The sequence below is a fragment of the Miniopterus natalensis genome, chromosome 4 (genome assembly GCF_054644295.1).
Source record: "Miniopterus natalensis isolate mMinNat1 chromosome 4, mMinNat1.hap1, whole genome shotgun sequence".
Classification (NCBI taxonomy): domain Eukaryota; kingdom Metazoa; phylum Chordata; class Mammalia; order Chiroptera; family Miniopteridae; genus Miniopterus; species Miniopterus natalensis.
Genome location: NC_142084.1, coordinates 23150619 through 23213241, shown reverse-complemented (window position 1 = coordinate 23213241; position 62623 = coordinate 23150619). Strand labels below are relative to the sequence as shown.

At 48.6% G+C, this 62623-nt stretch overlaps 1 protein-coding gene across 7 annotated transcripts; it reads right to left on the bottom strand.

Moving 5' to 3' along the window:
• Window positions 1-2627: 2627 nt before the first annotated feature.
• ACSL6 (acyl-CoA synthetase long chain family member 6) lies at window positions 2628-60625 on the bottom strand. 7 transcript variants are annotated; one of them, XM_016197102.2, is made up of 22 exons: window positions 60526-60625; window positions 42027-42247; window positions 38951-39065; window positions 38192-38256; window positions 37837-37938; window positions 37239-37338; window positions 36522-36700; window positions 35483-35515; window positions 34089-34140; window positions 30549-30622; window positions 28823-28900; window positions 28688-28765; window positions 27204-27338; window positions 26708-26842; window positions 25294-25389; window positions 24201-24273; window positions 22099-22187; window positions 21247-21363; window positions 18055-18198; window positions 16423-16524; window positions 15378-15449; window positions 2628-6287 (listed from the first exon to the last, which is right to left on the bottom strand). In XM_016197102.2, the coding sequence occupies exons 1-22, from the start codon at window positions 60572-60574 to the stop codon at window positions 6150-6152; spliced, it is 2247 nt and encodes a 748-aa protein (XP_016052588.2). In that variant the 5' UTR covers window positions 60575-60625; the 3' UTR covers window positions 2628-6149. The 7 variants fall into 7 exon arrangements, with proteins under 7 accessions (XP_016052588.2, XP_087672528.1, XP_087672529.1 ...); XM_087816402.1 differs by lacking the exon at window positions 28688-28765 and adding an exon at window positions 60023-60177 and having other exon boundaries at window positions 60526-60593; XM_087816403.1 differs by lacking the exon at window positions 28688-28765 and adding an exon at window positions 60093-60177 and having other exon boundaries at window positions 60526-60593.
• Between the last annotated feature and the right edge of the window lie 1998 nt (window positions 60626-62623).

Below are 62623 nucleotides of genomic sequence, written 5' to 3'. Positions count from 1 at the left end.
GCAGTATAAATCAATGATCATATTTCAATATCCTTTCTTTACTCATAACCATAATATGCTGACAGCCAGCCTCTAGTTATAAGCCACGTCTCCAGGCTCCCCTCTCTCCCTTTCTTAAATAACCTTTGGAGAGTCAGGGTCCTGGGATGCCCTAGGCCTAGAAATGCCAGAAACACTGAGAGAGGAAAACACCTTAAAGCAAAGGTTGACCCACCCTTTGGTGGCTCTATTCCCTTAGAACTCTGTCTTACATTTCTAGAACTTTGAAATACATTTACTGAAGTGCCATCAAGTAAAGATTTAAGGGAGTTAATGGGTTTCGAAACTGGAAATAACCTTTAGTATGATTTCTTGAGCCAAAAGCATCCTTAGAGATGGCCCAGTTGCCCCTCATTATGCAGCTGAAGAAACTACAGCCTAGGGAGGCTCATTATGACAGATGGTTGGCATAGATGGCATGGATCTCCTGACATTTGGCATGTGCTTGTCATGCTCCCATTCCTCCTAACACATGGCTAGGCAATAGATGGGGGGCAAGGCAAGGAGCTTGAAGTCCTTGGTAGCAAGGGGAGAGGAAGGGACTACAGACAGACTTGGTCTGTTTAAAACTTCACTTAGAGCCAGCCTATAAAAGGGGAAGAAAATGTGTCTCCTACAAAAGGGTGAGGTAGGGCAGAGACAAATCTCAACTCAGTCATCTCTCTGTGTTCCCTCACCCCATCTCCAAATACACAAACACCAACATAGACATTCAGTCATTAGTGTTGAACTTCTTCTATTTCCCTGTTGTACTGCTCCCACATCTACACTCAGGATTCTGCTATCAGTGTTTCATTTCAGTCACGTGATGATGGATTTGATTAGGTTTGGGACAGTCATGGAGATGCTACCTTCCATAGGAAAACAAACTGCAAATTTTGAAGAGATTCCTGAAGAGAGTTTTTTGGAAAACAGCCAGTTTGTGGGTTTAGGATTCCCTGGAGTCAGAAGAAATCTTTATGAATAATGTTTTTCAGTGTATTTTTTTTAAATTGACCCACTGAGCAGCTTCAATTGTGGTACCATCCACAGGCTTTAGGGCCCAACTGAAAACCAGTTTATTTAAGCTTAATTGTCAAGAATGGGAAAAAAAAAAAAAAAATCAGTGTTAGATGAGATGTACCTTCAGGCATTGCAGTCTTAATGCTATGCAACAAATGGGAAAAAAAAAAAAAAGGACAAGGGTATTTTCATTCAATAGACTTTTCTTGAGCATCCATCATGGCCCAGACCTTCTGCACTGGAGCTACAAACTCAAGAAACTCACAGTCAGAGTGGGAGTAGGGCAGAAGGACAATCAACCAGTCAAGCTCTCAGAGAAAATAATACCTGAGCTGAGTTTTAAGAGATGAATGGTAGGAGTTAGAGGGATTGAAGGAAGGGCATTCTACAAAAAGGGAACTATGTGCCACATGGAGGCACAGAAAAACATGATGCTTTTAGGTCACTACAAAAAGTAGTTGGTATGATTGGAGCCAAGACTCCATGGGGGAAGGGCAGGAGAAGAGGTTCTGGGCCTTGTGTGCTAAACCAGGGAGTCTGAACTTTATTCTGGAAACTATGGGAAGTCATTAACGGAATATTAATTAGGAGAGTGGCATGACCAGATTTTCAACTTAGAAAGGTCACCGTGACTGAAATGTGGATAGTGAAATTTGAGGAAGCTCGGATGGAAATGAAAGACTAATTAAGAAAGCACTATAATATTCCAGACAAGAGATGAGAGTGGAGCCAATTACACTAAAAACTGTGAGAATAGAGAAGAGTGGAGGCTTAGCAAATATAAAGAAGGCAGAATCTGCATAATTTACAATGGCAAATGGCAGAACGTACCATTTTAAGAAAGTATACCTGTTAATTTGTATGTGGGTAAAAGGCATTATGAAAATATTGTTATATTTGTTGTTTTAAAAGTATAAAAGTGATTTAAATCCAGGACATATTTGGTAACAGAATATATTCAAAGCAAAGGAGATCCTGGCCGCCTTGGCTCAGTGGTTGAGCGTCAACCTATGAACCAGGTCATGTCATGGTTCAGGGCAGGGCACATGTCTGGCTTTCGGGCTCGATCCCCAGTAGGGGGCGTGCCAAGGGCGGCAGATCAATGACTCTCATCATTGATGTTTCTATTTCTCCCTCTCCCTTCTTTTCTCTCTGAAGTCAGTAATAAATTAAAAAAAAACAACAACACATAAAAAATAAAATAAAGGAGAGCCTCTTGAGGGACCAAAAGGCTTGGAAGTTTGGGGACCCTTACAGAGGATGTGGAGTATGCAGACTAGTGACATGGCTTGATACCATGTTTACCATAAGCACTATGATCGATGATTACCAAATATACTAACATCACAGGAGTATGCCATATGAACATATAAAATAGTAATTATAAGCAACTTTGAGAAACAAATCTTTATTTTTTACAAAAGTTTTCATAAATGCATTTTATATTTGATAGGCATGCTATTAAAAACAAAGCAACTAAAATATAATGATAGTTAAGATACTCTTATGCATATTTAAAAAGTAAATATTTTAATCTCCCTTTTAAAAATTGAAAGTAGAATAAGCAATTCTTCAAAAAATATCCATTTTTCCCCCCATGCACTTGTTGCAATGACTTAACAAGGAAAATTAAAATAACCAGTCAAATGAATGATTAAAAGCAACTGTCACCTCATGAAAACCTTTTCAGTTTGGGACCAGGTTTAGAAATGCTTGTATTCCAGGTATTTATCTATTGCCGCTGAGTGATAACCATTCACATAGTCTAACTGAAGTTTCCCAGTTGGGGCTTTGTCCTCACTTGAATGCTAATCCCATTCTTACTGCCGTTAATTGTAGAATCACAGAAAGGACTGTGCAGCATACTGGAGAGAAAATTCAGACTACCAGGATCATTTTGTCTTTTCATGTGTATGCTTCTTTAAAGTAAAACAGGCAAGAAAATGCAGCAACTTAGCTCAATATATAGTTGATCAATTTTATATACGATTATTCATTTTTTCCTGAGATAATTAAGCAAGTTTGTAAGTAGTCTGTTTTCATGCAAAAATACATTTTCCATTCTTTACATTCATTTCATAGTATTTTGTATTCTAAATAACTAGATCACATTTGTGCTTTATACATTTGGAAAATAAAGAATAATTCATTTTCTTTACTGCAGAAAAATAAGATTATTGGTTCTCCGATGGGTATTACAATCAAGTTAAGTGCCGACTTCAAGTTGCTAAAACATCACCTGACTATAAAAATAGCAATGGAAAGTTCTAATTTTTCTCATGCTTGCAGTTTTACCTAAATTGGGAATGAAAGGTTGACTTGCTCGTGTGAGGGAGACATGGTATATTCATTCCTTGGACTCCTGAGTTTGTGAGTCCCTAACAGGTGGAGCAAGGCCTGCACACACACCTGGTCGGTTTCCTCTCTCACCTGGGGGGAATCACAGTACACTGTAGAGATGTCCTTTATGGCAAAGGGAAAAATATTGGTGCATATTCTGTTTTAAAATATACACAAGATTAGTCTATAAAATGTGAGAATTACTAACACATTTGAATGAGAAACATACAAGGCCAAGTGTTTAAGAACATGTTTATGCTTAAGGAATTGACCTCTGTTGTACCTATAGACTTAAATTGGGTCTGGCATCCACTATGAAGGTGAATGTCTTAAGTACATAGCCTTTTTCTATATTGGTTAAAGAGAAATACAAGCCTTTTCCCCCTAAATAAAGCTGGGAAATCTGAAGCAAGAAGGATTTTTTTTCATTAATACATACTGTTTCATTTCTCCTTTATTAAAAAAATTCAGTGGAACAGAAGAATAGATAAATGTACATGCAATATATTTAGGGCCCACTGTTCACTTCTCTCAGCACATCTGCAGTAACTTTTTTATTGGCCCAAGCGTGATGATTTCACACAGATCAGGAAGGCTGGTAGAAACATAAGATCTTCAAAATAAGAAAAAGAAGAAATCTTACGTTGTCCATATTCAACCATATCTAACTACTATGAGGTATAAATAGAATGAAAATAAGTTTTAAATTACTTGGTTATATGACATTGTCAAAATCCTTTTGGAAACAAAGCCAACTAGGCAATTAAGCTGAATGGAAGGACAACAGGAAACAGCTTCATTTTCTTCAAGGTGTGAAGCTACTTGCCTTGAATAAATAGTAGGACTATTCAATTCGGGTAATAATTTTTCCCTTTTCATTAGTCAAATATACATAAAATATAAAAAATTAATGCTATATAGATGTGGGGTTTGGCATTTTCTAGTATTTGTTTATTCAGAAATGCCTTTAAAAATTAATGTGTGTAGAACTAGCTCATTTATGAAAAGTTAAATTTGTAAGTGCAAATAGTGGGTATGCAAAGATAATATGCCACAGGATATATGTAAAGAACTGGATAAATACAGCCAACGAAGCTGTGACCAGCTTTTGCCACGACTGAACTGTACGTGTGTAATCACTGAGGCACACTCATCCAGAAGAGCTGTGTAACTACAGTTTTTAACTTACAGTTTGGATTTGCTCCAGGGGAAAAGGGTTTCTGGACTGTGGACACTGCCCTCATCTCTGCTTTCAGGGTCCTGTCTCTAAAGAAAATTTCGTCCTGGCCAGGTAGCTCAGCTGGTTAGAGCGTCATCCCGACACACTAAGGTTGTGGGTTTGATCCCCCCATCAGAGCACATACAAAAAACAACCAATGAACGTATAAATAAATGGAACAACAATTGATGTTTCCGTCTCTCTCTCTCTTTCTCTCTCTCTCTCTCTCAAGTCAATAACAACAAAAAAACACTTTCCTAGGGACGTTTCCCTCTGCAGACAGAGTTTGTAGCTTGGGCCTTAATTGCTGTTCATGCTGGGCTTTAATTATATGAAATTGCTAACACCCAGGTGCAAGTGTCTAAATACATAATGCAAGAGAGGTTTTTGTGGTTGAGTTTAGAAGCATTTCAGATTTTATGAATGGAATTATGCCTGCCCCAAGGAGATATTTATCTATGAGGGACTTCAAAGTTTTCCAGGGGTATTTTGAAGAGGTTCTTCAAAATTATGTTGTGGGAAAATTAGTTTATTTGTAAATAACATTCCTTCCTCCCCATGTCGTGCTTTGATAGTCTTACTGAAAGAAAGTGAAATTGTTCAGAATTATAGCCATTTTGGGTTTCCCAGGCCTGGCATGGACATATTGAGAATGGAAGACTGGAAGAACCCAGCAAGGAACATAGGTACATTAATGGCTGCCCACCCTGAGAAATAATTCTGGGTTTCTCTTCACAAGTCTTCCCCAAAGGTCCATTCACTGTAGAGTCGACAGACAGCTTGTAGAATTCATGTGGTAAGAGGTCCAAGCATATATACATACTATTCTTGAAGCAGTTATATGTTATATTTTTTTTCTAGGTAGTTACTAAGTATTTTAATGAGCTTATAAACGAAAAAATGTATTGAAAGATTTTTGTAACATGTTATATAAGTATAACATTTGTTTTAAGAATATCTGAATTTGCATTTTCCATGAATAAACGTAAAAATTAGAGAAAACTTCACATCAACAAGGATTGTCATGTTTGAAGAATCTGAAGTTATGTAGAATGTGAGTTGTTTTACTTTAGCATGATTCTGTACACCTAGTTTTAATTTTTAAGTCTGATCTAATTATGATTTTGACAATCAGTTATTGAATGAGGTAGTCCACATTGCCTAGATATTTGCTGTATCTGGTTTCTATTTCACAAGTAATTAAGTACAATATATCAATTATGTTTTTCCTTTACATTTAATAGGAGTGCTGTGAACATTGAGAATGTATTTCTTTTAGTGGTACACAGTTCTTGAGAAAAGTCTTGATTTTTACATTGCTATTTGCAAGATTTTTAGCAGCTCGCTACAATATCATTTTAATAAAAATAAAGTGTATTCGGTGATGATAGAGAAAATATTGTTAAAGACCTCTTGGGACAGGAAAAGGCTCAGTCATAAAGTCACGTGCTTATTAATTTTCGGCTGCATCATTCTGACTCATTACTTTCAATAGTAACTATAATATTGCTACACAGTCCATTGTACTGAGAAGAACTTCCCTTGAACTTCACATGGAGGTTGAGTAAAGCTCTTCTATTTGTTTTTTGAAGTGCTCTCTCAGCTCAGGTCTCTTAGCCTTTAGTGTTGGTGTCAGCAAGCCATTTTGAACTGAGAACATGTCAGAATGGATGTGAATGGCTTTAACCTAAAAACCAAATGCAGAATACATCTTTATCAGGAATATAACACAGCATTTATAGCATACATGATAAAAGTAAACAGGCATATGGGAATAGATATATTGATATAAAAACACTACGCCTACTTAAATGTCAAAATTATGTTAATAACATTGCAGCCTCTTTGACAAGTCTGAAAGTTGCCTTCTTTCCCTTTTTATTCCTTCATTCAGCCAGTCAACAGAAATGAATTGGCTGCTTACTCCGTGGCAGATGCTGAGGGCACAAGGAGGAGTCATGAGCGCCCCTGCCCTCAGGGAGTGCACTTTCGCATCCAGTAGAGCAGACACGCGGGGCAATCATTAGACAATCTGCTATGCTCAGGATGAAGGGCCCCAAGCTCAGTTACGGCACAGAGGGAGCAGCAGCCTTCCCAAATCAGATGCGTGTTAAAGAGGGAGTGAGAGCCAGCAAAGGAGGAGATGAGGGCAGGACAGGGCTTTCTGGGCAGAGGCAATCCCAAGAACAAAGCTATGGAAGTGAGAAGTGGCTGAGTGTGAGAAAAGAAATCCAAGTGGTTTCTAGTAGTTACATCAAGTCGGAGGTACAGGGGGTGAGAGGTGAAGCTGCAGCAGTAGTTGGGGCAGTTTATGGAGAGCTCAGACTTTATGCTGAAGACAATAAGGAGGGGCTGAAGGTTTTTATACAGGGCAAAGACATGGATGAGGACATATTTTACAAAGCTCTCTCCAAGAGATATGTGGAAGTGGTTTTTAAGAATGTTAAGATTGGAAACAGGGAAACCAATCAGAAGGCTCTGGCCAATCCACAGGAGAGAAGATAAGAGTCTACACTTGTAGTAGTGGCAGAGACAGAGACAAGCAAGCAGTTCTAAGAACAATTCAGAGATAAACGGGCAACTGCAGTAAAGAAGGAGACAGCCTCAAGGACTCCCAGCTTTCTGGCTTTGATGGCTGCATGGGTGATGGTGCCACTCACAGGAGGGATATAAAGTCTACGGGGACATGATGAGTCTATGTTTTAAAAAAAGTTTTGGCATGGAATTTTCACATTCATTGGAAGGAGGCACAAAAGGATCAGACTTGGTGTTCACATTGCCTATTTCCTTGAGGCATATCCCAGGTCTCTTCGCAAGGCTGAATGGAGGGCCAGAGAGGTAGGCTCCTCCTATGTGGGGCTCCAGCTGGAAGGGTCACTGTCAGTTCAGTGAGAATGTTATAATCTGGGATTGAGCTGACACTATCTCTAAGAAACTGTATTCTGAAAGTTGGGTCTGAATTCCATGGCTTTGTTGAGATAATAGATCCATATTATTATATAGCAAATAGGGTTATGAATTTCTACAATATAGACTTTTAAAAATTAATTCAAAATATAGGTATTAAATACACACATTCATTTTGTTGTTTTGTGTAATTAGTATTTGTTGAGAAACTACTGTGTGTCAGGTATTGTGTTAGGCACTGTGGAGGCAAAGAAGATCAAGAACCAGTCCCTGCCCATGTGGACCTAACCATCTCATGAAAGGCTGCAGTGCGATTCTGCCACTACAGGGACAAGCACAGAGAGCATCACCTTTGGCAGGCAGTCAGCCGCTTTCCCAGTACCCACTCCCTGCTTTTTCTATGCTAATCACACTTTGACTTGTTTTGGGGTCATGTCAATCATGACAATTCTTTCCCCTGATTTCCCAGCCTCCTTTGCAGCTAGGGGTAGGCATAAGATCCATTTTTCGCTAATGAGAAGGGAAAGTTTTGCTTTCCTAATAAAAGATTTAAAGATAGCTATCTCTACATACTCTTCCTTTTTCCTTCCTTGAATATAAACCAAAGCTGAAGCAGCCACCTTGTGACTATTAGGTGATGAGCCAACACACTAAGATTGGGGAATAGAAAGATAGGCAGAGCCCAGGCCCTTGAGGACCTGTGCCTACCTTGGATGGCTGATCTTTGGACTTCTTATGTGAGAAAAAAACACAGCAAATACACCCTATGTGTTTAAGACACTGTGGGTTTTCTGCTGCAGCTGAATGCATTTCTGATAGAGCACCTAACGCAGGCTTGGGCAGGTTTCATCGAAAAGGGTGCTGAGGTGAACTCTGAAGGACAAGGAGGCGTTAGCCAGATGGGTCAGCACGCGGAAGGGGAGCGGCCGCTGCTACATGGTCTGAGAAGGAGGGTGCTCTAAGCCAGGGGTGGGGAGCCCTTCTTCTGCCAAGGGCCATTTGGATATTTATAACATCATTCACGGGCCATACAAAATTACCGACTTAAAAATTAGCTATTAAAAAAGCTCCTAGATTTATTGATCTCGAGTCCCGCCTGGGGTTGCCTTGGCCGGGCCAGACCAAGTGACTTCTCGGGCAGGACATTCCCCACCCCTGCCCTAGGCAGAGGCCACACGTGCCAAAAGCACATTTGAGGCATTACAAGTGTAGGCTGAAGCACATCATAGAAATGAAGATGAAAGAGACAGGGCTGGCGGGATAGGCTGGATTATAAAGGACTAATATGCCAAGGCAGGATGTTTGGAAATAATTCTGTAAATAATTTTTAAGCTAAGCAGTGAGAGACAGAACCAGAATGGCTCTTTAGATTGATTAATCTGTTATGAATAGATTGAAGTGAGGTAAAAGCGGAAGCTGGAAGACCAGCCAAGAGGCAAGACTGATGTTCATTTGGACTATAAAGTTGGCTGTGGAAATGGAAATAGATTTCAGGGGTAGAAAGGACATGGCTTAAAATTGGCCTGGGCAAGTGGTAAAGAAAGAGACATAATAATGGTTCTAGGTTTCTGCTTGAGTAGAAAAACTGGAGGAGCAGAAAGATTCTTTGGAGGTGGGAAGATCAAGAATTCATGTAAAATCTGAAATGTTTCTGAGACACCAAGTACTCTTTGTACATTGGATATGTAAGTCTAAGTATGTAGGACAGAGCTGCAGTCTAGGCCTGAGATGGAGGAGGAGTGATTTGAGAAGAAAGGAACTAGAATGTAGGTTACAAAAGCCAGGAGAACGAGAGAGAGAGGTCACTGCTTCAGATGCTACTGTCATATGAGAACTGTTAATAAAATCAATGGACACAATTAGAAAATGTTACTTCAAAAATCAATGTATATATTACCTCACACCCATTAGGATGGCTAGTATACAAAAAACAGAAAATAAAGTGTTGGTGAAGAGACAGAGAAATTGGAGCCCTTGCGCACTGTTGGTGGGAATGTAAAATGGTGCAGCCACTGTGGAAAACAGTATGGCAGTTCCTCCAAAAATTAAAAATAGAACTACCATATGACCCAAGTAATTCCACTCCTGGTGTGCCCCACAACAGCATTCACAACAGCTAAAATGTGGAAGCAACCCAGCGTCCATCAGTGGATGAGTGGATAAGCAAAACGTGTTCTACATATACAATGGAACATAGTCCACCTTAAAAAGGAAGGAGGTTCTGACACATGCTACAGCACGGATGCACCTGGGGACATTATGCTAAGTGAAATAAGCAAGTGACAAAAAGACAAATACTATATGATTCCACTTATACGAAATACTTAGAGTAGTCAAACTCATAGAGACAGGAAGTTAAATGGTGGTTGTGAGGAGGGGCGTGGAATTGGGGGTTATTGTTTAGTGACACTACAGAGTTTCAGTTTTATGAGATGAAAAGAATTATGGAGACGGATGGTAGTGATGGTTGTACAATATTACGAATACATATAATGCCACTCAACTGTACACTTAAAAATGGTCAATGCCCGGCCAGACGTGGCTCAGCGGTTGAGCATCGACCTAAGATCTAGGCGATCGGGGTTCGATTCCCGGTCAGGGCACATGCCCGGGTTGCGGGCTGCAGGCTCGATCCCCAGTCAGGGGCGTGCAGGAGGCAGATGATCAGCGACTCTCTCATCACTGATGTTTCTATCTCTCTCTCTCCCTCTCCTTTCCTCTCTCTGAAATCAATAAAGATATATTTTTTAAAAATGGTTAAGATGATAAATTTAATGTTATGTGTATTTTACCACACTACAAAAACTGGAAAAAAAAATCAATGTATGCAACTAGCCACAAAAATTCAATATGTCATCAATAGTTTTCAAAATCCCTGATGTTAATAGTCTAGTGCCCTGGCAGGTGGGTATTTGGAGAATGGCAAAGAATTCTTTTCTGGGAAAATTCTCCCTTACATTCACCCATTTTTCAGATCAAAAACTCACTATACAAAGAACACTTCTCAAACAGATATACTTCCAACTTCTTAAAAAGCTTTAATTTTTAACAAATTCTGGCTTTTCTTAACCCATGCTTGTAATTTAAAAATGTAAAGGTTTTCAAATGATCACAGCATTAATAAATCCGATTCATCTCTGTAACTTAGAAATTTGTTCAAATGAAGGATTCGCTTTTTATAAAAAGAATAGCATTGTAAGGGATTCACATAGGGGAGGGAGGGAAGAGGAGGAGGGGACTTTTGGCTAAAACAAGAGCTAGCGTTATAGGCAGCTGCCTTAACTTTACTTCACATAGTGAAATGATTTCTACTTGGAAATCCAATATAAATAGCTGGAAACCTGGGCTAAAGGGGGTTACTATCAAATGTCTCAAAATTAGTTAAGGTTCTCATAAAAAGTGTTTGGTTGGAAAACCCAGTGTTCTTGATATCCAAAGAAGCAAGGGGTTGATAGAGAATAGGGCTGCTGTTTTCTGTACTCTCTGGAATAGACTTTTTTCCTAATTTTTTTTTATCAAACGTGAACCATCCTAGGAGAACCAAAGTTCACTGGAAACAGGTCCCCAGGGAGACGTTTTCAGACTATAGTGCGCTGAGAACTAAGGGTTCTGAAGAGGCTACTGCTGGGGGTGGTGTGGAGGTGGGGTGCAGATAGGCAGGAGTGGGATGATGTGGGAGAGAGGCAGAACTGTATGGCGGTGGAGTGGGGGAGGGATAAAATGAGGTGGTTGACTTGAAGAGGTGTGGAAGAGAGGCTCTGGCTCAAGCCCTGAACCCCCCAGAACAATGCTGCTCTTACTTTTTGTGCATGTTCGACTTTCATATAAGATGTCATCCAAATTCTGCTACTTAAACAAGTTTGGAGACTACCGTTTGACACCAAAGCTATTTAACCTGCACACAGTCTAAATCAAACTTAATCCTAGATGCAGTGGTTTAACTTTATAACTCATGCTCACTGTCATAAAATGAAAAATTGAAAAACTGATGGTGCTAATGCCCTTAACTTAAAAAAAAAATCTCTTCTGATAGAAACAGTATCACACGAAGACTCTTGATAAGTGCAAACCAGCTATCCACCTTCTTTTGTAAATGAAATTAATTATATAATTTTCAAAGGAGAGGCAAATGCCAAGATGTCATTTCTACAGTGCCCAGGCAGCCAGGGCTCCAGCTCCTCTGCATTCCTAACAGCGTGTGGAGAACACCGAGTAATTGGGACAAGGGTCTATGCTCAGTACAAGCCTGGGGGTGAGCCCTTTGAAAATCCAGTAGTGACAAGCAGAAGCTAAAAACAATACAGCTCAGGCAAGATGGATTTCCTAGGGAGAGCTACATAACGCTATCTAGATGGTAAGTAGAAGGTAAAAGAAACCATTATGATCTTAGGAAGAAAGGACTGCATCAGCAGGTAGATTCTGAATACCTGTCAAACCAGCCACCTGCAGCAAGTCCAAAGGGGTGACTGGGACATCTGCAGTTCAAGGGGACTCTCTGCGAACAGGCTTGGTGTATCATTAAATACATCCTTTCAGGCAGTCAAGCAACATGGGGCTCAGCTCACCTCTCAGCCCCTTAGCGAACAGATCAGAGGGGCGCAGTTGCCAGGCTGCCAGTCCCTGCTCCATCCAACCTACAGCCTTGGGTCTATGTAAATTCTCCCATGAAAACACCTATACCGACTGTTCCAGCAACTAAAAGTCTAGTCAGTAAGCTGGAAAAAGATAGGTCAAGCCAGTTGTTTAACTAACACTGACCTTAACTGTGGGTCACAAGCCCACAGCTTCTAAGGAAGTAAACGAATGACAAAATCAATTTTCTTTCTTTTTTTTTTTACAAATAATTATATATTTTCTAATACAACTAAACTGTCAAATGTGAAAAAATGAATGGAAATAGCCCTAGCCGGTTTGGCTCAGTGGTTAGAGCACTGGCCAGCAGACTGAAGGGTACTGAGTTCGATTCCGGACAAAGGCCTGAACCTCAGTTGCAGGCTTGATCCCCGCCGAGGTTGGGATCGTGCGGGAGGCAACCACTCAATGTCTCTCTCTCACATCAATGTCTCTCTCTCTCCCTCCCTTCCACTCTCTGAGAAGCAATGGAAAAAATATCCTCGGGTGAGGATTAAAAAAAAATGTAATGTACATTTAAATACTGTATTGGAATAAAATACCTGAAAAGTATGCCAAGTCATTAAAGCACAGAACTTTTCATAATTTTGAAGAAACATAGTATTTTGAAACTTTCAATGGTTATAATGAAATACTATTAATGTACAATATTGCTTGTAGATAATAAACACAGAGTGAATAATTTAGTACAGAAGAATAAAGTAGAAAAAACATTTTAAATTAATTAGGAAAATGCTCAATTCATTTCTCACTTAAAGGCATACTGATTAGGTAAGTATTCATTTCAGTGACAGGAAATAAATATTTTAAATGAGGGCTTCCCAGTTAGAATTTGAAAAATCTATCAAGTGTTGAGGTTCATTTTGTACTGCCTACGCCAACTAATAAGGGAAGAAGATGGTTAAAGCACACTTAAGTATGGTCAGGTACTTCCCAGGGACGTACATTTTAAAAGTATTGATAGTTATTTTAAATGCTTCCTATCCACTCATTAAAATATATCTTCCAAAGATCTCCATAAATTAATAATGGCTGGCTTAGTTCTAGGAATTGTCTGTTTCTGGAAATTAAATTACATTAATTTTTCATCTAATTCAAAGTTAAATTTATATCAACCCTGCTCAGTAAGTCTGAACTCTTAAAGTTTTTGTTGAATGATTTAAGTCTTGAACTTGGATACCTATTTGTGTGTGTATGTATTTCTTCAAAACTTAGTGGTAAGCCTTAATTGATCATTCATATTTCAGGAAGAGGGAAAGGACAGGCTGATGATGGATTATAGATTAACTCAATTTCTGTTGAATTTTGTAACAACACTGGACCCTCCTCAGGCAGGTGTTTGCTCTCCCCTGGTCAGCTGAGGGCACGTACACTGGCTGTGGTGGGGAGGAAGCCACAGACCAACAAAGAGGTGACAGACTTGGCAATAAAACTCAGGCCTTTTGGATGCCACATGGCGTCTCTGTATTTGATGTTACCATGGTGAGGGCAGATCATTAGAGCAGTAACTCCGCTCAAGGCTTATGGAAAGTCAAGAACACATCTCCTCTCAGTGAAAGCTCTAACTTGCACAATGGTTAACCTGGGAAACATAGCCAACAGTGCCTTTTAAGCATAATCTTGAGAGCTGGTAGTCTTTTCCAGGAAGAGAAATCTAGATGTTACGATTCTCCACATGCCCTGGGGCAGGTCATACATCCCAAGCCCAGAAGGGGGCGTGCAGGCCTTAGGAATCACAGGAGCTAATCAGTTTAGTAATCGGGTCCTCGCCTCCTGCATCTCCAGGGCCCTCAGAGCCAGCCATTTAGATCAACACTGAGGCTGGGACCAGCCACGTCTCGGACCACTCATCTGTGACCCCTGCTCTACATGATCACACGATCTGGTCAGCAGCTTCCTAATGGAAGAGCAATGAAGTGAGTTCTACCAAATTTAGAAATTTAAAAAATTATTATGCCAGAATTGACCTTTCCATTCAGAAAGATAAATATAACTTACTGAGTGCCTCAGATTTCATTATTTTTATTTTTATAATTTTATTAAGATTTATTCATTCAGGTCTTATTTGCCCTCAAATATGCTGTCAGATGAGAGCAGTGTAGTGTTTCTCAAACTAGGTAAATCTATTTCAAAAGAAAAACAATTCTCTCAGACCCTGAAACTATGTTTAGATTTCCTCAGTTTGAAATTTTAAAAACTGAGTCTTAAACCGTGGAAATGTTTTTTAATTGCAAGTAATTGCTCTAAGAGTTTTATATTTAAAACTGGTTTTAAAATGTTTTTAGATTATCATCAAAATGAACATACAAAATTTAAAATTCTCATAAGCCTTGCAGATCCCTAATGCTATATTTGGTATAGTATTGACACTCCCTGGGAGCATCCCAATCACCACCTCTCATCTGGGAAATAAGTACCAGGCATGCCCAAAGGAGTGACAGGCTTAAGGGACCACTAGATTTTTTTTAATTGAATTTATTGGGGTGACATTGGTTAATAAAATTATATAGGTTTCAGGTGTACCCTATTGGAGAAACAAAATTTTATGAAAACCAATTATATTAATTATACACTAGGAAATATTAATAATCAATATATTAATACTTTTCTGCTTGATAAATTTTTCTTTTTGAATTTTTGACTAAAGAGGGTATAAAAATGATATATGTAAGAAGGACCAAGTATACTTATAAACTCAGTTACAATAAGAACCCCAACCTTTCAAAGACAAAAGGTCTTAGAGGACTACTGTGTCCCCTCCTAATACATTCTTCCTTTCTTCCTCTTTGTAGAGGACATGCTGGGCTAACAGATCTTTGGCCTGAGGAGCACAATTTTTCTGATGTCCTAGCAAGTAAGCTTGCCTGCTGCAGCCAAGAAGAGTGTCCCCATAAAAATAAAAATAAGACAGGGCTCTGGTCTGGACAGTTGCAGGCAGCTTGGAGACAGATCATGTACACATGATCTAGTAGTGACAGCTAGGGTAATATTTCAGTTTTATGAATGCTTGTGATTATGAGGACAACGAGCAGTCTCACTCGATATCTGACCTATTTTAGTTCAGGATGCAGGCTGTTGCGGTCAGGTTAGAACAGGCCTTCAGGGGTCCACTGGTACAAAGCCTGCCTGCAGGCCACAGCATGGAGGGTGGGGAATCTAGGTCAGGGTCACTGCGGGTTAATTTAATTTTTATCACTGCTCAAAGGGCTGTGACAAGTATGGGGAAGGTTATAGTTACCTGTTCAAACGAATGGAGTCCACTTTCTTTTCCCAACCTCACCATATCTTCCAAAATGGCTTTCTTCAGCTCCTGAATTGAATCATATAGGTAAAATTACAATACCAAAACCACAATTCATACCAACATGCTCTCACTCCCATCCCTCCAACTGGGGCTGACACTCCCTGGGAGCATGCCAATCACCTCTCATCTGGCAAATAAGTACCAGGCCCAAAGGAGTGACAAGCTAAGGGACCATTTGATTTTTTAAAAATTGAATTTATTGGGGTGACATTGGTTAATAAAATTATATAGGTTTCAGGTGTACAATTCTATAATACATCATCTGTATATTGTGTTGTGTTTTCAGCACCCCAAGTCAACCACTTGATGTTTTTAAGTGGCCCTCTGGTAAGGCTGGTGAGTCCCAGGGGCCCCATAATCCCCAAAAGAGCCCAGGGCCTAGTGGAAGCAATAGGGTCCGTGGTTGCTGAGGAATGGACCATGTGCCTGGAGGGGCTGATGCTGAGCCAGAGCACAGAGAACCTCTTCCAGAGGATCGTCCATGTACCATGAGGTTTCTGTAATGTGAGTGGCTAATGCTCTAAGCAGGAAGAACTGTATTACTTTTTCAATTCCATAACTCTCTTTCTAAGCCCAGTAAATGCAAAATCTACCTCACACTTGGAGAGAGCATAGCCAGTGAGTCAGAAGGCCTGTGCTCACATCTGACACTGCTGTTAACCAGCTGTGTGGCCTTAAGCAAGCTGCCATCCTCTCTGGACTCTCCTACAAGCTGCAAAATAAGTGGGCTGGACAAGCTTCCTGTGATGTCTCTTGGCTCTAAAATTCAATAGTTTATCAAACTTTCTAAGAAGAAATGTAAGTTCCTTCAACTACAACAAAAAAAGATGAAGCTCTCGTTTAGGATTCCCACCATTTATAAAGTTAGAAATTTCCCTACGTGTTCGAATTTTGCCAGTCTACTGTTCTTCTGTCCTCTCATTAAGCAGTATCGAAAAAGGTCCAGCAACCTTTTAGGAAACAGCCCCACGGTACAGACCTTATTTAAGCAGAGCTCTGAGTATGTCCCTTCAATTCCTCTCTTCTGTGCCCAGGAGGGCATGACTTCAGGGTCGGGCACAACAATGCCCACCAAAAAGGCCTGCAATCCCACCAAAGAAAAACAAGTCATCACGAAAGCACTTTTTCCCATACTCATCATATTTATTTCAATTTTTTTCTAAAAACATTATAAAAATTTTGAAATAGATACAAAATTAAAGATACTAGTACAAGATGTACCAATTACCAAGATAAAACAATCACCAAAATTGACAAAAGCTTTTTATAATCACAAAAGCCCTTATATTATTTTTTTAATTATTAAAGTATAGTTGGCATACGATATCGTATCAGTGACAAAAGCTTTTAAAGTGGTTATTTGTGGTCCAGCATTAAGAGTAATCTCTTGGTATTCTCAGACTCCACCCTTTTCTAAAAATAAGTCTATGCCTGTGTTATGAAACATTTCAGCCAATATATCACACATTCTTGAGTATTTATTTTCTGATCTATTTCCCTAACTTCATTAAAAAAATTAATAAAGAATGAGCCTAAGGAGATTAAGAATCAATAAAGTTAGACCTACACGTTGTATCATTACTAACAATATGATTACTGAAAGCAGTTTAAGATTTTTTTTGTACTTCCTTTTGTGCTTAAAGGTATCTTTCACCAAGGATGTATAGTCAAATACTGTGGACCTACATGTACCTTTGATTCTCATGCTAAACTCACATGAGTACATCTTCAGGATGCTAAACAAACAACTCTATGAACCAAAATATATCTCAGGATTTCCTGACCATTTAAAAGTTGTTTAATTAATATGGTCCTCCATTTCATTAATATGGTTCATTAAATGATTAAATCCAATAAATGCAAAGACTATATTCACAGTGATCTTTCTGACTTCAAATCTAAATGATGTTGAAAACAGAAAAGATAAATCCTCTCCAAATAAGTTAATCCTAAACCACATTAATTAACATATTAGCTTAATATATTAAGCTATATCATCATAAGTGCCATTTTTGCAATACCATATCTATTTATCTATGAAGTTCATTTGCATATTTCAAAACCAAAACAGCAGACATCCTGAATTTTGCTTTAGCAACTTACTTCAGCATTCCTTGTGGAAGTAGGTAGAACAATAGTTAAAAGCAGTGGGTACAGCACAGGAAATATAGTCAATAATATTATAATAACTATGTATGGTGACAGATGTGTACTAGACTTACTGGGATAATCACTTTGTATATTATGTAAATATCGAATCACTGGGGTGTACAACTGAAACTAATATAATATTGTACATCAACTGTAATAAAAAAATAAAAAATTATTAAACACACACACACAAAGTTAAAAGTAGTGGGAGTGTCCATTACTACTACTTCAAGCAACTTATTACCTAACTGCAATTTATCAAACCCTAAGCAATTAAGATTTCTCATTTACAAAGGAGTTTTCTCTCATAATCTAATATGTAGGAGAATATGGGTGTCTGATTAGAAATTAATGTTTACCATTTAATCAAATACTAAATACTTAGGAAATCATTCTGAGATAACTACAGATTTTTCAGCAGGTCCAGCACGTGTGGGAGGCTGAAGCACAGGGGACTCACCTGTAAGCTGTCCCCATGGACATAGGTTTGTGCCACAGGCTCACTCCGGATGTAGATGTTCTCAATCTTCTCAGGCGCAATATATTCTCCCTGAGCAAGTTTAAATATGTGCTTCTTCCGGTCAATAATTTTAAGAGTCCCAGCCTGTGGAGTTGGACAAACAGCTTCAACCGCTAACCTTAGTGCCATAGCCCCTCATTCCTGTCCTGTCCCACCCTGCAGACTCCACCCAGATCCGCTCCTCCATCTGACACCTCTGCTCTTACACAGCCACCGTACTTTCCCCGTCAGCATTTACCCCGTCCCTTTCTCCCTTCCTCCCCTGCCACCCTCCGCCTCAGACAGCCCACCTGCCTTCCCGCCAGGGCTTCCCTCTCACCCAGGCCTGTGCTGCAGCTGCCCCTTTTCTCACAGCATCTTCAGATTTGCTCCCTTAAACCATGCTTAGGTGTCACCCCAGCTACTGCCTCACCCATAAGAGTAGCCTCTCTGTCCCCAGCACACAGCACAGTTCTGGCAGAGGCCCCCAGTGACATCCACCTGATCAGCCAGATGGCCAAAACCTCTGCGGCAGGAAGGCCACCCCCTGGGTAGTGAGTGCTTATGCTCCTGGCCTCCAGGACCCCCATCACCTCCCTGCTTCCCCTCGACCTTTTTTGAGTTTCCTAAGTGGGTTTCTATCCCTTGGCTCAATCCTTGAATGCTGTACATTCCTCACCTCCACTGCCATGCGCCTTGAGGTAACTACCATTTATCTCTTCACTGGTCACTCCCATGTCTGTCCAAGCTTCCAGCCAGGCCTCTTCACTGAGAGCCAGACCCAGAACTCAACTATCCTCAGAAGGCATCAGAACCCAGGCTGTCTGCAGATGCAACATGCCCCCAAAGGAAGCTCATCACCATCCTCCTCACGCCTGTCCCAGTCCCCAAGCCCTAAAACTGGAGATGGCCTTGCCAGCTGCCTCTCCTGGGACTTCTAGCAATCAGCCTCATCCATCCTCAGGCACAAACCTCTTTCCATCAAAACCACTTCCTGACTGGACCTCTGCACACACACACTCTGTTCCTGCTCCATCTGTTCGATCCACCAGAACCAGAGCAATCTCTCCAGAAGAGAAAAACAGGCAGGCTCTGTTTTGCTCAAAAGCCAGGCTGGACATCACACTTTCCCTACCCTGGCTTCTTTGGTATTCATGGAAGCCCATGTCATCACCTCTATAGCACTGATGAGGAAAGGGAGGATCAGAGAGGTTCCTTAACTCCTTCAAAGCCACACAGCTAGGAGGTAGGGGAACCAGGATTTGAACCAGGTGTTTCTGGATCAGAAGTTTATACCAGCCCTGGCCGGCATGTCAGCCTGCCCACCAAAGGGTTGGGGGTTCAATTCCCGTGAAGGGGCATGTAGCTGTTGCAGGTTCAATTCCCAGGCCCCAGTTGGGGTGAGTGCAGGAAGCAACCAATTGATGTGTCTCTCTCACATCGATGTTTCTCTCTCTCTCCCCCCCTCCACCCTCACTCTCTCTAAAAAATCAATGGAAAAATATCCTTGGGTAAGGATTAACATTAAAAAAAAGAAGAAAAAGCAGCAGCTTATACCTTTTCCTTGCTATATCTATTTAATACTATTTCCAAACAATAATTTTAAAAAATTGTCTCCCACAGACTGCCTGCCCGCTGTCTTGGGCTTTGAGTTGAAACACAGTACCAGGTACTTTACATGAGTTAATTTACTTGCTGCTCACAACACTCTGCAAGGCAGGTGGTTTCATGCAAGTTACCATGCAGCCAAGGTTTTGTGGGGCTTTAAGCTTTTTCCAAATTTGAGAGTCCTGATTAAGAAAAATAGCATAAAATGAAGTACAGAACCTTGGAAGGGGACTATGCAAGTGAGAGGACCTGAAGCCTAAGCTTCCTTAGCTGATGGGACAATCTATCCCGTCAGTGTCCAGAGCCCTGCTGACTTCTCCAGCCTTCCTCCTCCATCTCTGTGGGCCCTCAGTTAGAACTGCTTGCTTTATACCTCTAGTGTCTCTCTACTCAGCATGTGCTATTACTCCTGCCCTGACTGTCCTTCCCATTCTCTCCTCCCACTCAGGGCACGACTCATATCCTGAGACTCAGACCCAGTAGATACCTGTCCTCTGCCTCTCCCCAGGTGAGTGTGGCCCTTGGTTCATGTCCACCGCACTGGGTTGGGAACTGTCTAAAGAAGTGTCTCTCCCCTGAGCAGAGTCCCTGGCCCAGGGCACACATTATGGACACATCCTTGTCTGCTGCAGGAGTGAGCATTTCTCAAAGGGAAGCATGCAGATCCGAGCAGGGGCAGACAGCTCGCCAGCCCTGGAGAGAGCTCAACACCACTCACATGACCAATAAACTCAGCATCTCAGAGCGTCGACCCAAAACCTTAGAGAGGTCCCTGGGGCAGGCTCTGTCAGGTGAGGGCTCTTGGTTTCAGGTACAGTCTTTTTCTGCTCATAGCTCTCATCTAAGCATGTCCTATGTGCCAGGCTTTGTGCTAAGTGCTTTACCGGCATAACCTCACTTATTCCTCACAACAATGACTGTGCAGGTAAGCAATGGTAATATCCCCACTTTACAAATGACAGAATGAGGCACAAGAGCTGATTTGGGCTAAAAGTTGGGGACCACAGCCAAAGAGTTTCCTGTAGCCTCACATTCTTATTTTACAAGTGAGTCAATATGGGGTCCCAGAGAGGGATGAGGCTTTGCTCATGGTCACGAGAGCCACTACTGTCAGAGCCAAAGGAATGCAGCCGTCTTCTGGCCCAGCTCCAAGCTTTTCCTGCTGCTTAGTGCCACCTCTCAGTTGGGGGCCAGCGTCCGTGGGCTCCCACCCCCTGCCTTTCTGATCTTCCAGAGCTATGAGCTCCTGCTCCTTGTACTTTACCCATCAGATTCCACAGCACTGTAGGTCCTTCTGGGAACCATTAAGGGTAGGAAGTGGGTCCCACACTCCAGTTCTACCCTCCCACAAAGATCCCTATCACCTGCCTCAGGAGGGTGAGGGAGGAAGCTTGGGGGCAAAGTAAAGAAACCTCTCAATCCCTAGAGGTGTTCCTGAATGACTAGGTGTCAGGCAGGACACGGAGAAGACCCCTGCCTCAGAGTGAATCAGATGTACACCCACCACCCAAATGTTTGGAGCTCCATGGTTCCCAGCATACGCACCGGCAGCCACTGCCCAATGTCTCCAGTATGGAGCCAGCCATCACTGTCCAGAGCCTCCTTTGTCTTGTCTGGATCTTTCAAGTAACCTTTGAACACATTTGGTCCTCTCACACATATCTGTAGGGACAAACACCGGTTTCTCTCAGCCCACAGCATAAGGATTCCTGATGTGATGCTGTTAGGGGGCAAGTGTAGAATACTGTACGCTACCCCTCAGGAAATCCATTGTGAAAACGGCGGTGATGATGACAGAGGACAGAACAGCCACCAGCATCTGAGCTGTCTCCTGCCTTCTCTCAAGCAGCATCCTCTCCATCTTTCCTCTCTGCCCTGGCCACCCCAGGCCTCCCTCCACCATCTCTTCTTCCTCAGGAACCCCCTGGCCTTCAGCAGGTGCTGCTCTGTGACACTGGATGAGGTCACATCAGATACCGATGGGCAGCTGATTCTACCTGAGAGCCTTCAGGCCCTGCTTCACAACCAGGCAGCCAGGCAACTTGTGCACACTCCCGTGGGATGGCTGGGTACAGGCCAGCTCTATCTACCCCATCTGGCCTATCTGCAACAGGCCATGTTTCTGCTGGGACAGAGCCACAGCAGCAGGCCATGCCACTTAGGAAAAAAATGGGATTTTAGAAAAAGTTTGGAAATACCAAATCTTGATTTAGACCAGCCCAGCCCCAGCCTTGTTTCATAAACAGGAGAAGAAATACTGAATTCAGCTGAGTCAAATTAATCAGTAATTTAAAGTGAGTTTTACATATAGGGTAAAAGGAAAATAATTCCTTTTTTTTCTTTTACTCACTACATGTAGCATCCACAGACACGAATGGCTAAATGCTGAAAGTTTACCTCTCCCTCTCCTTTGTAGGTCCAATAGTTCAGTTCCTCAACATCGATGAGCTTGATATGATTGCAGGGCAGAGGCGCCCCTACGTGCCCTAGAACACCAGAGCAACATGGCCTTGGTCAGTGTTCAGATCAATTTCAGCACTGAAGGTGCTCCATGCCATGCAAAACCCCCCGCGTGGTCAAAGGAGGGAATTATGGAGGGAAAGCAATACATATTTAGATGGGCATTTGTCATAGGCAAGCGCTGATGATAAAACAAAGCTCTAGAGAAAGAGAGGCCAGCCTTTGAGGGCCTTTGTTTTACATCTGATTCTGAAAGAGCTAGACAGGTGCACCTGGCCTAGCACCAACCTGCAGAGTCTGTGGTGGGGCTCATACCCACACCAACCACACGGTCAGGACTTTTTGCAATAGTGCCCATATTAAAAGGTTTTCCCCATTGTCCGACCACGTCTTGGTTTGGGGTTCATAAAATACAGTCATCATTGCTTTTCCTCTAGTCATCACACTATTGATCAATGTGCATGGTAGTCATCTAGAAATCTTGTTAAAATGCAATTCTGATTCAGTGGGTCTGGAATGAGCCCTGAGATCCTGCCTTTCTTACAGGCACCCAGGTGATGATGCTGCTGGTCCACACACTACACTTTGAATAACAAAGAAATGGAAAACAGAACGAGGTAATGCACCCCTAAAAAATAAGACTTCAAATTTTCTTGACCTTACACATTCCAACCACAAAATTACACTGAAGTCATTTTCTAGTAATTTTTGTGTGCTTGTTACAGAATTCACTGGCAAGACGGAAGATTTTTAATAAGGTGCTGGCTAAGGTCCTGAAAGAACAATGAGGGACAGAGCCATGGAGATAAAAAATGAGGTGGGGACACTGTTTTCTCTTTTAAATGAGAGGCTGAAAAATCTTTCATGATTGTACAGAGACACCTATCTTATGCTCCATAGCCTTTGCAAGTCCGTGTGGTAAGGATGAACAAAAAAGGCAACCCCTCAAAAGCCTTACGTAGGAATACGTAGAGAATGACATAAGAGGGATGCGTGAGAGCGATCGGTAAATATGACAGCAGCAATAAAAAACGTTCGTGAACCAGGACCTCAGAAGACAGTCCTTGTAGTAGATTTGCCAGTGGTAGAAAGATCAAAGAATTTATACACCAAAGGCTTTATTCAGCTAGAGTTTAAAAGATAAAAACTCAGGGTAAAATGCTCCTGCAGTTGACTTGGCCAAATATGACTCTGACTTAGAATCCACCTATCATGTTTCTGCTGACTACCTCAAGGTGCCCTGAAAACAGGATTGCATTACTGGGCATATTTCTTATGCATGCGCATTATCCCAAGTTTCCTAGTTTGCAGTTGAGCAAACTGAAGCCTGAGAGTGGCCCTGGGCTCACAGAGGAAGTTGGTATCCTAAAGGATTCTTTTGCTGAATGGTTTTCAGAGTCTTCCAGTATCTGGTCTAAATTTACGATAGACAATACAGGGGCTACCTGCTGCTTCCTCCTTACCCTGAAAGATGGGTCTCTTCTGAATGAGGGATTGTGTAGGACCTGCTCCTTCCTGAGGCTACTACCACTGCCTTCTAGACACTAATGTCATAGGAGACTGTAGTTCCCAAAGGGCCTTGGAAATGGCCCTTTAAGAAATAGTGCTCTGAACATGAGGAAGTTGCCTCTCCTTCTTTAACCATATCCAATTCATAGCCTGCTACATTCTAAAATGACTATAAGCATAGCTGTGTGGTATTCAGAATCTATGAGATCTAGTATACTGATATTTACTGCTATAATAATTTTTTCATCTGGAGCTACATTTTGTGATCTATCACTTCTTTTTTTAAAAAAATATTACTTCTATTTATCTACAAAATAAATGAAATAAAGTAGGAAAATGCAAAAATATGTAACAAAGAACAACAGACCCATAATCCCACAACCTAGACATAATTTCCACCAATGTTTTTCTTCTATTTCTGCTGTTTTTCTAAAGTGACCTTGTAAATTTACTTCCCATGAGACTATTTTGCAGCTGTTTTAACTCAACAGTGCCTGGTGAGTTATTCCCACATCTGCTGTCCATCCTACCTGAGGTCCAGTCCCCGGGTGTGGTGAAGGTACATCCAGCTGTGCACTCAGTTTGGCCGTAACCTTCATAAACCTTCAAGCAAAACATGGAAACCACACTGTAGGCACACAGCCTCTTGCAGCTGGCTGACTGCCCCCATCAGTCAACTAAGCTCCCTCCCAGCATCTGGCTGCTCCATGCTGGGCACAGTGGGAGGAGAGGTGCTCTGGAGGTAGGTAACTCCAGGTGAAGGTGAACACAGATAACAGGTGTGGCTATATTGGCTTGGAAGAAGTGCTACTTTTGCCACACTTAATAGATAAGGTTATGTGGTTTGGGATAAAGATTTCTGACCTGTTTTCAACTACTGACTCTATTTTTCATTTGGATAATATATAGTAAAGACAAATACTTTAAAATCTACTGTATGGTTTATTTTGTCTCTGTAAGATAGTCCCCTCCGGAGCCTCATGTGCTTGCAGGAATATACCATGTGGGAGAATCGGCCCTTAGAAGTGGTCAGGTCCTGTTGGGGTAGTAGAAGAGGCCAGTGGCTTTGGAAGTATAAAAATTTAAGCGCGCACATTGATGAAATAGATGTGCCTACTTTACTAAGACCCTTCAGCCACAGCCATGTTACTATACCCTGCATATGATTTTAGAAAATTAATAAATATTAGTCAAATGGGTAAATGAAGGAATGAATTTCTTAGAGATGACCAAACGTATTGAAACAAATGACAAAACACAAATAGACTTTCAGCACCCCCTCCCCTGTGCTCCTTTTCTGGGTTGGGCGATATTTTGCAGGCTGAAGAATGCAGAGATACTGTTGCAGGTGTGCTACAAATTCTGCAGCACACTGATGAGCCATATAGAGCTTATTGGCCCCCTTTTCCCAGAGTGGATACACCTCGGCTTTCCAGTATGTCAAAAGGTCATCCTGGCTTTTACTGCCACTGGGATGTTTTCATCCCCTGAGAAACTGAGCTTTTATCCCACTAAAATCTTGTCCCCAGGATCTTTCTCTGTACAGCAAAGGGTATAATGGGTTTCTGGCCTTATCCTAACACACATCTCATTGCCCCCAGGAAAGCCACATGAAAGTAATACCTGGCACCCCAGAGCTGCCCGGAGGAATCCCAGGACTGTTGGTGATGCGGGAGCTGCTCCAGTCACAATCATCCGCACACACCCACCAAGGCTGGCCTGCGGGGAGAAAAGAACCTGCCAAAGTCTGTGCTGCTGGAGGTGGCATCTAACTCATCCGAGCCTCAGCCAGGGTCAACATTCAACAATTGGACCCTACTTGGACCCTAGGGTAGGGATCAGAGAAAAGGCCTGAGGCTGTACAACATGAGCTGAGGAAGTCCGTTCTCCTTCAAAGTGAGTCAACGCAATCAGCTGTGCAACTCAACCCAAGATATGGCCAACTCTTTTATGTCTTTTGAGATAAGTGCCATTAACCTACGAGGCACTCGGTAATTTTGGTTCTACTTCCCTTAAAATACACAGCTGTTCCCTCACTCTCCCCTCATTTGCAAGCATCCAAAAACAATTACTTAGGACAATGCCTTCCCACTTCCACAATAATAGCCTAGCCCTTTTTCATTTATAAATCAATACCGTGCTCTGCTCTATTTACTATGTACTGCAGAGGACAAAGCATGCTTTAAATAGATTGTTTCTGTAAGTTGGGCCAAGAGAGTTTAAATATTAATTTTCATAGCTAAAAATAGAGTAGTAAGAAAAAAACCACTTTTTTTGTTATAACTAACTACAAATTCCTTAGATAACACAGAACTTGAAAACTTTAGTGGAGATCCAAAAATGAGTAATTCATGATCAGCCCGGTTTGGGCAAGGTTGAAGGGACAGGACTAAAAAGGCAAAGGAAGATTCTTGGCCATCAATCTAGAACCTAATGCTGCTGGAAAGCCACCATGGGCCAGGGCCACAAAAAGGGCCAAGAGAACCTTCAGGCCCCAGGAGCTCCTTGGTGGACCTGACCACCCAAGGCAAACTTGCCCCAATGCCTTTGGAAGTCAAGGGACCTACTTTCTAGAAGTCCTTCCTGCTGCTTGCATTTTGACCAATATAACACATCTCCAAATAACAAAAATGAGTCCTTTAAGATTTCAGTGGTAGCCCTGGCCAATTTGGCTCAGTGGTTAGAGCATCAGCCTGTGGACTGAAAGGTCCAGCGTTCAGTTCCGGCCAAGGGCCCTTGCCCCAGTCCGGGTGCATGTGGGAGGCAACCAATCGATGTGTCTCTTAAATCTATGTTTCTCTCTCTCTCTCTCTTTCTCCCTTCCATTCTCTCTAAAAAGCAATGGAAAAAACAGCCTCGGGTGAGGATTTAAAAAATAAAAAAGCTTTCAACAGTAGCTTAAGCTTTGATTTCATGACCAAATGAGTTATTATTTTATAAAACTATAGGCCACTGGGATGAGCCACTCTAATTCTCCTGTAAGGTGATCCATGGGACACTTCCATGTCACTCTATAATCACTTATTCATTCTCTTACCTGAATCTTATGAAATAAGAGTTCATCCCAGATACTATCATTCCTGATGACTCCACTTCGGACCTCAGCCTGTTTACGATTTGCTGCAAACTCCAGGAACCAGCGCTTTAGCGGTGTGTTTGCCTGGCTGAAGATCTGAGGAGCGGAAGTTGGAAGTAGCTGCTAGGCCTGCATGTCCCACCTCCAGACACTGCCTCCCCCAAAGGAGGTCCAGACTGGCCAACAGAGAAGCCACACCCCATTTTGCCCCTAGAGGAGGTACTGAATGTATGACATCCAGCCAAAGGACAATGCTACTGAGGTCTAGGCATATTGAGGGACAAGAAATTCCTGAAAATAGGAAGAAAACAGGTGAGAGTCAGGGAATACAAGAGAAGAGGCCATTTCCAGGACCTGGGGTTGGAGGCATGGGAAGCCTGCCTGGGGCTTCAGACCCCATCCACAAATGCAGATATCTAGACCCTCAGCCTGGTCAGAGACTCCCTGAGGGGCTCACCTTGTCATACATCCGGTTCAGCAGTCGAGGAACCACAGGGAAGATGGTGGGGCATAGAGCCTTCATGTCATCTGAGAGGAGGCGGATGTCTCCCTGGAAGAAGCCGACGCGCCCGCCGTGGCAGTAGACAACAGACTGGAAGGGGAGGACAGAAAAAGAGGAGTCCCTCAAGGGAGGCACTCCTGGCTGCAGTACAGAGCCATCCACAGTTCTGCCCTACATGGAGGGTGCCCATGACCCACTACCCCAGCTCTGGCTGCTGCCATGAGACACTGAATACCATTCGAGGTGACACCCTCCCTCCCTCACCTCACCACCTTCACACTAAGTCCTGCTCAGGTACAGGGAGAAGCAGGAGACAGAGTGGAATCAGAGCCTTCGAGAGATACCAGAGCAGTCAGTCCCACTGTGTCTGCCCCCTCTTGCTCACTCCCAAACCCTGGACAGGAGTCTCCCAGGGGACTCAGGTCTCTGAGCTTTGCTATACCTTATGGATAGGTCTGCTCCAGGTCTCAAGAGAGCCTGTAGATTTCCCTGGGACACCTCAGTAACTCTGGAAGGGTATGCAGTGCCCACGAATACTGGACATGCTGCTAATGTTGGGTGGGAGACCAAGGGGGAGCCTGCTGTTGCTAATGGGACTAGGAGTATGCCAGGGGCCTAATACATGCTCCTTTCTTTAATGCTCACAGCAACCCTGTAAGGGAGACAGTATTTTATGTTTCCATTTTATGGTGAGGAATGCAAAGCTCAGAGAGGTAAAGGGACCTTCCCAGTCACAAAACTAGTTCACAGTACCGCTGGCATTCTAATCTAGGTCTGGAAAGCTGGAAAGCATGCCCTAATACACCATACCTCCCCCAAAGCAAGATGGGAGAGGCTTAGAAGACCATTTATTTATAGGCTGGTCTCTTGAGTGACACACGTAGGAGAATTCTTTGTTCCCCCAACATCATGCAGACTGACCCCCCCCCCCCCCGCCCCAGCCCACTCCCTCTGTGTCCCCATAAGACCTGTCTCTGGGCCAATCATAACAACAGTCCCATCTACAGCCTAAGGGGTCGTGACAGTTTGATTGCCCAATTTTACTGTCTTGCTTTCTTATTTAAGGGTTTGTGAGTAATGGAAGTTATAGAATATAAGTGTTTGGGCCATAAACGGAGCCATACTGCACAGAGGTGAAATGATAAAGCACTTCTGCAAAGCTGTGATGCTTCCCAAGCAGATGCCCTCAGCTGGGGCCTCTCTCAGCCCAGGTGTGTCCACAGGTAAGACAGGTCAGGCCTGGGGTCTTCCCTGGAACAATGCTCCCAGGAGGAACAGGTGGGGTAGCGAAGGTCCTCTGACCCCTTTGACTCCTGTGGTACCTTCTAAGGACAGGGCACTTTAGTTCTTCCTGGCACCAGTGACAAGTGACACCTTGCTAGGGTTCTAGGTTCTAAGTTCTGGGCACAGATCGTGCCTCCCTAAAGCCAGGGCCTTACCTGCACCATTCGCTCAAACATGTGTGCTAAAGGCAAATAGGAAATGTGCACATCCGCACAAGTGGGAGCCCACTGACTCTGTAAGAAAACAGAAGGAGCCCAGGCAAGGCCCGGTCAGTCAGGCGGGCGTCTTACCTGGATCACTCTCTCAAACATGTGAGCCAGAGGCAGGAAGGAGATGAGCACATCGTCCTGTCTCGGAAAGATCACTTTCTGCAGGTGATGGGCATGGGAGACAGAAAGGAAAGAAACACTGACAGGAAGACAACAAGAGAGTCATAAAACAATAAAGAGAAAATGGTCCTGGAGGGGCAAACAGGAAGAGGGGGAGGGGAGTAGGGGGCACAGAGAAAGAGGTGAGATGAGAGGGGGAAAAACAAGTGAGAAAAAGAGAGGAGGAGGAGAGGGAGAGAGAAAAGGTGAAGAAGTAAGAGAGGGAGAGAGGGAAAGAGAAAGTGGAAGAGAGCGAGGAGAGGGAGAGAGACAGGGCAGCATAGGAAGCGGAGTGTTAGGTCACAGCGCCAGTGGATCTAGGTTATCTGCAGAAGCAAAGAGCCAAATGAAGCACACATAAACCAGCAGAGCCGAGCTCCGCAGGGAAGTCTCCTTTTGGGAAGGGCCTGCACCTCACTCGAGTAAGTCGGCGCCGGACAGGCCTCCCCCTCTCCCCACAGCTTCCAGGATCCGCTCCAGGCCCCATTTCACCAGTCTCCCTGGGCCACCTGGGCAGCCATTCAGAGGTCTCGGCTTGCCAGCACTTTCTAGTCATTCCAAAGAAAGGGGCTCAGAAAACTCTAGATCTACACCAACTGCAGCAGGGGTACATGCCCTGGACAAAGGAGGGGGCAAGGCCAAGCCCCAAACAGATGGCTGAGTCACAAGCCCTGGAGACAGGGCCTGAAGGGGAAGGCTGAGGGGGAGCCATGCTGTGTCCCCCAGCTTGTGACTCACAGATGGACTGACCTCAGAGACAGGGCTGGGCCAGGGGGTCCGCACAAGGCCTGAGCTCAGGGATGGGCCGTGCCTTCAGCTTTCCGTTGCTGGACTTCCCCGCTCTCTGTCCTTTTGCAGACACCTACATCCTCCTGGGTCAGCTTTCGGACAAGTTTGGACGAGATCTGGGAACCTGGCTCATGGCTCATGGCTCATGGCTCCTGACCAGGGCTCTACCAAATATCTATCTCTTTGGGGAATATGGTCCATAATGCCATCTGCTATGGATGTGGGTCATGGTTTTTCTCCACAGTGATGAAAAAGCCGAACTTACATGAAAAGGTACATTCCTTGCTCCTTAAGGAAACTGTAGGAGATTCGGATACTCTCTACTTGCCCGAAAAAGCTCCTTCTTTCTTAGCCAATTATAAAATGCTAACATGTTTTTCTCAGGCCGAGATAGCAAGCTTTTTAAATTTTGGATTTGCCTTTTTAAGTACAGCCTTATAAATTAGCAGTCGATGTTGCTTCTTGGACTCTAGGAGTCCTTCAACACAAAACGACTGAATTAAACCCTGGGCTACCTGAGAAACAACTATCTAAAGATTACTTTCTAAATAAAGGTACACACAACCTCAGGCTTTTGAAGTTCAAAATGCAAAAACAGATTTATGTGTTTTACCTTCTGGGATCTTAGCACTCTTAGAAATCAACTGAGTATTTAGCAGGTGTGGATCATTTTGGTGTTTGGGGTTAAAAGCACCTGTAAAAGTGGGGTTGCTCTAATGAGAATAGAAACTCCTGCCTATGAAAGGCAGCCCAGATCACATTGGGCAGTGCTGTGGAGGCAGAAAACAACCCCCCGAAACCTCTGAGGTTTGAGGATGTCCTCAGGAGACGTCTGCATTCGTGAGTCTACTTTATTCACCTCTGTCACTTTCAGAAAGCCTGAGAAATCAGCCACCACGTTCCCATGGGTTAGCATTGCACCTTTTGGGTTCCCTGAAAAGAGAAAGCAAGAAGGCGAATTAGTTGGTAGCTCAAGGGCCACTCCTTAAGAACAGCATCCAAGCCGGCAGTCCCAGACACCCAGCGCTATCGCCCCAAGCCTCTGGCCTTTGTACACAGCCACCCTCAGAGTCTTAGGCAAAGGAATGCTGCTTCGGGGACCTTTATCTTGTAGACACTTGAAGCCCACCTGGAGGCTCCCAGTAGCTCAGGACCAGAAGGCAAGTGACAGCTTTACTGGTGGCGTGCCTCAAGGGACTGGCTACTTGTGGCCTGAGCCTCACCCTCTCCTGCCTCCCTCAGGGAGCACAGGCTCTTGGCCCCTGGATTCCTCACATACACCCAGTTCCCTATGCTGCTCTCTGAGCTGGAGCAGATCTAATCTTGAGAAACCCGCAGCCAACTCTGCTGGCAGGAGACTTCCTTGCTGTGTCCAGTACCTGAAAAGGCCCAGGCTCAGGCCAGGCTGGAGGCCCAGAGGGCTGAAGCAGCCCTTCCTGCCTGCTCAGCAGCAGGGATAGGACATGGACGGTCTAGCTTTGTCATGGCATGACCTTTCACTGCTGCTTGTGAGGAAGCCCCAGGCTGCCAGGATGACTCAGAGGACCAGAGGCCTGGTGGGGACCCAGGGCACAGCAGGCTGGGGAGGGAGGCTGGCTTGGCCACCATTTCATGTCAGGGAGGACACACACTGATGTGCTGCTGGGTGGATGTGACTGAGCTCAAATCCTGGCCTTGCCTCTCACTGCCAGCAAGCCGTTCCTCCTCCCTTTCCTTACCTGGAAAACAGGGACAGTGATACCCACCTCACAGGGCTTCTCTATGCTCTAAGGACATAATCCATGCACAAGAGATGTTAAATTATAAGTTTCCACTGAGTCAGCGGATGCAATAGCTGTAAACTCCAAAGGAGTGGGGCCAGGCCATGTGCAGTTTGCCCCCAAAATATCATGTAAACCAATGAGGTAACTTTGCAACCCTCACCCCAGAAAGCAGTAATCAAGGGCTGAGTGAGCAGAGATGAGAACATTACACTGAAGCAGCAAGCATCCATGAAACATAGAGCAAGTTTTAAACGTCTGCCTCAAATTACCTTCCGGCTTCCCTCTGTCATTTACTTACTGTCCCTCCCACTTCCACCTGGTGGGGGAGGGGAGGGGCCTTCACCTGCAAGTGCAGAGGAGAAGCGGAGGAGAAGCGAGGGACAGGAGAGAGGAGGGGGGCACGCCTTCCCCACCAAGCCAGCAGCCAGCCCAGCTGGCAGGGGAGAAGTCGCAGGGAAGCAGATTGATTCATACTTTGGATCAACACTTGTAATTCTGAATTAAATCCCATCACCACTGAGAAGGAAAATCTTGCCCGGATGATTCCACCACCAGAATCATGAGCCACGTGTCAGGTTCACATCATATTTTCTATCTTTCCCCACTGAAAGAACATAGGTGTCTATGAAGCTAAGAAGTGGGACACTCAGCGTGGAAGGGAAGCTACATCAGGGGCTATGCTGCTAAGGACACGCATGGCTCATGTGCTTGACAGCACAGGCTTAGACTAACGCCAAGGAGGCCAAGTGTGCAGCCAGGCAGGGTGACATCAGGCAAGAGGCCTGCTCACTGCCCAGCTCTGCCCTGGCACCAGCCACATCCCTGGAGTGGGACGCATGACATTAAACACCACCTGTTTTCAGGCTCTGTATATCCCTCCCCCACATCCCACACCCCAACTGCAGGCACAGAGCCTGGCTGGGCAGGATGGTTCAGCTTTCGATTGACTCCACAGCCTAGGAAAGCACTGGATGTGGGGCCTGCCCTCTCCAGCTGGGCCACAGCACATTTATGCATCATAAGTTCTTTCCCTGATACGGGGGCAGCATCTGTGACCAAGTGACCTATTAAAAGCCTGAGGGCACTCTTGGATGGCAAGGGTACAAAGCTAAAGGCCACAGTAGTGACCTGCCCCCAACCCAGGGCAGAGGGATGTGTCACCAAAATTTCACACTGTGAAACTCATGACACAAAGCAACATGAACCTGAAGGGCATTTCTGAATCCTGGGTTGGCTGTCAGCTCCTGGTTAGCGAGTGCTGTGTTACTTTTTCTCTAACAGGGTTTAGCAGTGTGCTGGAGATTCTCAAACCCACTTGAGTTAATGGTAAATATCCATCTCGAGCCCTGGCTGGTATGGCTCAGTTGGTTGAGTGTCATCCCGTGCACTGAAAGGTCGCTGGTTCAATTCCTGATCAGGGCACATGCTAAGGTTGCATGTTTGATCCCTGGTCAGGGTATGTAGGGGAGGCAACCGACCAGTGTTTCTCCCTCTCCCTCTCCCTTCCTCTCTCTGCAAAATCAATCAGAAACATATTTTAAAAAAATCCATCTCGATTCATGTTGCTCACAATCCACCCACATGGACAGTCCCTCCTGTGGGGCTGGTCAAGGATCTGCCAGATGCCTCAGGGTATGTGTCTGTAGCAGGCATGGAGAGCTCGAAGTCACTGCCCACCAAGAGCTATCAACAAGGTGGGCCAGCCTTCAATCTGGAGAAAGATGGCTGGAAACTTCTTGCCCACTTGGGGCAGGGCAAGTGACTTCTCCAGTGGTCAGATGAGATGGAGAGGCAGCAATGGGAAGAACACAGGGCTGGGAGCTGGCAGAGCAGGGCACAAGTCCAATACTTCCATTTGCTGGCGGAGTCCACTGGGACTGTCCTCGTACCTGCTCACCTCACAGGCTGTACAGAGGTGCAAGTGGCACGGCAAGAGGGCGAACAGGGCACTGCAGGCTGCGATGTGCTGTGCCTGTGCGCATTCTGTCTCCCCCAGGAAGCCGTCCCTGTCTGTTCCTGCTGATGCTGTCAGCACCAGGCATGCAGTGCATCGTCTCCGCTTGTCCCCTTCCTGTCAGCCTTGACCATGGCACGCCAGCTCCAGCCTGCGAGCATCTGCACAGCCCTTTCATATACCTTCCCGTCTTCTACTTGGCACCTTTAAGCACCCTCATCACAGATGAGAATCGGGGACAGTGGTGGCAGAAGAGATAAGTGACTGGCTTCTAGCTCCCTGGAAAGTGGCTCTCAGACACCACACCCCACACTCCTGCAGTCCCTGACACAGAGACCAGGCAAGGGCAGGAAGCTGAAGGGTGAGAGCTGCTTCTTATGGAGAAATGACGTGACCCAGTGGCCCAGCCCTCCTCTGGCTCCGGCTCCGGGAGGTGGCAGGCCCCCACCCTGGAACTCCCAGTCCACACCTGCCCATCTGCGTCCAGCCACCCTGTGCTGCCCTGTCTGGGCCAATGTATGAGAAAACACTGGGATAGCAGGAGGGACCCAACATCCGGAGTCAGGCAAAGGACAAGGCTCAGCCCATGCCCGAGGGCACTAAGATTCCTGAGTCACCCTGACAAGGCTGCCAGGGAAGGGCGCAGGTGGTGCTGGCTGGCGACCTGGGTGCCTTTGCTTACCTGTTGTGCCACTTGTGAAACACACAATGGAGAGGTCACTGGGCTTTGGGGGCTGCAGACGTGAGAAGAGGCATGTGTTAAAGAGACCCAGTGTGACCAACCAGGGACTAAGACCCCTGGGCCCCTCCACCAGCCAGCCCTTCTGTGCATTCCCCCTGTGTGTGCTGTATGTGTCAGCACATATGTGTGCCCGTGTGCTGCAGTCAGAAAGGTGGGCAGGCAAGTTCCCGGGAAAGGGGAAAAGGAGCTGGGGCATGGATATCAACCTGTCCCACTAACCTCACACTCAGTCCTGCTCCCCCCCCCACCGAGTCTGAGCTGAATACTAGGTGGGATGGGGCTGCAGTGGACACACCTAGGCCTCGACCAAAGATCTGACCATTCTAGTGGATGTGACCCAGTTCCCTCTCTTCCTTCCCACTTTCTCCCCAATGGTTGCGGTTGAGCTTGGGAACAGAATGTGTAGCCCAAGGACTGAGCTGCCCACTGTGTTGCCAAGTCTGCTCTGCATCAGGCCCTTAGCCTGGCACTGGGCACAGAGTCTGGGGGTCACTGGGAAGAGCCCACCAAGACTGCTTGCACATAGAGGGTAGCTTCCCAGAGGAGGTGACATGAGCGGAGATGGAAGGACAAGCAAGATCTCTCCAGATGAAGTGAGGGTGAGGAACTAGCCCAAACACAGGCAGCGGCACAAGAGGTCACAGCATGCTGTTCTTAGAGGTCGGGGCACGATGTGTTCGAGATGGGCACATACCAGGGACTACCTGTGAAGGGCCTGGGAAACAGGGCTGTGACCTGCTCAGGCCCATGTATGAGAAAGCTCATGGGCATAGGGAGGGGAGTGGGGAGGGCTAAGTTGGAGGGTCGGCTGGAGGCAAGAGGCCTTGTTAGAAAGCTGAAAACCCCTGAATGTCCCCTCCCAGGGAGTAGCGAGCACTAGTGACTTGACCCTAGGCAATATCACTGAGGATGACACACAGAAAAGATGAACGAAGACAGCAGAGGCCATGGGGCTACTCAGCCCTGGGGTCCACTACTGGTTCTGTTGCTGCTTCTGTCCATCCCATCCTCTGGGGAGTTCACTACATTCAAAGAGAAAAGGAAGACTCCCAAGCAAAAAGTTCCTGGAGAACCAAGGGTGACCAGGATTGGCTGCCCTTTTTTCTTCCTCCCAAACATCTGACTTCTGCTCCAGGTCCCTCCCTGGACCTTCACCCACAGAAGTCCTGGGCACCCTGTGCAGGTATTTCCTGAGTTGCTCAAAGGAGCTGCTTATTACCACGGGGTTGTTGCTCTGGCCTGTCTGCTGAGCCCTAGTGCACAGTGAGAGGCTCTGAGAGCACAGGCCCTGCACACCATTCGCTCAACAAAGACCTGTTGGCAGGTGAGCTCACCACAGGAACATGAAGATCCTGCTGGCCGCAGTCCTAGAAGAGGAAAATACTGATTTTAAGTGATCAAAAGTTCTCATCAATAAAAAAAAAAAATCAAAATAAACTCTGCACAGTATGCCTTGTTCCTGCACCAAGCCCAGAGTTCAGGATTCTCTGCCCAGATGTGGCCCATGTCACCATCTCAGTGGCCTTTCCTCAGATACATATCCAGGCCTAGGCCACCCCCCTACCTTACAGAGGAGGCCTGAGGCCCAGGGGAAGGCCAGGCACTGTGCACATGCACAGTGGGATAGACAGCTTGAGGTGCCTGTGGTACATCTGGACACATGCTTAAGAGAGAGTGGCTGGGTGGCCTGGCCTTCAATATTAGTCAGGCCTGGAGGGGCGGATAGGGGTTGCCACCATAGGTATGGCCCCTAAAACCAAGGAAGGGTGCAAGTGTACAGGCATTATAGGTACAGTTAGGAGCAGACAGGGAGGCAGGAGAGGAGCTGGAGGGCCTAGGGGCCTAGATCCCATGGGGCAGAATTGGGGTCAGCTGCCAATGGGCACGACCTGAGGCCCTGGGGGCCAGGATGTCGTGTTACTCCAGCAGACACCAGCTGCCACCAGCCTAACATCTTTGGGGAGGCCATGCACAGAAAAATTGGTTCTGCTGGCTGCTAGGGGTCTGGGACACATTTGCAAGAACCTCTCCGTGACTCTCAGACCTCATGTCTACAGTCTTTAGGCTCAGACAGGCTTATGGTTAGCTGGAAATGAGAAGCAGCCCTGGACAGGCTGACACCACCCCTCATGTGTTGGCACAGGTGTCATTAGCTGTGCTAGCTAACTGGGCCTGCCACCCAGAGGATGCCTGTGGGCACCAACCTCACCAACCACCACCAGCCCTGTGAAGCTTGCTGTCTCAGCCCTCAAATGGCCTGACCACCCACGACATCCACCCAAGGTCATGAGAAGGGCAGATAACCCACAACTCTTACTCGGGGGGCAAGCAGCTGTGGCCCAGCAAACAGCCCAGACAGAAGCAGCCCCTCACCTCCACAGCCTGCATGGACTTAATGACCACTCCACACTCTTGGCCTCTGTCTTTCAGAGTTTCCTCAAATGGTTCCATGAGGATGATCAGCTTGAGTCCTGGAGTCTCCTTCCGCTCTACGTGCTCCAGCAGAAGCTGGGCCTTCCGAGGTTTGTCCACAATCACGGTGCTGATGTCAGCTGCAGGAACCATCAAGGAGTGTCAGGCTGTGACTGTGGGCAGCACATGCTGGGCAGCAGAACCATGGGTTGTGTGTGCCACAGCTGGTGTGTAAGTAAATAGGTAAGACAGGCCCTCTGGGTTATGCGTTGCATATAGAGAAAAGTGTATAGGGGCTGGATGGAGCCAAGGGCAGAAGGCATGGCATCTCCTGGGGCGGTTTCCAAGCATCCCTTTGCTGAGGACTAAGCTCCTATCATCCCAGGTGACCTTGAGATATTTACCATCACTAGCATCTGCCCCAAGCTGTGTGAGGGTGGGCAGCCCCGGGGGGCTGGTGCAGAGGCTCCTTCTTGGCAGCCAGACCATGTGGAAGGAGTCTAACTGGAGACAGGTGGACTTAGGAAGCCACCTCAGGGACCAAAGTGGAAGCCCCTAGTGTTCTCTGAGAGTGCAAGCAACGTGCTTCTGATTAGTGTTAGACAACTGGCATAGCCTTAGAGGCTGTGGCCAGGGGCTGGCTGCCAGTGGCAGGGAGGGGGCAGTGGGTGGGCTCACCTGTGTTGATGATGTAGCGGATAGTCCCAGGGCCCAGGGTGTCATAGAGTGGAACCACGACCATAGAATAAGTGTAGCAGGCAAGCTCCGCAATGATCCACTGTGGAGACATGTGGGTCAGGGGTGGAGGAACACAGAGCAGAAAAGAGGGCTGTACTGCCCTGAAGCCCCGGCAACCAGGGTTCTTGCTCTAGATCCTGTGATAGAGTGTTCCCTTCTGGCCTCTGCATGTGACAAGGAATCTTTGAGGCTAATGGGTTGTTCCTGCTCATGCACAGCCTTCTAGACCATGCTTGCCCCAGGGAATTCTGGGAATCCAATCTCCAGGGATGGCATGGGCTTCTTCCCCAGGTGGTTCCTTCCCCCGGCTCAGGGAGCAGCTGTGTGTTGGACTGGGTGGGATGTGAATGGAGCTTGGTGGGGAAGTCCATTCCCAATTAGGGGCAAAGCCAAGGGAGCAGGAGGGTGTAGCATGGATGAAGGATCTCCATTTTCTCTCCTGTCCCAGGCCCTACAAACAGTGGGAGCAGGGATGTTCTATGGTACCCAAACCCCTATTCCACTGATACTTCTAAAACCAGTCAAGGCAGATACTCACCTCTGGTCGATTTTGTGCAAAAATACCAATAAACTGATCTGTGCTTGCTTTACAATTGTGCTGGAGGAGTCCGGACCCCAGAAATTCAGCCCTGTCAGCCACCTGCACATGGGTATGGGGAAGTGACAGGAAAGCAGGGGAGGGACACCCCCAGGCGGCACTCCTACGGGTCTGAGAGACCTCCCCAACTCCCCACCCTGGTGTCTGGCAGCCATGTGAGGCTACTGCCGGGAGTTTGGCAGACAGGCCAGACAAGGAAAATATGACCCTCTGAGACCCAGCAGGGTGCCCACAAGCCCCCCAAGTGCCAGGCCTGCAAGGGCAGACAGAGTGGAGCCTGTCCTCTATCACTCACCTCCTGGTAGGACAGCCACTGATAAGGCTGATTGGGCTTCCTAAAACCAAGGCACGGTCCATTTCCTACAGAGAGATAAACAGGTCTTGTGCAAAGGAGGAGGGCAGGGTAGAGGTGCTAGCAGACACCCGGATGGACACCCCATATTGTGGGGTGATCCATGGGCCAAGTGAACTCCCTCCCCTACCCCGCCCCCGCAGCTGCCTATCTGACCTCTGACCTGCTGAAGCCCCAGGAGGCCTAAAGTACACAAGCATGGCACTGCCCCAGGGATCAGGGAGGTCCAGGAATGGGGGCTAGTGCAGTGCTGTTTCCCACCATGACCTGTGTGATGTGGCCCCAAGAGAGCATGGAGACCTGGGGCCAGAGGTGGTAGTTTGCCTCTCTGCAACCACCTCCCTCTACCTCATACCCTGGGTCATCCAGACATCGTAGAGGCTCAGGGTCAGAATCATGCCAGCCAGTGGCCTGGTGGTTCAAGGCTCACCAGAGGCTACCAATGGAAGATACAGAGTTGGGCTAAGAGGCAGCTTAAGGTTAATTAGTCCTAGGGCTGGAACAAAGCTGAGGTCATTTCCTTTGGCCACATAATGCAGTTACTTCTCTGACTGGATGGGCAGAGGGCCGAGAATGGCTTCTTTCCTCTGAACCCGGGCACCATTCAGCTGTCATGCCGCTGGTACCATGCTGGTTCACCCCCACCCTTGAACCTGCTCAACCCCTGCCAAAGCTCCTCCACAGCACCATGGTCCCTCTCACCTGAGATGCTAAGTCCACGAAGGAACACTTGGTACATGGTCCTGGCATCATCGTAGTAGTGGGTGAGCAGCTGAGGGCCATCTCCAATCACTGATCGCCGGGCACCACCACTGTCCTACAAGACAAGCACAGGCCAGAGAAGCTGGCTAAGGCAGGCAGTGGCTTGAGAAGGGCACCAGCATGCACCAGGCTGTACATAGCTTGAATACACACCCCAGTTGGAGCTGGGACATGCTCTCTGTGCACTCACACACATGGCCTATACACACCTGGACTGTACACACACAATGTGGCTTGTACACACTTGACCTGTATGTACCCATGCACAAACAAAGTTGGCTCATTCACACAGGCCCAGTACACTGGTCTCCCACACACACACAGAACCCACACACCAGGTCAGCATATACAAAATGTTCCGAGTTTCACTGGCTGTTCATACCACCTGTTTCACTCATACAATGGAGCTGAGAGTGTTGGCTAGAGTTAGGCTAGCCCTGGCTTCATGATCAACCTGCCTAGGTGTCCCCCTCATCCCATCATCTGCTGCTGCTACACCCTTAGGTTAAGGATTATTTGGGTGCCATCCATCATCCACATAATAGTGTGAATTTTCTGAGGACTAGCTGAAGGTACTTGCCCAGGAACAGAGAGGCCCAGAAGGCTGTGGAGGGCACAGAGCAGTGAGCTCCTGCGCCCTCAGTGGTGTGGATCCAGAGTGGGAAGGCAGCAAACACCACCTGTGCCATGAACTAGGGAGAGGAGCTGGGGCTCTTGCACCTCCTCTCCTGTCACCCTGGCACCTCTCCTCAGGCTCCCCAAACCCAGAACTCTCCAGTACCACAGTTATACCTCTTCTCTGAGCACGATTTGGGCTGTTTTGAGCTGGCCCAGGGCCAGCCATCTCTTGAAACATCAGATCTGAGGAAAAATGTCTGAGAGCCATAAAACAGCCAAACTCAAAACCACAGGCAGCTTTCAACTGTTTTGTAATGGAAAATTCTGTTTGGTCAGTGAATGCTTCCTGAACACCAGGCCCACCAATAAGGGAAGCTGGGGACATATACCTTCAGACCTGGATAGCATTCAGGGTAACAAAAATGATAAAACAAGAGAGTGTGCCAGGGACAGAAGGGGTTCAGGTGGCATGTGTGTCAGGGAGTGGCTACTGAGCTGGGTTTTGAAGGATACATAAGAGGCAGAAAGACAAGCAGGAAATGGTGGTCTTGCCAGAGCAAGAGCAAGTGCACATGCATGGGGCAGGAGACACAAGTGCATTCAGGAAACTGGACAATTCACGGAGCTCCAAGTGGTAAATGGAGGCCAGAGAGACCCCAGGTCAAGGCAAGGAGTCTGGACTTAAGGTTGAGGGCAATGGGGAACCAGGGGAGGATTCTAAGCTGGGGTGAGTGACATGACCCAAATTATGTTTCTCACTCTGTAGCATACAATAAATACTGCCAGGCCCTATATGATCTGGGCCCCCCTCACCTCATTTCCTACTCTCTCCTCTGCCTACTCCACAGCAGCCACTCTGGCTTTCTGTGCTCCTGGGTGAGAGGCAAGGGAGGACTCAATCTTCCGGGGAGGGAGACCTGAGCTGTGTCCTTGGCCTGTCCTCCCAGCCATACCCACAAGTTGCCTTTGTGGCCCCCACACTGAACCAGGGTCATTCCCCATCCAGCCTGTATCCAGAGCACTGTCACCTGGAGCCCAGACACACCACTTTCCTCCTCATACCTGCCTGTGCCGCAGTCACCCTTCTACAGCACAAATAGGCTCTGCTCCCACTACTGAAGACCCAGAATAGATCCATGCTGCCCCACCCCCAGGGCTACTTGCCCAGTTCATGTGACTTTGGCCTTGTTGACCTGTCCAGGTGAGTTGTCATTATAAGCTTACCCAAAACAACTAACTTTAGTGCTTTCTCTGTATCATCTCAGTGAATCCTACCACAGCCTTAGGAAGCAGTATTCTTTTTATTACTCACTTGACTGTTGAGGAAATTGAGGCTCAGAGAGTTAGGAAACTGCCAATGGCCATATAGCTAGTGAAAGGCACAGTCAGCCTTCAAATCCAAGGTCACCAAAGACCATTCTCGTCACCACTCTGCTAGCCCATCTGCAGCCTCTCTCCACTGCCTGGCCACCCCACACGAACCACCACTTCCCAAAGCCCCCAGGTGCATTATCACACAACTGTACCTTTCACACATCATTCTTGTGCTGGAAAAATGCCCCGAAGGACGCGGCCCTATCTCCACCCTCTCCCACCAGGCAAAACTCTGCCATGCTTATGCTCACCAAGATGCACCATCAAGAGAAAAAAGCCAGTGTACGCAGCATGGTATCATTAAAAAGGGAGTGGATAGCTCTACATTCTCTCATGGACAATTGTTAACATGGTTCTCAGGAGAGGAGAACCGGGAGGCTAGGGGAAGATGTGGAAGCTTCTCAGTTTGAGTCCCTTTGTTCCTCTTGAACTGTGTGACTATCTTATCTATTCAAAATGAATAGAATTGAAGTTCAGAAAAAGGCAATTCTTTAAAAGGCAAAATAAATTCCATAAGCTTAATAGAAAAATAAATATCACTGGTCCTTCTAGACTTAGCTTAGAATACCCTCCACCCAGGCTGGGGCACTGCACCTTCTTCCTCTCGTGTGACCTGGGAGGGCAGGGTGCTGGGGTGGGCTCAGCTCTGGGTCCTAGCAGCAGACCAGGGCTGGGCATTGGGAGAATCTGGAAGGGAATTGACCTGGCAGCCCCTTGAGAACCTGCATAGGCCTCTTACTGAGGCACCAATGAGCCAAGGCTCTCGCGCAAGAAGCAGGCAAACTAGAAGCCCAGGTCAAGGCCAAGGTCAGGCTCTGCCCAGGGCTCAGTTTCTGGGAGAGGCAGAGGAGCATCTGGTCAGGCCCTGCCCAAGGCCAATGGGGCTTGTTGGCTGGCTGCCAGGGGAAACCAAGATTCTCTGGGCTATCTCAGGTCAAATAAGCCACAATTTTGGCTTCTACCTTTGAGATGCCTGTCCTCTGCCCACTACTTTCCATAGCTCGACTGCTGGGACCCTGCTCACCTCCACTTCCTCTGACTGCATCAGGAGGTTGCACGGTGGTTGCAAGGCCTTTGGCCGGTGAGTGAACCAGTAGGCGAGGATGGCGGCCAACGCACCCATACTCATGAGGGTGGTGGCTGAAAGACTGCGGAAGAACTGACCCACGTCGCCCAGCTCGGGCAGCCGCAGCATCCTCAGAATCTCCTGTGTCTGCATCTTTTCCAGAAGCGAGAGAATGAACTCTGCAGGAAACAAGAGGCAGGTGAGGGAGGAGACCTGATAGCACGCGAGGGAGGAGTGCTGGGTGTGTCCTCCCACCTGCCCTGGATCACAAGTGACACAATGACCTTGGCCAAATACACTGTAGGGCAAGCCCTGGGCTAGTGGGGTCTACAGTCTCCTGGTGTAATGCAGTGTATCCCAGAAGCTGGCTCCCTGGAAGGCGACAAGCCAGAACCCTTAGCAGTCACACCTGACAGTCAACCATCCAGCCAGTTTTCCTGAGAACCACACGCACCTGCACCATGCCCTGCTCAGGCCCTGCACCATGGTTGGCAGCTGCTTCCATATCTTCCAGGGGCTCTGAGAGCTCTGGAATCAATTCCTCTTGAGCCCAAGGGCCCAGGTGCTCTACCTCTGTTGGGTGGTCATAGCGTTTTGCTTATCTTTGCTCCTGGACTGTGGAGAGGACATATGGCTGTGAGCATGCCTTGCATAGTGCCCAGATTGAGTGGGGGTAAAGAGGTGCACACTCCTCCCACTCCATCTCAAAGCTCCTAGCCCCAGGCCCTGACCCTGAGGAAGACAGAGAAGATAAGGGGTCGGAGCCCACAAACCAGCCCTGGCAGACACCTATCTGCCAAGGGTCCTGTGGGATACACAACAGGGTCTCCCCAGGCCCATCCTGGCCCACCATGGGCTCCCCTTGAAGAAAAGTTGGAGCCAAAGGCCTACCAGGGCCAGAGGTGATGCTGGCACTCACTTTCTGAGGAAGAGCAGACTTCCCATGAGCAGCTGGGTGGGGCCCAGAAACACTGCTCTGCTAGCCTCAGAGTGCTGACCACTGTGCACTGTGGCTCTGCACCATCATAGACCAAGCACCAGGGGGCACAACTGTCCTCACCTGTGCTGTCCTCCCTGAGATCCCATCAGCTAATGTCCAGAGGAAACAGAAGGTGGCAGAGAGAAGCAGATGCTAAACTGATGGAAGGGAAAGGAATCAAGGCGCAGAGAGAAAGGTCTCAGCAAAATGCCCGTGTACTCCTAGGGTAATCTGCATCTCCTGGGACATTGCATATGGTGGTCAGGAGTGCCATACTCGTCCACTGCAGTCCAAGTGGACACAGTGGGCCTATCAGGAAGATTGGAGGATGCCCTGGGTTGGGCAGTGGGAGCACTTCTGTGAGAAACACTGGTGACTGACTTTGGTTCAAAGAGAGCAGGCCCAGGGGCTACCACACGCTCCTCTTAGCTGATAAGTCAAGCAGTGTTAGCAGGGCAGACATACGGCCAGCTGGGCGGAGGGGTCTTCACTTTGTCCCGGACAGAGGAAAGCAGACAGGGAGGGCCAGGCATTAAATGCTTTTATCCCCATTGGGGCCTCCTTGATGTGACTGCCCAGTAGGACCTGAGGTTAAAAGCGTTGCATGACATCTACAGGTCTGCCAGCCCTGTGAGGCTGGGGAGCAGGGGGCTCCAGGCTGCCATGCACCATCCACATGCACCCTCCTCATTCGACCTTTGGAAGCATGGCTGTGGTTTCCTTCTTGGGGAACAATAAGAAACCCAACAGCAGCCACTCTGCAGCCATGGGATATGAGCCAAACAGCAACTGCTTGACCCGCAAGAGAACAGAGATCTGCTGAATGCCAATAAATGGTATTTGTGCTAAATGGTAATATCACCACAGCAGAGATGAAGTCAGTGATGTGCAAAGTCATTGCAGAGAAAGCACGTAAAGTTCCTCAGTTCAATTCTCTTCTCCTTCACTTAGAAGCTACAAGAGATTGAGCATATCCCACCTCTCTGGACCTCCACTTCCCCTTCTTTAAAATGAGGTAGGACCACTCAGGCATGTCAAGTTCCTTGTACTGTATCAGGCATAGTTAGAGGGATGACGGGACTAAAGAGATGTCTAAGGGAGTGCTTGTCAGACCAAGGAGGCTGCTCAGCCCAGGCTGATCCAAACACTGGGCAGAGGTGGCTGGGCCCAGGCACAGTGGGCCATGGGATTTTATGCTCTACAGATGGCACAACAGGCTGCCTGAGTCCTGGGAACACTCTTCCACAGCCCAGAGGCTCTGGGTGCTCCCTGAGAGCAAAGAAAATGAGACCCCAGCCAGCCAGAGCATTCTCTCTGAATTCCTGAGCCAGAAATCCAGTTTCACCAGCAGCCTCTTTGACCTGGATTAGTTCCGAGGCCATCCCACAGGAATAAACCACTCCTGGCATATGATCGAATTAAGGTTCTTCAGCAAAGCAGAGGCTCAGCTATGGACCATGGCAAATTCATCAAGGAAAACCACTCTGCAGAAGGTCCTGGCCAGTTGGGACATTTATTTCCCTAAGCTGCAGATGAGGAAACCAAGCCACAGCTAGGCCCATCAGATAAATGACTTACTATATAGTGATAACCCAGATATGCCACAAGCACTTGGGTTGGGTCTTGAGCTGACTGACATTTTATCTAACGGGCGGAACCAACTCAATGGGCTGGGAAGCCAAGGCCCAAGAAGTCCCTGCCAAGACCCTAAAAGCTCAGCTATATGGTCCCAAAAGTTTAGAGAAAATCCTGGAACCTCTCTATCACTAGTCCCTGATCCTTGGCAATTGCTCGTGGGCCCTAAGCTGTAGCAGAACATGGGCACTTGTGACATTTACTGCGATACTGGTGTTTTCACAGAGCATAGCCCAGAATGGCCAAAGCCATCTATCTACCCCTTGTCCATCCATCCACCCATCCATCTACTCACTCACCCATCCACCCACCCATCCAGTCATCCACCTACCCATTCACCCATTCATCTACTCACCTATCCATCCACCCATCCATCTCCCCACCCACCCATCCACTCATCCACCTACCTACTTACCTACACATCCACCCACCCACTCACTCACCCACCCACTCACCCACCCATGCATTCACCTAGAGGTCCTTGCTCTCAACTGGCTCAATGTTAGGCACAAGGATAAGCCAGATGTGAGCCTGCCCTCAGTCCCATGGGGAAGACACTTGAGGAAGTGGGTGGCGCTGTGCAGTGTGGTTTGGGCTGGGATCGGGCATAGGGAGCCAGAGGAAGTGCCGGACTCAGGAGTGAAGACTCAGGGTAGGTTTCTGGCAGAGACCGAAGGATCAAAAGGAAAGGGTGTCCCAAGCAGAAGGAAGCAAATATATATACAAAGGCTGGAGTTGAGAGAGATCATTGAACACTTAGCAAACTGAGTAGTCTCTCTAGGAAAAAGACTTGAACACATGAAATCTTATACAAGGGTCAGTGCCACAAGTCTGAGGATGGTCTCCCAGATGTACTGAGATTTCAGAAGTCACCAAACTGTCACATTCAGCTTCTTGAATTCCTGGGGCCTGGGAAGCCCTTGCCTACACACTGTGCTGTTGGATCCTCTCAACAGTTTCCTGGATTTATTATAATGTGGGGAACACAGAGACCCCACTGAAAAAATTACCTGTGATTTACAAGGCAACAAATGAGGGAGCCAGGACTCGAGGTCCAGATTCAGCCTCCCAAACCACTGTCTTTCGCTGTACTGCAGCCCACCCCTGCTAACACTGCACCGCCCCTACCCACAACCCCTGTTCTCCTTTGCAGTAGTGCCGAGCCAGCAAAAAAGCAGCTCCAGTTCTGCTCAGAAGAGCTCAGGCCCAGGTTGTAGGGGTTAGGGGGCCGCGCTGGGCCACCAGAGCCGGTCAGGCCAGTCACTGTTCTTTGCCATGCACACTCTATGGGTGGGTTCCCTCCTGGCCTCACATCAAAAACTTTCCATCTTCTCATGGATGGGTCCTTCTCCTCCAGGAAGCCCACTCACCTGGGGTGATGGAAGGTGGTGGGAAAGGGCTTGGCCACCCACTCCCTCCAGGCTCTTACTTAGTCCCCACCACTAAGGTGATCTCTGAATGGCTGCAGCTCCTCTGCCCTGAGGCTGGGCCTGTAGCCCTCCTCAGCTAGGCAGTGACCAGAGGGTGTCATTCTTCCAGGCTCACTGGCCTTCTCAGGCAGAGTCGGGACTGCTTGCATTTACCCTGAGATTCCCTTCAGACCTGGGAGCTATTGTAGGGCAGAGCTAAAAATTCAGGTCCTCTGAGGACATGGGCCTCAGAGCCAGCCTGAGCCACCAAGCCCTTGGCAAGGGGCAGGGCAAAGCCTAGCCCTGGGAGTCTGGTCTCATCTCATTATTTCACAGGGCCTTGGCCTCCTCTGACCTCCAAGCCCTCTCTGTTGACTTGAGTGGAGCTTGGTGGTCCCTGGGGTCCCAGCCACAGCTGCCTCCTTTCATGCCCAGGAGGCGATTCCTGGTTGCAGCAGCCTGCGGCACAGGGCGGGGTAGGGGGCACCCAAGGGACCCTCAGCAGTGCTGGTGTTGCCAAGTGAGCAGCTATGTTTGTAAATATTCACCTGGCAGGGGGATCCAGCACTAGGTAGGAACTTGTCCAAAATACCAAGTGGTGTCACAGGCTGGGGGTGGCTGGGACTCTCCCACCTCACCATGTCCCCTGCTGATTCAGGGCACATGGAAGGTAGGTGGTGAGAGTTATAGCTCTCAAAATCCAGGGAGGGAAGGAATGGGAAGAAGGAGGCCCTGGCGGGAAGCATGGTGCTCAAAGGTGGCAGAGTGACAGGCAAAGCCCCACTCAGAGCACAGTCCCTGTGGAGATGGCCCTGGGCCCATGGCTGGGCTTCAAGAACCCTCTGCTGGTCTAGCCTCCTAGGCCCAACACTCTGGGCCAGGGGTGAGGAACCTTTTTTCTGCCAAGGGCTATTTGGATATTTATAACGTCATTCGTGGGCCATACAAAATTATCAACTTAAAAATTATCAACTTAAAAATTAGATTTATTGAATTTCAAGTCCCACCTGCGGTTTCCTTGCCAGGGCTAGACCAAATGATTTCGGCCCGTGCACCAGACGTTCCCAACCCCCGCCCTAGAACTTCACAATATATCTCAGTGGCTCCACCAGCACTACCTCCTAAACATCTCTCAAAACTGACCATCCTCTCTACCCCCATAGCCCCTGGCCCGGTGCAGCCACCACTGAGTGCAGTCCAGACTCCCACACCAGCCTCCTCACAAGGCTCCTGGCTCTGATCAGTGCTTACACTGATATCAATGTTACATGCTAGTCCCAAGCCTAGCGAGCAGCATATGATACACAGATGTGACCATATCACGCCACTGCTCAAAAACCTCACGTGGCTCCCTACTACCTTAGTACAAAAGTCCAAACTCCTTACGCTGACACTGAGGCCTTCCATGACTCTAAGATTCTTCCCTCCCCTTAGAATCACCCCAGCTTCCCTTTGTGTCGGCCTACAGTGGGGTGGGGATTCCAGGGTATCTGCAAACCTCTGAGGTCTTCAGAAAGGGTGGGGAAGCACAAGGCAAGCCACCAGATCATCAAAGAACCTGCCCAACTCCCAATGATTAACTGGGTGGGGGGTGAATCACAGTCTCTCCCAGGGCCCTGGGTCCCCAGCAAGAGAGCTAGGGAAAAGGTCCCAAGGGGTGTTCTGGTGCTGGACTGACCAGGTCCAAATCCTGACTCAGACTCTTGATAGCTATATGACATTGGACAAGTCACTTCACCCTCTGGGCCTCATCTAGAACAGGCTATGGACAGAGAGTGTGGTACCGGGCACACAGAAAGAAAACTCTCAGTAGATAGTAGCTGAAGCGGTTCCTCCATTCCTTTGCAGCCATCAGGGCACAAAGACAACTTGCAGAAGTACTTGCATTCACACCCTACCTTTGCAGCAGGCTCCTGGCACTGGGGAGGTGGCTGAGCTGGTCCCACTACTAACAGCCTCCATTTACAAAGGACGTGTGGGGCTCAGGGAGAGAGCTTACCACATCTCGATCAAAGCACAAAAGTCTGCCCTCCTGGGGACAGCCGATGGCAACAGCCACCTGCTCTGAGAAGCCGAGTGGTATTGGAGGCGTTAGCAGTGGTGGCAGAGGCTCCCTGGCAGCCGCGGGAGAAGGTCTGGCAGGGACCAGGGCAAAGAACAGCTCTATGAGAAGCTGCTGGCCCCTCAAAGGCCCCTCTGGCCCCCCCTCCATCTGCACACTGGGCAGTGCTGGCTCAGATCAACTCAAGAGCCAAGCAACCCAGCCTTAACCCCCACTCTGCCAGGTTGCAGGAGCCTCAATTCACACCCCTCTGCATGCCACCCTACCCCCTTCAGTCCTGGAGAGGAGTCTGCCAAATGGGTTGCTTAAGGACAAAGCCTCTTTACACATCCGTGACACTGACTAGGGGCCAGGGCCTGAGCCATGGACTGGGGCCTTGCAGCCAGCAGGAGTGGTGGGGGTGGCGAGAAGGAGTGGGTGTGGGGATGACAGGTCTCTGGTGCTAAAGGAGGCCTGCACCTTGTCCAGGAGGCTCCACCTCCAGCCCCTCCCAGGGGCTGCCTCCTCTGTCCACCCCTACAAGGTCACAGCCAGTCTACTTAAGGAGAGGAAGGAAACTGGGCACAGTCCCAGATAAAGCATCTGCTCAGAGATACTCTGGGCAGTGAGGACACTCCGGACCAAGGGTCAGGGTCTGCAGGTGGAAGATGCTGGCTCAGTTCCTCCACAAGACCCCAGGCAGCACAGTGGCCCTCCTTAATGTCCACCCATAGAGATATTTTCCTGGCTTGCCAGGGGGATGCCTGGAGCCAGAATCCACACCTGGGCCAGTTGGAACCAAAACTGAGCTCTGAACTCCTTCGGCACTTCTGGCGGACAGACTGGGACATCAAGGTCTCTCATGCAAGATCTGTTTCCAAGGGGTGAGAGATGGGGGGTGTGGATCAGGTATAGCCTATTTCCATGGCCAGCATGTGGCTGGGCACACAGTAAGCACCTATGACCACTGCTAGAGAGTGAAAGGCAAGTCCAGACTACAGGGCCCAGCTCACCCCCCACCCTCTCCCAGCCCTACTCACAGGGGGCTCTTCTGAGCCTTTTAGGACCAACCACTGTTGTCCACCCAAATCCAGCTCATCTCCTCTATATCAAAACCATCCCAGGACATGGCTTGATGCTCTCAGCTCCCTCTTGAGAGATGTTTGCACAACCTGCCTGGCAACTCTAGAGCCCACAGGCCTTGCAACACCTTCCCTGGGGCTGATACAGTTTCTACTGCTTACCTCACAAGAGCTTTCTGCACCAGCCACCCTCACCTGAAATTGGCACAAGCCTATCTAGGCCCCCAGACCCCAGCCTCTACTCTAGCCCACCTGGAGGAAGCTTTAAAGTGCACAAATGCCTGAGGACCCACCTTTGGCACACAAAGCCCTTTCCTCTTCCTTCTTGGAAGGTCCCCTACTTTTCTCTAGACATCTTCAGAGATTTCTTTAAATAAGACAAAAGCTTCCTTTAATGCTTCTCAGGGCTGCTCCTGGGACAGAAAATCCACTGGCCACAACCAAGGTCCTGGCTGAAAGAAAACTATTCAAGGTGCCAGAGCCAGGGAGCCACAGCAGTTCTGCCCCGGAAGTATGTGGCCCAGTCGCTAGGTTAAAAAAGAGCACAAATCTCACTGTAATACCTGTATGACCCTGACCTTGTCCCGGCATCCACCCGTCCACCCAGGACTCACGCTGATCTCTGCTGTAAGAGGGGCTTTCCCTCCATCTTCCTCTTGAGTTTTAATTAGAGTTGCAGAACCACAAATGATTGGGGCAGAACTGGGGCTGAGAGCTTCCCCAAGCCCGATTCATATACCCCAGGAGAGAAGGGCCCACAATTCAGGGTTGCTGGGCTACAGGGTGGCTCACCCACCGAGCCTCCCCGAGGAGCCTGATTATAGTCTGAAGGTTCAATTAAGCCTCTTGAATGTGCAAAGGCCCAGCTGAGGTTGGCTGTGCCTGACCAAAGTGCAGAGCCACCTGTCCCAACTAGCTGGAACTCACTGGGAACGTCCCTCCTCATAGCAATTCACTTGGTGTGGGACGCAGCCTCCACTGCCCTCACCCCACCCCACATTCTCATGCCAGCACCTCTCAAGAATCTCACTCACCCAAAGACCTAGTCAGGGACCATGGACCCACATGACCATAGCACCGGGAGGCCAGGCTCAAACAACACTTTCAGGAACTGAAAAATATAAATAGCCTTGAGAACAGAGGAGCAAAGAGAAACACAGTATCCTTCACAAGCTCTGAGATAACTTGTTCTTAATTACAAATCAGGTCCAACACAATTCTCAGAGCAAAGAGGAGCAGCAGAGGCTAAGACAGTGGCAGCGCTCCCTTTGGAAATATTTCCAGGGTACGACAACCAGGACTGATGGCGAAAATGAGCCCCAGCCTCACTGTCCCTCCCTGCACACCAAGCCCTGGGACAGAAGGCACAGCCCCGGAGTGCTGGCGAGGGCGATGGCACCACACAAGCAGAGGGAAACCCCCTGGCCAGGCCCCACTATGCAGACAGCCAAACCCTGGGGCTGCAACATGACCCTCTTCCCCACCAGCCAGTCCTCCTTAGGGCTGCCAGTGTTCTGGCCTCAGGAGCAGCGATCTGTTTCCACCGCTGCCCCAGACTGAGGATACACTGCAGACCCTACAGACTCAAGCTCAGTAAAGGGAACATGGGCTGCTCCTGGCAAGGCCATGCTCTCAGAGCTCAGCTGCAGGTGGCCAGGCCGCAGGGTACAGGATGGGATCTCCTCCAGCTAGCTGGAGGCTCCTTTAAGTAGGGAAGGTCCTGCTCAGATACGGTTGGGGCCATTGAGCTGGGGAGCAAGAGAGGGATTTGCTTGCCCCCCCCCTTCACTCAGGAGAATCTCGGGACGCCCTGCTCAGGGAGAAAGGCACAAAAGACAGAACCTGAGGCCCATCCTCAGTCACAGAGGGGGAGCAAAGAGATGAGGAGCAGGGTAGGAAGGAGAGTCCTGAGCAAAGGTCAGAGTGACAGAAGTGGGTTGTTAAGTCACAGGAAGAGCCTGTAAGATGCTGGGCTCCGGGGAAGGAGGCAGAGGACTGGCTGCACTGAGAACAGGGGCAGGAAGCTGACGCTGGGAGGATGCCATTTAGCTTCAGAGGGAAAAAGGCTGTGGTTGGTGTTGTCTATATGCCTCACACCTTTGAAATCACAGCCAGAAGCTAATGGCACCCACCAGCTCACCTGACCTAGTGCGCTGGGGTTTCAGGATGTAACAGTGCCCTAGGCAAGCTGTGTCCTTAGGTCCCTGGCAAAGGGACGGTTGCTGCAGCCAGAAGCCAACATGGGTCCTTTACCCACCATTCCAGGTGTCATTGTTTTTTTATCGCATGGACAATGAGCAGAGAAAAGAGTTTTGCTTTTGGTTAAATTTTGGTAAATTTTCCGGCAAATTTGATACAGCTTAATTTTCTGGCTTCCCCATACTTCGACAAAGTTTCTCTTCTGAATGCCACAAGAAGAAACAAGTCTGAATCTCACTCACTTCAGCAGAAGGCTGTGCTGATTCAAGGGACTCTGCCACCTCCTGAATCATCCCTCAGGAGGCCAGGGCTACACAGTAGCTGCTGCAGCCTCTCACTGCCCTCCGGCTGCCGGGTCCTGTTGTTGGCCAGTATGAACCCATGGCATCCACAGGGTTAATGCCAGGCTCAAGCAGCTCAGCCCTCAGCTGGGCAGGGAGCACTGAGAACTCAGGCCTCCTTTTCAAGGCCAGGGTGAATGGGAAATATGCAAATGACCGCCTGCCAAGGAAAGGCAGGGGAGGGCCAGCTGCTGGCAGGCCTGCATCTCTCCACTCTGGGCCTGTCACATGAAAGGGTTTTTATTCCTGCCACTGGCTCCGGCCAGGCCAGGCTGGGGCTGTTCTCACCGGAAAACAAAACTCTCTTTCAGACCAAAGCAAAATGAGGCCCTGGCTGGCCCAAGAAGGCTGTTAGACGCTGCTCATACTGACCCACCGGCAGCACCCATCACTCAGATTCTCACTGAATCCACCATTCTCCAGAGGGAGCTGGAGGCTCTGTGGCTTCTGAGGAAAGCACGGTGTTGGGTCAGAGGGGTGGGACCAAGAAATGGGATGGCCCATTCTGATGCTCTGTTGGTTTTACCCTTTTCAAAAATACTGGATGGGCCTGAGGTAGCAACCTAATTATTTTTATTTTTTAAAATATGTTTTTATTGATTTTAGGGAGAAAGGAAGGGAGAGGGAGAGATAGAAACATTATCGATTGGCTGCCTCCTGCATGCCACCAACTGGGGATCGAGCCCGAAACCCAGGCATATGCCCTGTCCAGGAATCTAACCGGCAACCTCCCGATGCGGGGGGCAATGCTCAACCACTTAGCCACACTGGCCAAGCACAAGCTTTATTTTTATACGGGGAACTTTCAGTAATTCTCATGGTGTTTGTGGAAAAGGAAATGGGAAAGAAAGTGTGATGTTAAACATAAGGCCTTGCAGTGCACAGAGGGGACTTTTAGGAATGGAGGCCACATGTATTCTCCACCTGCCACTCACAGTGCTGCTGCCACTGGTGTCCTTGCAATGTGGATGGGCTTGTAGTAACTCAGAGCCCCGTGTGTGCCATCACCAGCTTCTGAAACACTTCAGGGCTTGGACTCCATCCTCAACAGAAGCAGCAGAACAAGGTCAGACTTCAGTCTCCTTCAGACTTTTAGAGGCCAGAAATGCTGCTTTGCTGACACCCTGGGGCCACCAGGAACTGCCCATTAACCATGGCACAAATCTTGTACCCTACGCATCGTGGATGCTACTCAAACTCCTGTTAACAGGAGACAATGACACAGCAAGATTGTTTAGCCTAAGAGGCAATCTAGGACAAAACCACTTAAGAAGGAATTCTGGCCCAACTGGTGTGGCTCAGTGGTTGAACATCGACCCATGAACCAGGAGATCGTGGTTTGATTACCAGTCAGGGCACATGGCCGGGCTTCGGGCTCGATCCCCAGTAGGGGGCGTGCAGGAGGGATCCAATCAATGATTCTCTGTCATCATTGGTGTTTCTTTCTCTCTCTCTCTCTCTCTCTCTCCTCTCTTTGAAATCAATAAAAATATATTATAAAAAAAAGAGAGAAGGAATTCTGAACCAACAGGAGGGCAGGTGGACACTCCACAGGCCTCCTTAAATCCACGGGAAATGCGCCTCTTCAGCCTCTCAGCTCAAAAAAGTGCCCATCTCTGATGACTGTCCAGTTGCCCTCTCCTCAGGTCTTCCTACTGTTAGTTAGGGCCACACAGTGTCTGCAGAGAGTTCATGGAGCTGCCGTGAGAGGAGAAAGGACACTTAAGATGAAAGGGGGGCTTCAAGGGTCACAGCCTTCCCTGCCGTCTGACCTGTGGCAAGGCAACTGGAGACACAGAGATCCAATTCTTCCACAAGCCCACCGGCCAGAGGAGGGACTGCACACACTCCCTTTCCGTCCACCACCCCAGACAGAGCCAGGCTTGGGGAGACAGCCTGTAGGCAGGGTGGGGGGCTGAGGATAGATGAGTCAAAGGTGTTCCCCTGAGAACTACATCCAGCCCATCTGCTGGAAGGTACTGTCACCATTAATACTGAAGTTCTCCAGCTACGAAGCAGGGTCCCGGGGTCTAGGTGGCTTCATGCAGGCCAAGATCTTAGGGGGCCAGAAGCACTGCCTCTTCCAAAGTCAAGGGGTCACTGCAGGCCTGGATGGGTCCCAGCTGAGTGCCCTTTCTCCGTGCTGATAACTGCCTTCCCCTCATTGGCCTCTAGGGCCGCGCCATCCCAGCCTCTGGCCCACCTCCCTGTCCAGTCTTACTGACTGGCCCACAGCGCATCTTGCTGCTCTCTCTGTCCCAGCTCTGACTACCTCTCATCCCCATCTCTGTCCTTGCTGTGTGGCCTCTAGCTTCCTTGCTGTCCTATCTCTGGTTGACTTTATTGTCCCTCCCAGTGGCCTATCTGCCTATTTGGCAGGATCTGCAGTCAGTGCCCAGGATGGTTTATTGCCATGGCTGGGACAGGGGTTGGTCGTCAGGAGGAGCCCCACAGGGAAGTCTTAGCCCCAACAATCCTGGAGGCAAAAACAGGACTTTGTAGCAGGGCCAAATCCTGCTCGGCCTCTCAGGATCCACCTCCTGTGCTGGTGGGCCAGGCTGCAGTGTGCTGGGAGTAAGGCAGGGTTCCTGGCAGGTTTGGTTAGTGAGATCTGTCCCAGAGCTGCCCATTCAACATGTCCTCTCTCATTCCTCCAATAGCCATCAATCACTAGGTCTGTTCCTGGCCCGACAGGTGCCAACCCAGATTGGCTTATCCCAGGGTCTGAAACTAAGGTCCCTCACTGGCACCACCCTGGCCTGGCTTCCTGCTCTAAAACCCCAGGAGACAGCTATCTCAGAATTCATGCCTGAATGGATATACGGCAAATTGGAAGCTAGCCACCCCCAACTCCAAAGATACCCCCAGAAAAATGCCTGGAGCAGCTGTTGCTAAAAGAAAGGTGCCTCCAGGAAGAGTAGGTGAATAGGCACAGGTGGGACTTCTTGAAATTTGAAATCCTTCGGGCTCTGAGATTACAGGTTGGGCCTCAGAATAGCTAGCTCAGCTTGGCTCAGAATTTGTCCCAGTCCACTTCCCATCTTCCCACTTCTGCCTGTCACAGACCTCAAGCTTCAGATGAATCAGAAGCCACACAAAGGAACTAGATCTGGGAAGCAACCATGGGCTCCGAGAGTAGCTGGGTGATGATGGGAGGCCACCCCTGGGCATGCTGACAGACAACACCCAGGGCCTAAAGTAGCCTCTTGCCCACAGTGCTCCCCTCCTGGGGCCCAATGGGTGGTTAGTGGTGCTCTGGCCAGGCTAAGGCAGGGAGTGGAGCCATCTCATCAGACCATCCAGTGAGCTGTGGACCTTGACTGGGGCCTCCTCTCAACTCTGCTTGGCGAGAGCTAGCAGCCTACTGGGAGATTGGAAACTTGGAGCTCTAAGGAAACAATAGGATCTTGTCCTCAGAGAAGACTGTCTTCCACAAAACCAGTCATCCTGCAGCTGCAGGTTCCATCATTCATTCATTCATTCATTCATTCATTCATTCATTCATTCATCAAACACTTCCGGAGCTCCTTCTCTGTTCTGGGGTCTCAGCACTAAGGGCTGTCCAGTGAAGGCTGACCTGGCCCCGCTCACAAGGAGTCCATACCTGCTTTCCCCTACTGTTTCTAGCATATGATAAAACACGTCATTATTAAAATAAGCTATTCTCAGAGAACTCTTCATATCATTCATGTATGCAATAACACTGATGCACATTGTGTGCCCAGCCCTGAGTTGGGGCACAGAGAGGAGGCACCTTGGCCCTGTCCTCAAGGTCAAAGGGTGCCCGATCAGCATGGCTCAGTGGTTGAGTATCAACCCATGAACCAGGATACCGAGGTTCGATTCCTGGTCAGGACACATGCCTAGGTTGTGGGCTTGATCCCTAGTAGGGGGCGTGCAGGAGGTAGCCAATCAATTACTCCATCATTGATGTTTCTATCTCTCTCTCTCTCTTTCCCTCTCTCTGAAATCAATAAAATAACTTTTTAATTTTTTTTTAAAAAAAAGGTCAAAGGGCTAGTGAAGGAGGCCAAAGACTAGTTCAGTTGAGTGTGTGCCACCAGGGATACATGTGGCTTATGGGGTGCAGGGATAGTGTCACCTTGGTCATCCAAGTTTGGGCTGTATATCCTAAAAGCAGTCACTATACAGAATGAAGCCCATACTGCCTGGCCTGGCATCCTAGGGCCTGGTGGCCTCACTGACTAAGCAGAGTAGGTCCCTCAGTTAGTCCTATTGCCTATGTGAGGACACAGGTTGGTCTCCCTGGAATGCCTTTCCTTCCCTTTCTCTCTTTCTGTGTGTCAGAATCCCATACCCCCTTTCAAAAAGGCCTAGCTCACATTGTTATAACTTTAGCTGACACTTAATGAGTCCTTTCCTGTGTGCCAGTCATTGCTCTTGGCACTTCACACCTGTCCTCCCTTAAACTCTCCCCTGTCCAAGGACTGCTTCCTTGCCTTGCTCACTAACAAGCCTGCTGGAGGAGCTCAGACTCTGGCGCCTCCCTGGACTGGAAGTCTGACAATGGGGTCTGGCTCACAGCTCTTAGGAGCTGCTTCATCATTGAACCTCCCTGTGTCTCAGCGCCTCATCTAGTAAATGGGGAAAACAGCATTACAGTGTTGTGGGGAAGATTAAAGGAAAGCTTGGGGAATTGTAGAACACAGTGCTGACACATGGTAGGTGCTCAGGGAAACAGCAGGCAAGTCAGCAAGTCTGCAACAACACTTCCCCCCATAAGAAACCCTTTCCCACCCATAGTGCTTTATTCAGTGAATACCTGAGTGCCTGCCATGGGCCAAGCACTGGCTAGTTACACAATGCAACTTCTATTATAAAACACCTATAACGTTTTCCTCTTTTTGCAAATAAGCCAAAGCTTTGTGCTCACGTATCCTGCTTGTTGTGTATATTGGACCGCCCTGGGTCCCAACTGGGGCTGAGCCAAATTCGGCCTTTTGAAGGTCAACCTAAGAGACCTTAATCACAAGGAACAGAAAACTAGCCAGAGAGTTCTGCTGCCCCCTGGTGTCAGTGTACTCTCACTGGGACCACCCCTGTATCCTACCACAGGCTGGGCAGGGTGCGAAGGCCTTGAGGTCAGAATTCTCCTACATAGTGGTGTACTGTGTGCAAATCCAGCCTTTCTTTTGTGAGGTATGTCCTCAGCTGTTCTGCTTGGAGTTCCACTATCTATCAAGGTCCTAGCTGCCTTCTTCTTGGGCTCTCTGGCATGGCCCCAGACCTCACACCAGTCTTCCACCCTTATGAGAGCCTGGAGCGGGGAGGGGGAAGGCCTGATAGGGCTGAACTGAGCTAGGCTGTGCAGGTCTGCACCTGCCCTGGACACGGACAGCAAGACGGCTTCCACACCATGCTATGCTACCAGGGCCAGCCCCCAGGGTCACAGCTGAGGCTTCCTATCTTCCCCTTCCTGGAGCTCAGCCTCAAATGGGCCACCCTTGGGCCACATCTATTCTCATACACTTCACAACAGCCTCTCATTGCTCTCCCAGGCTGCACTCTCCTCTTGCTGGCTCAGCCTGTCCACTACAGCTAATCGAGAGCTTCTCTGTCCCCTAAATGAAAGCCTCTCCGCCAGAATCCTCCACCTACAACCCAGGCTCCCTAGTCACGAGACCTTGAAGACTCACCCGTACCATAGTTCTTTTTTTTAAAAAATATATCTTTATTGATTTCAGAGAGAGGAAAGACGAGGGAGAGAGAGAGATAGAAACATCAATAATGAGAGAGTCAATGATCAAGCCCGAAACCAGGGCATGTGCCCTGACCGGGAATCGAACCCTGATCGCCTGGATCCTAGTTCGACGCTCAACCGCTGAGCCACGCCCGGCCGGGCCCTACCATAGTTCTTACTCCACATCTTTGTTGGCCTGACTTTCTCTATCTGGAGTTTGGCCTTCCTGCCTTTGACAAGCACCCCTCTATGCTGGAAAAGTCGACTCTGTGGCAACTGCTGGCCAGGTATATGGTTGAGCAGACTGGACCCTGCACAAGGGCATGAGGCTGCATCAGCCTAGAGAAAGGAGTACCATCTTAGAAGTTCACCTGCTTTACACAATGGTGCCGTATAGGCAGGCAGAAGTGTCAATCCATTGCTCCCATGGTCCTGAGTGCTGACTGCATGGAGACCAGGCACAGCATCTGACTATTTTATCTCTTTCTTTGTTTACTACTCAACACACAGGTGAAATGTGGGATGGCTTCCCCAGTGGGAGCAGGACAGATGCAGCCTCTGCTCTTGAGGGCTCAGAGCACATGGCTGCCTCTCCCAGATAGTCAGTTCCTCCTCCAAGCAGCTCCCCTACTCTTTTTGTCCCTCATTCTCTCCCTGTGGCCTCTTGGAGTCAGTCTTTGTCAGACTGGGTGGCAAAAAGCACATCACTCTACTAAAGGGTGACACCACCTTGGAGGTCTTCTCCTGTTTCTGGCTGAGCCAAAGGGTTGTGGCAGCTGCAAGGCAGAATATTTTCTCAGTTTTAGCTTAGGAGTCCCCTCTGCCCCTAGAGAAAGGCTGGAGTCCCAGTGAAGTCCCAAGCAAAGTGGATACATGATCTGGGAATGCCCCAATGTGTGTCTGGGGTGTTCTCTCCAACAAGTGCCTCAGTCGTTTAGAACAAGTGTGGCATCTTTGAGGAAATTACTGTTTGCATTGAGAAGTTTGGGCCCTATGGAGGCAGCTGCCACTTGCATAAAGAGTCGCCCTTCTTGACCACTCCAAGGCTCCTGGCCAGTCCCTCAGTAAGGCAATTTCTCCATTTGGGGAGGCACCTGACCACTTTGAGAAATGCTCCACAATGAAGCAGGACAGAAGGCGAGTTTGAGTCAGTGCCTGCTGAACCTCACTTTCAGACAAGGACCCTGCACTGTGAGAGGTTTTTGTTTTCACAGGCTATTGATGACTCCTGCCTCATGTGGCCTTGTAGCTCTCAGATACCTCCCAGCAGCCACACACAACCAAGGCTCCAGAGAGCTGTCCTTGGACCCATGGCTGGTGGGGGCCTCCTAAGGGTAGGGCAAAGGGGTCCTGGTTCTAGAGAAAGGCTCTGAGACCCTCACCCAGGCAATAAAGGGTGGCTGTTCCTATCATCATCATTTCTTGTTTGTTTTTCTAACCCTCACCCAAGGATATTTTTTTCCATTGCTTTTCAGAGAGAGTGGAAGGGAGAGAGAGAGAGAGAGAGACGTCAATGTGAGAGAGATACATCCATTGGTTGCTTCCCAGAAGCTCCCCAGCCGGGGCTGGGGATCAAGCCTGCAACCGAGGTACATGCCCTTGGCCAGACTCAAACGCGAGACTCTTCAGTCCACAAGCTGACACTCTAACCACTGAGCCAAACCAGCCAGGGCTGTCATCATCTTTGATAACCCCTGCTCCTCACTCCTGACCCCAGCTCTAGCCCTGACCTTGCCTATTGGATGAGCACATCAGGCCCAGAGTGGCCCTGCACGGATACTGGCAGACAGAAGGAGCTTAGGGAGAGAAGGGGATTAGAGAGGCCTCCCCAGCTCCCCAGCTCAGGAGAGGTGTCCCTGTGGCCTGACTCAGGGCAATGGGCAGTGGATGGGAGGAAAGACTACCTGGTCCACCAACTTTCTAGTTTCGGGCCTCATACCATCAAACACTTAGCAATCAGTTAAAACCTCAGACGGAACCCCCAGTCTGCCAGATATTATCTGTTTAACATTGGACAAGTCAATTAATTTCTGAATCTCAGTAAAAAGGGGAAAGCACCACCAACCTCCTAGGATTTGCTGTGAATATTAAATAACAGGCAAAGTTTCAGGTAAGAATTCCAAAAGGTCGACTCCCCCTGCCTTGTTTGGCTCAAAAAGAACCTTATCGCCTCCTCTGATGCTGCTGTTTGTAAAATAATAAACACTAACATTCGCAGAGCATTTGCTCTGGGCCAGGTCCAGCTTAAGACCAGTTTCAGGTTCAAGCATTTCACAGACATTATCAGGCTCAATCGACACATGAAGGGGGTGGGGTGGGGGTGGGGCGGAGAACCTCGGGCGGTACAAGGGGAAGCTCAGGGAGGGGAGCGCTGGTGCGGGCACAACTGGTGGGTGAATGGGCCCCTTGGGAGACCCCAGTGTGTGTGGAGGGAAGGGGGCGAAGTGCTGAGCAGAGATTCAGAAGAGGTCCTCACAGCCTCCTGAGACACTGCGGGGTGAGGGGCTGACTCCTGTGAGGGGAGGTGGGGACACGAGCCCTGGGCAAAGCTGAGGAGCCAAACGAACCTCTCTTCACAAAAATCTTGTGTTCCGGCTGAAGGGTGGGCAGGGAGGAGTCGTGGAGAGACTCCCTTACCGAGATCAGGAAGCCCCAGGCCAGTCCTGGTTACGTTGCTGACCTGCTGCGGAACCTCTGGGATCAACACCCTCTGTCTCCGACCCTGGAGATGGACAAGGATTCGCTAAGTCCGTCTCTGGCCTCGGCCTTGGGGGGACGAGCGGGCTCTGGGCCTGCCTGAGGGTCCTCGCGCTGAGGGGAGGGGGCCGCGAGAGCTGGAACGTCGTTGTGCGGTCCCGGAGAGCAAGGCCCCGCATTTCTGCAGACCCACCCAGCTCTCCCCCAAACCCGCCCGGAGCTCGCCAGAATTTGGGGGGTAAGGGGTGGCCTGGGCGGCCTGGGCCTTGAAAGGACGGCTTGGCAGCTAGGGCTGGGCACTCACTCCCACTCGGACCAAGGTCCCAGCGCGCCGGGGCTGGGGGTGAGGGACGAGGACAGGACGGGGTCTTACCCGCGAACAGCCACAGAGAGCCCCCCGAGACGAGGAAGAAGGTCAGCATGTCAGTCAGCGGGGCCCGGCCTGGCCCGGCACAGCCTCCCGGGCCTCAGCCCCGCAGCTCCGCAGCCCCAGCAGTCGCCGCGCTGCCGCCGGCGCCGGGTATTTTTAGCCCCCGCCCCCTGCTCCGCAGCGCCCCCTCCCCGGCGCCTCCGCGCGTCTCAGGGGGAGGGGGAGGGGCAGGGGCTGGGCGAGGCGCGCGCCTCACTGCGGAGCCCCCTGCCGGCCCGCAGCCCGCGGGGGTCTCGGGCGCCCCGCGAGCTCACTGGCGCAGCCGAACTGCCGAGGCTCCCGGGGGACGGGGGGGGGGGGGGGGGCCGCAGCCTGGACCGGCGGTCTCCGCCCCTACCCCCAACGTTAGGACCCGGCGTTCTGGGGAAACCGGCAGGAGAGGGGCGCATGGGCGACCGGTGCTGGAGCGTGGCGCCGCGCGCCACCAATGCGCGAATCTTACCCGCACGACCCTGGCTTTACGGCGGGGCAGGCTCAGGTGGCAGAGGGGTCGGTCACCTGTCCTAGGAGGCACACAGGCCTGTGGGCCGGCGCCCTCCAACGCGGACCGGAGGACCCGAATTTGAGGACACCAGGGTCCTCTGGGTGTGAAATCCACAAGGCAGTGAGGAGAGGGGCTGAGCGTCTTTCTAGGCTCTAGTAAGAGGGCAGCTAGGCCAGATAGTGCCTAGATCCTCTGGGACACCGTCCTTGTATCTCCCCTATGGGAAGATTGGATCTCAGGCCACCCAAGGTCAGAGGGGGTTCCATGTAGTCACACGCTCTCCATGTAGTCACAGGAAACCACATGGAATCACAGGTGTCTCAGAGGGCACAGGCAATCATGATCTTTATACACAACCATGTGTGGCACCTCAGCGACAGTGAATGGCCACAGAGCCACCCACAGCCAGAGAGGGACATGCTGCTGGCCGAGGGGCTGGACTCCTTCGGTTTCAGTGTCTGTGACTGAAAGGAGGAGACCCTTCAGCTTCTTTCCAATTGCACATTCCTGGGAAACAAGAAGTGTAGATATTCTGGTGGGCCCTGACCTACACCTGGATTTCAAGGTCACCTCCTCCCAACAATCCTGCCTGTTCTCAAAACCTGCACGTCCCACTACGCCTCCAGCACCAAGGACAGTGCTCAGGCAGCCCAGTCCTGTCTGGATGTAGTCCTCCCAGCCAGCCCCGGTGCAAGCCGACTCAGGAAGAAGAGGGTAGGAAGCCAGGGAGTAGAGGTCAGGCAGCAGAGGGTGGAAGAGTCAGAGGTCCCTTCAGACCCACCAGAGACCACCTACCCTCTGTGCGTGTGTGCTCACAGCTCATCAGCTGGGGCACCAGTTTGTGTAGGGACCTATGCCTGCAGTGCCAGTATACGGCATGTGCGTTCCCAGGGCTGTCTGTGTACAACTTGTAGCTGCAAGGGTGCAGATGTGTACTTCTGAGACACTTCCTTTGATTACAGTAGGACCCTCCACCTCCTTCTCTGTCACAGGATCTGGACGCCTGGGAAAGCTGCTCCTGCTGGAACTGAGGCAGAGCCTAATCGGGACTTGGATGGACTCTCTCATGCTCCAGGCTTGGCAGGGCTCCTCCAAGAGGGTGTCACATGACTGTCAGAATCCCCCCTCCACACCCACTAGCAGCAGGTTAACTTAAGACCTGCAGGTGCTCAAGTGGAGACCCACAAGGAACCTGAAGGCTTGGCAGAAAGAAGGTATCTCCCCAGACTAGATTAGCATAGAGAGGTGGGCAGATAATTTCTCCATAGGCCAGAAACCATAAAGCATTTCTTTACAGAGCAGGGGGCCCAAGACCCAAGCAGCAAGCCCCAGGCCCAGTCCTCTTCTGCAGCACTCAGCAGTAGAACTGCTCCAAGCCCTTGCGTGGCTCCTGGCAGCCTCCTCTCTAGAGTGATGTCATGGGACACATTTAGTCTGTCCTCCTGCAGAATGGTGCATCCACTTACTGTTCCTTCAGATGTCTCTGCTACTTGTGAATATTTTAATTCAAAGACCTGTACTGGAGCTGTGACAGATTACAGCTTAACTGAGTATTTC

Excerpts from the sequence above, each read along its gene's own strand:
- ACSL6 (XM_016197102.2), bottom strand. The coding sequence starts at position 60,574 with ATGCTGACCTTCTTCCTCGTCTCGGGGGGCTCTCTGTGGCTGTTCGCG. Across the intron at positions 21,364-22,098 it reads CCTACAAAGGAGAGGGAGAG|ATATGTGTGAGAGGACCAAA; the intron begins GTAAACTTTCAG and ends TTGTCCCTACAG. Across the intron at positions 6,288-15,377 it reads GACTCCATTCGTTTGAACAG|GTTAAAGCCATTCACATCCA; the intron begins GTAACTATAACC and ends TTTGGTTTTTAG.